The following is a 72089-nucleotide window of genomic DNA, read 5'->3' as shown; positions in this document are numbered from 1 at the left end:
CAAAGAATAAGGATCATGGGGGCACTGAAGATTTCGTTACGTGATCTGAAATATTTATTTAACGTTAATATTGAGAGCTGATTCCAACAGCGGTGACGGTGAACGAATAAAAATGACATGAAAATACAGAACGCAAAACTATAACGTAATAATATTCCGTTGTAATAATTCGACATGGACCTTCCTTTCTCTCAGCAGTTAAAGGAGGAAGTCGGACCATTTTGCAAGGGCACTTATCAAACTCATCCTTGTGCTCGGGTGTCCTCATGCAGAGCTACGTGCCGTCTCTGCTGTCCACCTTTGGAAGGTCAGTGCCCCGAAGCTGCCGCAGGTGAAGGTGACATTCCAGAGATATCTGCACCAGCCTCTGCACCACCAAAGGGAACGACAACAGAAAAAGAGGATTTAGTTGAGGCGGGTGGCGTTGCCTCACTCCTCTGTAAAAGCAGCCTCGGCGTCGCGTCCTCGACCTGCCAAAGTACCCTCTCTATCGCAGAAACGAGGCCGTACGATTCTTCGATGGTTTCCGTAAGGTTTCCGGTTGTGCCGAAGTTGCCGGTGTGTCCTGTGCCTGGAGATTGTTATCTTGCTTTGGCCACGGACACTCCTCTTCGGAAAGGCAGACGGTGCAGCCCGGAAGCAACTGCTCAACCTGCACTTCCTCCATGTCGAATGCTGCTGTCACCGGCCTCACCGACGGTTCCCTTGGAATTTCGAGGGGTTCCGTGAGCTGCTCAGAGCGCATGCTGGTCAGGTCTGTCAGCACCATATCAACCTCTTCGAAGGTGGTTTCGCTGCAGCTCCGTGACCGGCTATCCTCCGGACTTTCGACGCGAGTGGGAAGCACCCGTGGAAGCACGTTTGAAGAAGCGTCCGACACGATGAAAATCTCGTCGTCCTCTTCTTGCTCAGCTTCAGAGGCTTCGGAGGCACTGATCATAATCGACTGCTCAGCAGCACTGGCTTCCCCTCTGACGGCATATCCCTTGGAGGTTGCAAATGCTGACAAGCAGAGGGACATTCCAGACCTCCCAGAGCAGGGCCGTGACGCATCACTTTTGGAGGAAAGGGTCGCGACCACTGCTTCGACCACTCTGACCTCAGTCCTGGTAGTGTGCCTTTCGGCGACTCTAAGTGTTGGCATCGGAGGCAGCATCACCGAAGGCTCCTCGGAGCAAGTCTTCGCGTCTTCTGTCAACTCGGTGCCGTTGCCGTCTTGCGGGGGAATGGCTTCCACCGGTCCGGCGCACATTTTGGGCTCGTTTGAGAAGCTGCCAGGCGTCTGCGGTGCAGCCTTTGCTTTAGGAAAAGCCGCTCGCCTTTCGCTGAGCTCTGTGCTTACTGGTGGAAGGCGTGGCACATCTTCTTCTTCGTCTTGTTCTCCTTAGTAATGGTGGCTTATACTCATTAGAGGGAATAATAAAAATGATGATAATGCTCCATGGACGATTCCCCCTTACCACTCAGGGGGATTGGTCAAAAGTCGTCTGGTAGATTATGATTTTGAAAATCTTAAATCATACTACAAATTACAGCATCAATAGAATTCTGCGGTAGAATTCGGGAAATTGAAAAGAAAATGCCAATAAATCTCAGTTCTCCTTCTTCATCCAACGGGGTTGCATCCTTACTGCCGCCTTAATAGTTGCATCCAGGTCCTGCTCATCAGTTATTCGTAACAAATTTATGAGAGTAAGGCACCTGTCCTCTTCTCAAACGGACCCTCCGTTGAGGCGGAAATACTTCGCCTGTGCTATAGCTTCACAGGAATGCCTAATTAAAAAACATTGCTAATTAAGGTCTTGATGGCCAGCTTGATGAGAGTCGTTTATATAGAAAAGCTGTAGAGCGTCACAATTTATAGCTTTCGCCTTCGAATCGTCTTAAGCGAATGCATAAGGAGCCGGGTGATTTTTTTCATTATCAACTCTAGGGCAGATGTTTATGTGGCAAAGCAGTAGGGGATCACAATTTATGGCATACATACGTTAGAAATAAAAGAAGATTGCACGCAATTTGAGATATTCATCATCGAACTTCAATTACGATATCGAAACCGAGCGTGCCGTGCGCGCAGGAGGAAATGAGGGCGCTCTCTTTCGTGAGAACGAAACTTCTCAGGACAAGGAAGGGACGCAGTGGCGTAGCCAGGGGGGGGGGGCACACCTGGCCCGTGCCCCCCCCCCCGAATTTTTTTTTTGCCATGGCACACAGAGCACAAAATGACACTCGACCACATCTGACTTCAGATCAAGGTCGACCCCACTTCAGATCAAGGTGGTGCCCCCCCCCCCCCTCTAGACAATCAGGAAAACTAAGAATAATTAGCTGAACCTTTGCTAACGCTACGTTATCCTGGCATAGCCGAGCTAAGCCACTGCAATATTTTTTTTCTTTGAACAGTAAACGACGACAAGATACAAAGAAGTGGTGAATAGTTTTCTACTTATTACAGAATGAACAGAGAACGTAGGCCACCAAACCTTACCTGTGCAAGTAAAGATTTAGTGAGGCAGCGCGGCAACGTAATTTCCATCATCCTTGAGTTACAGAATTCGCTATGCCAGAGAAATAGAAGGTCCTTATATTCTCTAGGTCATCTTACTATAGTAGACAGCCGCATGCGCAGGCGCCCAACTGGTCTCTTTCACAGTCAAGGGAACTAACGTTAAACGTAATTAGCTGGTACATTTTCTACCACGAAGGTGTTGATGCTTTTGGAGTTACTTTCCGAGCGTGCAATAAACGTTAGAAAAATCACAAATAAAAGCATGTGGGGAAATTGGGCCTGGAAATGAAACAAAGAAACAGAATGTAGGGAGGGAGCATTCGCAAGAAAAGCTTCCGAGATAACTGAAAGTCGGATCACAATGAAATTTCAGGAATGCAGGGGAACGATGCATGTCGTATCTGCAGAAAAAAAGGCAACATGTGGGCGTCGAAAAAGCTTATGTAATTAGCCCTAATCTTCAACACCCACTGGGGTGATTGAAACGACATGAAAGACATGTACAAGCAGGATATAAATGGAATTATGGATGCGGCAGGTAGCTTGCAGCACTTAGCGGTTAAGTTAGAAGTGTCATCTGGAGGAGGTAAAAAGTTAGGTACAACTGGATTAACTTTAGCCGCACGTTTCACGGAACAAAGCCGTGAAACTAAAAGCTTCATTTGCAGTTTGACATTGCAAAGCATCAATGAAGAACGCTTTATTGGGAAGAGTGTCCTAAGACGCGCGAGGTTAATTAATGTACCATGGGACCAAATAAAGGACGTTATGAAGATGTGCTATTCTTTTATAAGCAGGAGCACGCATTCTAAAGATTCGGCGCTAGAACTTCAGAGCTTTTGCAAGCAACCGGGGTGGTGGCTGTCTGGCCATGGCGCTGTGCTCCATAACTGAATGTCGCGGGTTCGATTCTCTGTCACGCCGGCGCATTCGGCTACGGGAGCAAGTAATAACCTCGTAAATTGGCGTTTCGGAGGCCGTTAAACAAGCACATATGGGCGTCTCTCATAACGAATGCTGTTCGGGCCTGCTAATCTCTCAAAGGAGTCAACAAAGAAACGAAAGATAAAAAAATAAAAAATAAATAAATAAATAAATAAATAAATAAATAAATAAATAAATAACGAGACTCAATGGAGCATTGAAAGTCCCTTTATGAGATAAGAAATATTTTAATTAACATTATCATTAAAAGCATAGTTCACCAGTGATAGCGGAAAATGAGGTATAAGGTAATGTGATAGGGGACGGAGTCACGTGAAGCTATTCCTTTGAAAACTTCCACGAAGACCGTTTCTCCCTCAAGTCGCAAGGGCTCTCATCGACCTCAGCATTGTATAGCCGTGCAGTCTATTAGGCAGAGCTACGATGCCCTGTCTCACGCCTTTGGAAGGCGAGTGCTCCGATGTTGCGACGGCTGGGTTCACAGAGAGCTGTGTACCGCTTCGTGAATCACTACCTATATATAGCAGCCGACGATGGTTCTTCCTTTAAGAGGATGGCGACAGAAAAACAGGACTTAGATGTGTCGGGTGATGACGCCTCTTCCTCCCACAAAGTAGCTCCGACGTGGTGTTTTGAACCTGTACCAGCCGCGCTATCAACTGCAGGAACAATTCCGCACGATTCTACGGCGACCCTGCTTTCCGGTTGCGCCGGAATTGTCCTGTGCCTGGAGATGGTCTTCTGGCTTTGGAGATGAACGTTCTTCTTCCGAAGGGCAGACGGTGTAGCACGAAATCGAAGGCTCGATGGGCACTTCCTCAACGTCGAGTGCTGCCGTCACCGGACCCACCGACGGTTCAAGCGGCATTTGGGGGGGTTAGGTGAACTGCGCAGAGGGCACGCTGGTCCACTCTGTTAGCGGCACGTCACCCTCCTCGAAGGTGGTTTCGCCGCATCTCCGTGACCTGGTATCCTCCCGTCTCTCGATGTCAGGTGGAACCATTCCTACAAGCACGTCTGAAGAGGCGTCCAACACGATAGAAATCTCGTCGTCCTCTTCTTGCTCATCTTCAGAGGCTTCGGAGGCGCTTATCACAACCAGCTCTTCAGCAGCTCTGCCTTCCCCCGGTGACGGCATGTCTCTTGCAGGTTGCAAAAGCTGGCAAGCGCAGGGGCATTGCAGACCTGCCAGAGCAAGGTCGTGACGCATCGCTTTCGGAGGAAGTGGTCGCGACAACTTCGAGCACTCCGGCCTCGGTTATGGCAGTGTGCCTTTCGGTGACCGAAAGTCTTGGAATTGGAGGCAGCGTTACCGAAGACATAGCATGGCTACGACGCATATTCTCTCAACTAGGTGTCGTCGCCGCCTTGCAGGGGAGTGGCTTCCACGGGCCCGGTGGACCTTGGGGGCGCGCTTGAGAAGCCTCCAGGCGCGAGAGGCGCAGCTCTTGCTTTAGGAAAAACTTCTTGCCTTTCGTTGACCTCTGCGCTTACTGGATGATGATGATGATGATGATGATGATGATGTGCCTCTACACGTGGCTCATACCCACACTGGGGAATTGGCCAAGAATTGTTGATAGGAAGTTTTAAAGTTTTAACTAATGGATTAAACACAAAAGACAAGCAATCATATAAAAGAACGAGTGCAATAATTATTTGTACATTCATCCCAGACTTCTAATCCTAACTAGAAATTAGAATAATGAAATTAATGTGTTACCGAGCGTCTTATTCTTTTTTTATTGTTTTGTTTTCTTATTGCTTCATTGCTACTATCGGAATACGTTTGCGATTAGGAATTTAAAAACGCATTCGCTTTGTTTCATGAAGGAAAGCACTAACAGCATCAAAAACATTCCTGTGGCTGACGCCCGAATCCGAAGGCGTGGCACTTCTTCTTCTTCTGCTTAGTGGTGGTTTATACGTACGCAGGGAATTAGTGATGACGACGATGATGATACAAGGATGATTTTCACTTACCCACCCAGGGGGACTGGCCCAAATTCGGGCGGATAAACTATGATAAAACACGAAAAATGATCCCTCGGTGTTGCAACATTTTGTTTTGTTTTGTGTTGGTGTTTTCCCGTCTGTGCTGATTACTCGAAAAATATTCGAAAAATATTTGGCATTCGGAATATGCACTATTCATTATGAGTACCCAATTGAACAGAACGCTATTCGATTCGTTATTCGAAATTTTCGAATATTCGCACACCCTTAATAGAAAAGTTGTAGAGGCTCCTAATTGGGGGCACTCGTATTCTAAAAGTGAAGAAGCTTGCGCTTAGATTCAGATATTCATCATCAAATTTCAGTGGCGATATCTAAACCATGAGCACCGGGCGCGCAGGAAATATGGCCGCTGTGTTTCGCACAGACTGCAACTTCCCTGCAACCGGAACTTCCCTTCCCTTCCCTTGTCATCACGGGAAGTTTCGGTCTGACGGAACAGAGCGGCCGTCTTTACTGCGCGCCCGACGCGCTCTGCTTGTTGACGAATATCTACAATTACGCGCAATCTTCTTGATTTCTGAAATGAGTGTGTCACAAATTGCGAGGCCCTACAACTCTCCCATGTAAACCCGTGCCAACAAATTGATAATTTCAAAAAAACAATAAAAATATTTGTTAATTTGTCTTTTCAAAGTAACAGCAGTAGTGGCAAGGGAATTCCACCCCAACGTGGAGTTCGTGTGCAGTCTAATAGAACAGGTGCGTTATTATCGTAACTTTTGTATAACAAATCTGCATGTTCTAAAATTAACACTCTGTATGTCATTATGGAATGGGGCGATTTCGTGGCTTTCATTGCATCAGGTGTGAGTCAGGCGCAGTGGGCATGTATGACCCGAAAATTTTCAGCCAATTTAATTGCGAAAGGCTAATAAACTAGGGCTAGAAAGTAACGGAATAGTTTTACCTTGGAGTGTCTATCCAACTTGGGTCTGCGTGAATGAAATATTGTACTTAGAGCGTGGTGTTGTCACTTGTGGCGCAAACATCGTTCGAAGGAAAGTGCGATATCTTTTCTATGATTTGATGAACAATAATTTTGCAGTGCTGCATAGTTTCATTCATTCATTCATTCATTCATTCATTCATTCATTTACATGGACTCATGTTGTCGTCGTGGTTAAATTTGCAGGCATCCAACGCGCACATCACATCCCAGCTGAGACAAGACAACCAGTACATTATGCGATTACCATACCTAAAGCGTAAAATCAGTTTTGTAGTCTTCCCTTTACGTCTTTGTTTGTTGTATGCGCGCTGAAAACTTTCCATAATGAAGCTAACATAACTTTTGAAGAACAAAATATAAATTTCTTGGGATACTTTTTCGAGAGCAGTTAGACTAGCCACTGCTCACCACTCGTGTCAGCTCAAGTATTTCAAGATATGCGGGTGCTCTTTGTACATTACGATAACTGCTTCCACAATGGTTTAAAAAAGAACAACTATATTACACACTAGTTCATTCGCATATCCCCTACTGTCTTTTTTGTGGGTCAATGCGACTAAAGCAAACACAGATAGAGTTTATGTCTTGCGAAAGAAATCACGACTAATGAGAGTAGTGTGTACAATTTACATACGGCGCCTCTTTAAAAAAAACAAGAACACAAATGAACTACTTAACATTACAGACATCACCGAAAAAAAAAAAGACTGGTGATGGTTCTTTACAACATTATGAAATCTAATCCACACAGGACGGAAAAAAAAATATGGAGTTCCCTCAGGCTCACTCAGGAAATACAATTTGCGCTTAGGGCTCACTCGACTCATACTCACCATAATTTTCCTCAACCGGGCTCACTCAGACTCAGACTCACTAAATTTTTCTCAACCGGACTCAAACTCGCCAAAATATTACTCATCCGGACTCACTCGGGCTCAGACTCACGATCCATTCTGAGTCTGAGTGAGTCTGACTGAGTCGACTCATGAGTGAGCTTGCCGCCCTATGCTAATCTGTCATTTTTTTTTTCAGATACATCTTGCGAAAAAAAAAACCACAACAAGAACCTACGCCATAAGATATATTGAAAATAAAAACTACGCACCGATAATGACGCTACGGAACTATCAGATTCTCCACGTTTTAAACCAACACCCTTCTGTAGCTATCCTGACTGAGGAAATATCGGCTCATACCGTGTGTTTAAAAGAAAGATTCATTCATATGTACTATCAGTAAAAGCATAAACCTTGCGTCATGTTGTGTAAACTATTTGCTGTTCGTGTGTGTGTGTGTGTGTGTGTGTGTGTGTGTGTGTGTGTGTGTGTGTGTGTGTGTGTGTGTGTGTGTGTGTGTGTGTGTGTGTGTGTGTGTGTGTGTGTGTGTGTGTGTGTGTGTTTGCGCGCGCGCGCGTCCACGTTTTGCACTTTGTGTCATTTGGAAATCACGAAAATCGATCTCTCACTGTCATTTGCCTGCGTTACTTTTGCCATCTCCTTGATTTTTACTTGCATACATTTTGTCATTTCAGTAATAATTCTTATTTACGTATATTTAGGTACAATTGTCTTGCTGTACGCATTAATGTGGCTTTTGTGACATCGTAACACTCACCATTATGTCATAGGCGCCCTTCCAGGCTTTTTTGCCTTTCGCCGTTCCCATAGGCAGCTGTATATTTTGCCTGAAATAAACTTCGATATCAATATCTATTAGGTACATGTGTGACGCGGAGCCCAATATACCGATGCATACATACTGTAGCATATAGACGTTGCATGCACTAACCGCGCACATCGGCGCGCTTTCTACCATGATAGCGCTATAGATGGTGCAGTGTTTGCGCCGACCGGATCAAAAGCTCCTGCGATGATGCGCCCCGGATGTGAGCCTTATTGAATGCATGCGCTTCTTGGGAAACCTCTTACCATAGGTAGCAGCACAATACCAACTACACCCGACATCTTAGACAGTATCTCACTTTCAAAGCTACAGCTTCGGTACTTCGCAGACTGCACAGCCATTAGCACAACATTTATAACACCGCACATGCTCTAAATTCTCATCAGCGCTTAACAGGATCATGTATACGGCGTCCAGGACGCACCGAATTGTCCACGTGTGCGTGCGTACCTCGTTAAAAAAAGCATCGTATAATCTGGCTTCTCCACAATAAGGGGTCGTATAAGGAGAAGCCTACTTCCGATATTCGCTTCGTATCAAGTCTACTCCAAAATTCGCTTCTATCGACAAAGCAGTGTATGAGGAGGTATAAATATATAATTAGACGCATTAACTCTGAACAACACGGGCGTTGTGTTCGCAGCACTTTCCTCAAAACAGTCCTGTGCGATACTTTTACGACATATAGACTTCAATCAACTCCCCGATATCGCCAGTCTGTTTGACAGTGGGGCAAATATGGTAACTGCGACAAAAAATAACCAGCATATATAATGTTCGTAGATGTGTCGTAAGGAAGATTAAATGTTAAATACACGGCCTCAGAGTTAAAAGGTCTACCGGATAGCCGCGATGAAGAGAAAGCCAGCTACATAAAGCGCGAAAGGCTGAAATGAAGAGCGAGAACTTTTATGATGATTCGATTATCTCCGAGCCCTACTTCACGCTCGAACTATCCGCATGCGGTGTTAAAGTAGAAAATTCGCAGATCACGACTATTCGTCTTTAGCGTCTGCTACTGGAGTAGAAATATTTACCATGTTTTCTTGTCATGCCGAAACGTTGACACAGGTGCAAATAAGGGTCAGTGCTGGGCAGTACCGAAGATACATGTATCTTAGATACTATCTTAGATACTCTTTGGGTATCTTGTATCTGTATCACGATACGTCTGGCAGGACGTGTATCAGTATCTGTATTTCTGATGCAGTGAACAATGTAGCGTGTATTTTAAGATACAAGATACTCAAATCGCAGCACCACCGTGCGAAACAAGAAACGTTGGCGGAACTCCGCTTATCACGCGGGTACTGCTGCCGCTAAGTCACCAGAATAAAACTAAAGGCAGTGATATTATTTAACTTTCCGCCAGAGTTTTCCAGTGAGGATAGGTGGTGAGCTCTTAGCGTCCCTATTGGTGGAGCACAGTCACGTGGTGGCGCTCTCGTCGTCTCGACAGACAAGCGCGCGAACGTCTACGCCCAGCCGACCTTTTGTTTTCTCGTTTTTTTTAGTTGTGTCAATGCCATGACACTTGGCACTTAGTCACTGTCCTGTGCCGCGTACTCCAATGCGTGCGGCGTCTTTCGCACACATTCTGGTGCCGCTGTAGTGCCGTTATCGAAGTTTTTCTTGCGTGGTGCTTTGTCACGAAGTCTGCAGAATGCAAGAATCGGGGGTTGTTTTGCGTCTTGTGGCTTTCACACAACGGTGATTTGAAGGATCTCATGGATGTAAGCTTAACTTAGATGCAATGAGGTTGACTTACATGCAAACAAGATTCTAACAGCTATAGCGCCACGATACCGATGCTGGATCTAACAGGACAAGCATTCACCTACAGACGCTGTCTTGGCGTACGTCTCTTTTTTGTTTTATTCAAAGAGTTTTTAAGATCATAATTTTATTGTTAGAACAAGTTCTTTCTTAGCTCCCCTCCTTTTCCATCCCATACATTATCTATGTCTCTATGTTGTTTTTTTTTCTCCGTCTACTTACTGCAATATGCCTTTAACGTGCTGCCAATTGCAAGCTCTCTGCTTTATTCTTACTTTTAACTGTGCGCGTCATTTCTGCTACTGTTTACATACTTGCATTCCACTTGAATTTACTGCTATGTAAAAGAGATGATGAGAACAAATATATAATAATCCGGGCGCGCCTGGAGTATACAATAAAAAAAAATCTGCTTACTGCTAAGTACAATGGCGAAATTGAGTTTGAATTATAATAACGTAAATTATTAGGAGCCAGCTTAAATAGGTTAGCAAAGGTATTTGAGAAACATTCTTATACTAAATGCTCCCTTTTTCTCACGAACGTCCCAACGAGCCGTTTTACGCAATTTTCCATAGGCACTGAATTTAATTGTCATAGCTATTAGGGGTTACCGTCGCGGTGGTCTAGTGGCTAAGGTGCTTGACTTCTGACCAGAAGGCCACGGCAGCCGCATTTCGATGAAGGGAAAATGCTAGAGGCCCGTGTGCTTATATTAAGTTTTAGAACCCCAGGTGGTCGAAATTTCCGGAGCCCTCCATTACAGCGTCCCTCAAAATCATATCGTGGTTTTTGAACGTAAAACCCGACAATTATTATTGGCTCTTGGATGTGCCAGCTGCGTCGTGTTTCTATACTTATTCGCTGTGTTTTATACGGAACCGCTTTTCTGTTTTACTTAGATATATTTGTTTTCCTTATTTAGACTTCCCTAAATTCTTTTACTGTTACTAATCACCAGGTAATCGGAGCTATAGTGGGAATAATGTGAATAGCGGCGGTGTCCTGCGGTGCTTTGTGCAACTGTGCAATACGTCTGAAACGTTTCTGGGCTGCACATGTCCTTGGTGACGTTATTGCGAAAACCGTAATACGTTTACGGGCAAGTTAGAACTCCACGGCGGTATTTGCACCATCATGCGGAGGCTTCTTATTGAAGTTCTTGTGATAAGATGGCAACCCGCTAGCTCGTCGTCAAGCAGAGCAACAACTCCCATCAATTACAAAGGCGAAAAGCGAAAACCGCTCTCAGCGATGTGTTTAAAGTAGGGGTGTGCGAATAGCGAAATTTCATCTCGAATCGAATCCGAATCGAATGGTGCCGAATAGTGGCCAAAAATATCGAATATCGAATCGAATATCGAATACAAAAATTTTATTGAAAATTGAAAAAAAGAACCAAAAAAGTCACAGTTTCGCCTCAAGGGTGAAGCAATGAATGCGAAAGCAAGAAATTGGAATGTCACATGAAGAACGGCAAGCAGCTAGAAACTTGCTGCGCGCTGCTCAAGCACAAAGGACGCAGGAAAAGAAAATACGCAAGGCGAGTGCGAATTAACAACTGTCACAGCTCGACACTTGCAGCGCGCTATTCAAGCACAGAGAAGGACGCACGAAAAGAACGCACAGGTATACATAGGACGAGCGCGAACTGTCACAGTTGTTACTTCAACTAACCCCTATACTTTGGCTCTTCTAGCTAGCAGATCACTCCTTTGGCAAACGCGACCGCTGCAGCGAGCAAAGTGATCTTCGTGTCGTGTATAGCTTCAACGCAAACTTTGCGGTGAAAGCACAAGACGTACAAAGCCCCCCCTCAAGAGATAATCGCGCGAGCACGGTCGACCACGCCGTGTATGTCAAAGTACAAGTCGAAGGCGCACATCCCAACTCCGGCGAAACACTAGACAATTTTAGAATTGGGGACCCAAGAAATTTACGAGCCGTCAGGACGCATGCGCAGAACGCAAGCCACTCTCGGACTCTTGCGCTCGCGTTGTCCCGAGACCTTGCAGCGGCTTCCTTCAGGCGGCAAACAAAACCGCAGAGCGCGCGACCTCAAGAGAAGAAAATAAAGACGGCGCTTGGCAATGGTACGTGAAGCCACGGCTCGCGTTCCCTGCGGGCGTCGATTCTGGTCACTAAGATAAAGCTTCATTTGGCTCTCACTGGTACGTATTCGTGAGGCTAAAATTACAGCCGCAAAAGCACTTCTTGGTCCTTCTTACTTCTTCTTTTTTTCTTTGTCCCTTCACCCATCTGAATATGAGTCCTGTCTTCGCGCATCTAATACACTATCATCCTTGTTACACGTTTTGGTTTAGAGCTATTGGTGTGCCATCTGCGGTAAGTTAGCCTTGGACGTGTATATGCATTGGCGTGAAAGAATACAGCAGTTGTTAGTCAGCGCTTGTGTCGTACTTTTCTTTTCTTCGTGGGAGTCTTGCGCGTTTGCGTTGCAATATTAGTCTCAGGATTCTGGCCGCGGTGTAGCATATATACAGTGATTCTGGTTCAGCTGTCTCGTTTCCTCCCTCCTGTGGCATAAGTCTACAAGAGCCAAAGCGTTCCCACTGGCGCGCGCCACCACGAGACACGGGACGCTCATCTTTTTCCCTGGCCGACTGGCCACGAGTGGCGTGGCGCTACAACCCCAAAATGGAAAACTAGCGTGGGTCGCCAGCGATACGACGCAAACGCAGCGCGGGCAACGATGCAGCATGGCCCGCGTCTCACATAACTTTAATTTCGCCACGTGTGGCGTCCCGTGCGTTTCACCCAAGGCCGCCGCGTGCGTTTGTATTCTGCCGTAAGTTTCGTGGAGAACGAATGAAAAGACCTTCCTATCACAGCTCATGGTATTAGGTTCCTACCTTTCAAAAAGAGCCCCACCAATATTACACCTGTAGCGAAGCGTTGGAAGTTTGTAATGGGTCGCCCTCTCGAGCGCTTTCTAGTGGGTCGTCCCCTTCGGCTCTTGTCTGACAGCACGCTCCTCGCGCTCGGAGTCCGCGCTCTGTCTTGACTGTCGCCGTTGTGCTTCGTCGACTAGTGCCGTCAATAAACGCCTTTATAATTTGGTGGAGAGTGCTGCGCCGTCCAACCAGCTTCGGTCCGTTCGATGCCCCTGTGTGGTATCGGACGTCGAACGCGACGCCCGGAGAACAAAGGGCACGGCGCCCGGAGCGCCGGCCGGGAGGAAGAACAGCAGTAGGTAGAGCGAGTTGCACAACGCCGGCAGAACAGTCTATCAAGGCCGAGTGTTCCGACAAGAAATCAAGTCCCAAAATTAGGTCGTGAGGGCAATGTTCTAGGACGTAAAACATAACCGATGTGTGGTGTCCGGCGACGGTCACACGAGCTGAACACACGCCAATCACGGCAGCTGTTCCACCATCGGCAGTTCGGACCGCAGGGCTTGGGGCAGGAGTAACGACTTTTTTTAGGCGTGTTCTGAGGTCAGCGTTCATAACAGACACGTGCGCGCCAGTGTCAATAAGGGCCGTAACTGGTACACCGTCCACGTCTACACTGATAAGGTTCCGATGTGCGGGCAGGGTCAGTAGAGGATTTTGGCATCGGGTCGTGATTGCAGCATCACCTCTAGGAGCTGCTCCCGTCAGTTTTCCGGAGGTGAGCGCCGGAAGGAGCTTGGGGACGGCGATCGACGAGATGGGGGCGAGCGGGAAAAACGGCGTTGCGGCGAAGGTGAGCGGCTGAGTCGAGTGGGCAAAGAAGTGTCAGGCATGAGCGGCTGTGTTTGCGGCGATGAGCGTGGATTACCGGGAGGAAGGCGATGGGACGGAAAGTAAGGCCATGGTGTCGAGTTAGACCATGAACGGCAGTGACGAGAAATATGGCCTACACGACCGCAGTTGAAACATATTGGCCGGTCGTCTGGTGTGCGCCATTCCGCCGGGTTACGATAACGTGGGGGAGCGGAAAAACGTCGGTTCGGTGTGACAGCAACAGGTGGAGTTGGTGGAGCATATTCAGGTCGATGAATTGAGCAGATGTTGTTCAGGCCGACGTTGGCCAGTTCCTGACGTACGACGGACTGGATGAGGGAGACGGTGGCGTGATGGTTGTCGGAGTTGAGGGTTGGTGACGTGAGCGGAGCAGCGGCTTCGATTTCTCGGCGGACAATACGGACAACATCACTGGAACTTTCCGTAGAAGGCAGGCGGGGGTCTTCACAGGTGGATGTAGCAGCCGTGTTAGGTAGGCGTGTAAACTGGTGGAGAACACGGCGGCTCTTAGCTTCCTCAAAGCGCCGGCATTCGGAAATGATGTCTTGTACGGTAGACGAGTTCTTGAATACAAGCAGGTGAAAGGCATCATCTGCTATACCCTTGATGACATGGGCAACCTTATCGGCTTCCGACATCTGCGAATCCACCCTGCGGCACAAAGCAAGCACGTCCTGAATGTACGTAAGGTAGGATTCGGTGCATGTCTGAACGCGAGACGCGAGCTCTTTTTGGGCGGAGCGCTGACGTCCCAGAGGTCTGCCAAATAGCTCCCGAAGCTTTTGCTTGCATAACTCCCAGCTGGTCAGCTCTTCCTCGTGCGTTTCATACCAGACCTTCGCGGTGTCGGTTAGGTAAAAGATCACATTGGCCAGCATGAGCGTTGGGTCCCATCGCATACGTACGCCCACACGCTCGTATGTCTTGGACGTTAAGTAGCGACACAGTCGCTCCAGTGTCGATGAGCATATTGAAAATGGATCCACTGATCCGTACGGGAAGATGAAGAAGTCCGCTAGCGGTGACCGGTTCGTCCACTTGTAGGACAGTAACTGTATTGGTCACCGTTGATGTGCCCTGATGACCGGTCGGAGACTCCGAAGTAGAGCGGCAGACCCGCGCGAAATGTCCACGCCGTCCGCATCGCGAACACGTCCGGCTCCTGGCTGGGCAGGCGGCGGAGTTGGCCCAATGCCGCGTCGATCCGCAGCGGTAGCAGGCACCCGCGCGACCCGGCGGCGCAGCTGGAGAGGAGGTGTCCGCAGCAGTGGTGGGCGAGGAGGTGCACGCAGACGAAGTCCCGCCGGCGCCATCTTGCGGCGAAGCTTGGGGAGGACGGCCACCACTTGGCCCGCCATTTTGACGAATTCGGCGAGTTGCGCCGCCATCTTGAGCTGTACGCGACGACACGGCGTCGACTTGAACTCCGGATAACTGTAGCAAGGCTCGGTCAACGCGCTCCTCCTCCTTTGCAATGTCGAGCGCCTTCTGCACGGTGAAGTCCTTGCCCAATTTGTAAAAAGTCCTTTTCAGCTGCGGCGACGCGATGCCAGAGACGATCTGGTCGTAAGCATGGATGTCGCTCGCCGCGCCGAATTCACATAGCTTGGCTAGTCGGCGTACTTCGTGAATGAATTGGACCGCCGACTCGTCCGGTCCCTGGCACAGAGCTTTGAAGCGGGCGCGCAGACACGCCGCGTCAGGTTGAGGGTCGAAAAGATGGCTGAGCAGCGCAAGGGCTGCGTCGTACACGTTCGGCGTCTCCTCCTGAGTTGGCCGGTCGGCTCCCGGCCGACCATGCCTCAAGACGCCGCCCAGCAAACGCTTCCCCCTGTACCGACACCATGCTCCGGTTCCCCCCGCATCCGCGACCCCCCTATATTCACCGGCGCGGATGGCACTGACGTGGAGGACTGGCTCGCGATATACGAGCGCGTCAGCGTACCCAACAAATGGGACGAGGCAGGAAAGCTGAGCAACCTGGTTTTCTACCTCGCAGGTGTGGCCAGCCTATGGTACAACAACCACGCAGCCGACTTCCTCACGTGGTCTGATTTCAAGACCGCCATCATCAACGTGTTTGGCCGACCTGCCGTACGTAAACTGCAAGCCGAACAGCGTTTACGTGAACGAGCTCAGCAGACCGGTGAGTCGTTTACCAGCTACATCGAAGACGTCCTCGACTTGTGCAAGAAGGCCGATGTAACCATGTCTGAGTCTGACAAGATCCGACACGTTATGAAAGGCATCGACGACGATGCCTTCACCATGCTGCTCGCCAAGAACCCTCGTACCGTGACAGAGGTGATCACGCTCTGCCAAAGCTACGAGGAGCTGCGCCGGCAGCGGTTGCTGACCCGTCGACCTCCATCACGCGACGCCGACCTCGCTGGCTTGTCGGCCATTTCTGATCACTCGGGCTTGCTCGCCGAGGTCAAGTCATTTGTGCGCGAGGAAATTGCCCGCCAGTTTTCTCTGCTGACCTTGCCGCAGTCGCAGCATGTTGAACAGCCGTCGACCACACTGCTGCCTCCCTTACGCCGCGCTATTCAACAGGAAATCGCGGAGGTCATGCCGGAATACCACCAGCCACCTCCGGCGCTTGCGCCACTCAGTTACGCGCAAGTTGTAGCCAGGCCACCCCCAGCGATCCCTGTGTCTGCCCCACATCCTTACGCCGAAGTCGTCGCCAGACCACAGGCCTTCCAGGCGAATGTGCCGGCTGCGTACACCGACGTCATTCCTAGGCCACGACTGCAGCCCACCATGCAGTCCTATCAGCCGCCACCCCGTCCACCGCGTCTTGGGCCATGGATGGGACCCACCCCGGCGAACCGATGGCGCACTTCCGACAACCGCCCCATCTGCTTTGCGTGCGGTTGCGCCGGTCACGTCGCCCGCTATTGCAATCGCGTGCAGTCGCCTCAAGTCGCCTCAACCATGCCAAGCCACTCTAGCCGCCCGTATTACGATTCACCGCAGCCTATGTCACCGCCGTCTCGCCCAGCGCCCTCTACCCGCCGTTCACCGTCACCACGACGCCGCTCACTGTCTCCGATGCGGCCACGTCTGGTCCCACGCGACCAGGAAAACTAGTCGTCGCAGTCCACGAGGCAAGGGCTGCGACGCGATCGAACTGCGAAAGCCCTCAGCGAAGCCCATCGAACGTGATAGACGTGTTTGTAGACGGTGTTCGTGCATCTGCCCTTATCGACACTGGAGCCGCTATATCCGTTATGGACGCAAAGCTTAGCCGAATACTGCGCAAAGTGACGACGCCACTTTCCGGGCTCTCCCTCCGCACAGCCAGCGCCCAACGTATTCACCCTACAGCGGTGTGCACAGCCCGCGTCATGATTAAGGACGCTATGTACGCCGTCGAACTGATCATAATTCCTGCCTGCTCTCACGACGTCATCCTCGGATGGGATTTTCTCTCCCGCCACGACGCCGTCATTCATTGCGCACCAGCCGAAATAGAGCTGTCACCATTCTCTAATTTGACGCCGGAAGACAGTCCATCGGCTGCGAGCAAGGTACTCGTCAAAGACATCAGATTGCCTGCAAACTCGTCAACGGCGGTGTCCGTCTACTGCGCCAGTCTATCCGACACCGTCGCACTCCTCTCGCCATACGACCGTATTTGCACGAGGAAAGGCTTGCTGGTGCCTTTCGCGACCGTTCAAATCACTCAGGGACGCACCTCTATTTTTGTAGTCAACCCCTCCCCGTACAGTGTTACGTTGGTGCGAGGGGAATGTCTCGGCAGCGTGGAACCCCTCGAAGACGCACAAGTTATGGACGAACCCGATGACACGCACGGCCGCAGTTCCAGTACGCTCAGTGCAGTTTCGATGTCTGGTTCATCACCCGCTGACGTGTTTGGTTCCACCATAGCTGACAACCTTACGCGGGTCCAGCGTTCCCAGCTTCTGGACCTGTTGGAAGAATTTCGCTCTTCTTTCGATGTCGCTCAAACGTCTCTCGGCCGCACGTCGGCCGTTACGCACGGCATCGATACTGGCGCCCACCTGCCACTGCGGCAACGTCCATATCGCGTGTCTCCCACAGAACGCCGTGTAATCACCGAGCAAGTCGACGACATGCTTCGACGCGATGTTATTCGACCCTCCAACAGCCCCTGGGCGTCTCCTGTCGTTCTTGTTGCGAAGAAGGACGGTTCTGTGCGGTTCTGTGTCGACTACAGACGACTCAACAAGATCACTCGTAAGGACGTGTATCCACTGCCGCGAATAGACGATGCGATTGACAGCCTGCAAGGCGCCGAATTCTTTTCATCTCTCGATTGGCGCTCAGGGTACTGGCAAGTACCTATGGCTGACGACGCTCGATCGAAGACCGCCTTTGTCACGCCCGACGGCCTGTACGAATTCAACGTCATGCCGTTTGGGCTGTGTAATGCGCCCGCCACCTTTGAGCGCATGATGGATACCGTTCTGCGCAACCTGAAATGGCACACGTGTTTGTGCTACCTCGACGACGTCGTCGTTTTTGCTCCGGACTTTTCCACCCATCTTCAACGCCTACGGCATGTTTTGACGCGTTTGAGCGACGCCGGTCTGCAACTGAATCTAAAGAAGTGCCGATTTGCAGCACGGCAGCTGACAATCCTCGGCTACGTCGTGTCCAGGGACGGAATTCTCCCCGATCCAGGCAAACTTCGCGCCGTGACCGAGTTCCCGAAACCTACGTCCGTCAAAGAACTGCGCAGTTTCGTAGGACTGTGTTCCTACTTTCGGCGCTTCATTCGAAATTTCGCGACTATCATATCGCCTCTGACGAAGCTCCTCGGAAATAACGGGCCCCTCCATTCATGGTCGTCCGAGTGCGACGACGCTTTCGAAAAGCTCCGCCGTTTGTTGACGTCGCCTCCCATACTAAGCCACTACGACCCTACGGCTCCTACAGAGGTACACACAGACGCTAGCGGTGTTGGCCTTGGCGCTGTCCTTGCGCAGCGCAAACCAGGGTTCCCTGAATATGTCGTGGCATATGCAAGTCGTACGCTTACTAAAGCCGAGACCAATTACACCGTCACCGAAAAGGAATGCCTGGCGATCATCTGGGCCCTTACGAAATTCCGACCTTATTTGTACGGTCGCCCATTTGATGTGATCACCGACCATCATGCACTATGCTGGTTGTCGTCACTGAAGGATCCCTCAGGTCGCCTCGCCCGCTGGGCACTTCGCCTACAGGACTACGATATCCGCGTGCTGTACCGCAATGGACGCCAGCATGCTGACGCCGACGCACTCTCGCGCTCCCCCTTGCCTGACGACAATACCCATAGCTCAGTGTCTCACAATGCCGTTTCTTCTATCGACATTCACACCATCGCTACTGAACAGCGCAAGGATCACTGGATCGCCTCATTGATAGACTTGCTGACTGATCCATCGGCAACACCATCCACTCGCGCGTTGCGTCGTCAAGCCCACCATTTCGCCGTTCGCGACGGCCTCCTCCACCGACGCAATTACGGCGACGGCCGCCAGTGGCTACTCGTAACACCCCGCAGTCTGCGTTCTGACATATGCGAATCGTTCCACTCTGATCCGCAGTGCGCACACTCTGGGGTATCGAAAACCTACCACCGCATTCGCCAACGGTACTTTTGGCGAGGGATGTACCGCTACGTGCAGAAGTTCGTTCGCTCCTGCATCGATTGTCAGCGCCGCAAAACATCAACGCACCTGTCGCCGGCAGTTCTGCAACCTCTGCCTTGCCCTGACCGGCCGTTCGGGCGCGTTGGCATAGACTTGTATGGACCACTTCCTCTAACGTCGGCTGGTAACCGCTGGGCCATCGTCGCTGTTGACCACCTTACGCGATACGCCGAAACTGCCGCCCTCCCAGCGGCTACAGCGCACGATGTTGTTTCCTTCCTGCTGCACCGATTCATGCTGCGCCACGGTCCACCCCAGGAGCTGCTCAGCGATCGAGGTCGTGTCTTCTTGTCGGAAGTCGTCGAAGCCATCCTGAAAGAGTGCAACGTTGTTCACCGGAAAACTACTGCTTACCACCCGCAGACGAATGGCCTCACCGAACGCTTTAACCGCACGCTCGGCGACATGCTCTCGATGTACGTCGCCGCCGATCACACCAATTGGGATGCCATTCTGCCTTTCGTCACCTACGCCTATAATACCGCCCCTCAGAGCACTACTGGTTTCTCCCCCTTTTTCTTATTGTACGGCAGACACCCGTCGCACACAATCGACACAATCCTTCCATACAAGCCGGATCCGTCTGAGTGTGCGCCTATTTCTGCCACAGCCAGACTTGCTGAGGAGTGTCGGGAGCTTGCCAAGACGTTTACTACGCATGACCAAGAGCGGCAAAAGAGCATTCGCGGTGACACCGCTACTTCTGCGCCCATGTTCCGCCCTGGAGCACTCGTATGGCTCTCAGTCCCTACCACTGCACCTGGCCTCTCTTCCAAACTGCTGCCCAAGTACGACGGCCCCTACCGTGTCGTCGAACGCACATCCCCGGTCAACTACCTGATCGAGCCCATTGAACCATCTTCGGACATGCGCCGTCGAGGGCGCGACATTGTCAACGTGGAGCGCCTGAAGCCCTATCATGACCCGCTCATAGTGACAAGCAGTTAGGTCGCCAGGCGGCTCCCTTTTTCGTACCCGGGGTGATTGTAGCGAAGCGTTGGAAGTTTGTAATGGGTCGCCCTCTCGAGCGCTTTCTAGTGGGTCGTCCCCTTCGGCTCTTGTCTGACAGCACGCTCCTCGCGCTCGGAGTCCGCGCTCTGTCTTGACTGTCGCCGTTGTGCTTCGTCGACTAGTGCCGTCAATAAACGCCTTTATACACCGTATGACTTATTCATGTTATTAGGACTTTATTCGCTATGGAAAAGTCGCATGGTCGACAGACACGCCGAGCCACCACGATCGACGAGGTCCGTCTTCCGAGAAGAAGCTACTCAAGTGCGCAGTGTTGTTGAGACTTTTGAGCCCGTTCCGGAGTGGCTTGCACTTCTGGACGCTTGTGTGTGTTTGCCTGACTTTTGAAATGCCTCCTACTACAGGGAACAATGTGTGTTTTGTGTATGTTAAGATAATTCTAATGTGACGAATTGTGTAGTGCGCGGTTCACAGCTATAACAGATCATCTTTCCATGAATTAAAGAAAAAAGATCAGGCATGGCGTAATTGTCTAAGGCAGCGAGCTGCGGAGCGTGGGATCGGAGGTTCGAAACCGCGGTCGAGCACTTGAGAATTTTTTTCTTCTGAATTATTTTTATTTGCGATTTTATTTATATATACATACATATACATATCCGGGACATGACGGCGACGGTAAAAATCCGCCGAGAGTACCCATATAATTGCTATCGCAATAAAAATGAAATCTACTCATGTTCTCGAGCACTTAACGCGGTGAGTGACTGCTACCGAAAGGCTACCAATTGTTCCAAGCAAGTGTTTTCTGTGATTAAGAAATCAGTTGAAGTTTAGCGCCTGCCCTGTGGGGTTCTCTGCTCTTTTGTCTACGTTTGTCGCGCTACGACCACAATGAATCCTGACCAACTAGCCCAATTAGCAGTTCTGAGTCATGCAGAAACACAAGCTGTTCCACATGACCTGGCTTCAGGCTCTCTCACCGTGATGTTACGGTGTTTCCTGGAGTTAAAAACATGCGCTCACTGGGCACCTCAGTAGCAGGGGTGGAAGGTATCACAAGGAAATTTTGGCGATACCTATAGATAAAGTGCAGCTCCATACTCTTTCCAGTATTTCAAAGGATCATACTTTCTTGGGATCAGGGGCTCATTGAAGTATTTTTGAACCTCTCGACTCTAAGGTTTTAGCTCAGTGTGCTAGTTATTTTATGACGCTAAGAGTTCCACAGGATCCCCGACTGCTCCCTGGCCTTCTTTTTAGATATTCGTCCTGTCGAATTATTCGAAACTTCGAATACTAGCTATTCGAAAGTCGAATCAAATTATTCGATTAGGTATTATTCGATTCGAGTTCGAAACTCGAATATTCGCAACCTCTAGTCTAAAGAGCTGTCATGTTAAGCCGCTAAACTAACGCCATCAAGTTGTTTCGGAATGAAACTAAATACCTTAAAGAAGTGCAAAACTTTTGAGATACTGACAAACATTTCATTCAAATGAAGCAAAATTAGTGGCAGTTATTAAATTTTCAAGCCGACACTTTTGTGCATAGGCGTTTAGTGCTATATTATATGTTTTTATAATAACAAATTTGCGAATGTATCGAAGTATCTTAAGATACAGTTGGAATGTATCGTATCGGATACAATCAATGTTGTAGTATCTTGTATCTATATCTCAAATACTTCTTGCCTCAGTATCTTGTATCGTATCGCGCTACCATTTCAAAGTATCGTTCCCCAGCCTTGATAAGGGTCAATTACCCTGTCTACGGCGCCGAGTTTTAAAAATACTTAAATAAAAGAAAACCTTTCGGTGAAAAATACGTTCAGTAGAAGACAGTCGGACTCGTAAAGCTAATAAATAGGCACTTAGCGAGAGCTGTCAGGATATAGTCCAGCAAATAGTTTTAATTTAATGGCGTGACTTGAGGCAGCATGCTGGCGCTGGAAGATGTGGGCAGCGGCGATCGAGGTGTTATTGCCAGCCGAATAAATTTAACAAAGCAATGATTTCTTCTTTAGCGCCTGCTTTTATGTTACGGAGAATGGGAGTAGCGTAGTAGCCAGACATTTTTTTCGGGGGGGGGGGGGGGGGGGGGAGTTCAACGATACTTTATGTATCTTCGTGCGTGCGTTTACATGCGTGCGTTTATGTACCCACATGCAAAACTGAAAATTAAATCTGCAGCCATGCGCATTACTGTTCTTTTGGCGTCACGTGCTACGTGACGCCAAAAGACAGAAAAAGAGTGTTCCGCACTCGCCGCCATGGCTGCGATCGGAGCTGACTAACACTCCTAGGTTTAAATGCGCATATATACCCTATAAAGTGGACGGGTGCATGACCGTCGCCCCAGCTCAGTGGTAGAGCATCGGACGCGTTATTCGAAGGTCGCAGGTTTGGTCCTTGCCGGCGGCAAGTTACCTTTTCGTCCACTTTACTTTCTTCACATTTATATCCAAATTATTACAAATAACATCTCCTGTACTTTCCTTGGCATTATTGTCTGTTAGTTCTCATCAATATTGTGTCTAACAAAGAAAAACGAGCCCTTAAAAGCCATCTTCTTTCCTTTGTTCTAGAGCAGTGGTTCTCAGCCATGGATGTTTCGGGGACTCCTTGTGGGCCGGTGGAAGTGATGAGGCACCCCTTTCAATGAGAGAAATGGGGAGGCGGGGTCATAAATTAACACAAAATGCAGCGGGGAATAGGTACTTTTTACTTCTCCCTGGCAAAGATCGGTCAAACTGAAGGGCCACGCCAGTTCCATCTAAATTCAGCTTGTCAATAAGTTGTGCGGTGTGCAGCCACATTCAGCCTCTTTCTAGCTTTGTTTACTCTTCACATATGGAAGCCTAGAAAAAGTATGCTCGCGTGCATATGTTGCAGAAAACTGCAACAAAAGAAAGCTTTACAGCCATCTCATGAACAAGGGGAAACATAAATCAGCTTCGTCGCAATGGAGAAGTGTTATTTGGTGAAGCATACCAAAAATCTGGGACATAGTGTGCCCCCCAAAAACGCGTTTTTAGATGCGAAGTATCTCTTGCTCGGGGGTATGTAACGCGGCGGGGTAATCCGCACGCAGCGTGGTAGTCCGCATTCACACTACGCATGCGCGACTCTCTTCCTTCCCTCTCTCCAACAGCTGCGCGTTACTCTCTCCATTTCTCTACCAGCACCTGCTTGCACTTCTCCTGCGTTCTCGCTTCTGCTTTCACGGCGCATACGCTACTCTCCTCCTCTAGTCTCCCTCCTTCAAATAGTAGAGCGCTGCGCGCGTTCAGTCCAGCGCTTGCCTCGGTTGGCTCCTCTGAAATGCGGGCTCGACATGCCGAAATTTTCTCCTGCGCAGCGCCGCGATGAGGGTCAGCGCATGCGCGTCCCCTCCCCCTCTCTCCTCTCCTACGCTGCCTCTCTCTCTCGCGCGCCTGTCGACCGCGTTCCCCGCACGCCCTGTGAGAATTAACGGCCAGGCTAGAGGGAAGACACGACGCGCGTAGTGTTCCTCTTCGCGTTCCACGACGCGAGGTCGGTAGCACGCCCAGCGAACGCCCACGGAACGCGATCGTGCAAGTGCTCCGGCTTCGCATCGCCCAGGCCCATAACTAGGGGGGGTTGAGGGGGTTCTGACCCCCCCCCCCCGAAATTTTTTGATGCTTTAACTTTTCGGGTGATACTAAAATATTTACACGCCTTCACAGCGACCACCAGGTGCCAAAGTTACACTGCAACTTTCCTGGCATTGCTTCCCTCTTCTTCCTTTCTTCAAACCTACCCTTTTACCAGAACACCTCAGCGCTCCCTCCCCCGCACGCGCACCTGCCCTATTTGTACAGCTTTGCACTTCGCCCTCGCGTTCCTTCGAGTCTTTTTTTTTTTTTCGTCTTTCACCCCGTAGCAGCACCTTTATTGATTCCAGATGCTTTCCTTGTGCATTGCCGCTGAAGAAGTTATCCGTCTGTGCGGACCGCACGTGTCGGCTTTGGGTTCCTACGAAAAGCGCGTCTCCTTCTGTGAAGGTAAACAGTTCGACAGCAACGGCAACACCAACACGAAACCGTGAAAGCGGAAAAACTCAGCGGCGCATTCCGAGGACGCAGGCTGCAGGGTAAACTTTTCTCAAACTGTAGTCCTCGCCACCGAAACGAATCATCGAAGATGACATCTACTGAAAGACTGGCATATCCGAGCAACTTCGAACAACCTTAACCACACGCAAGGAAATCTACCTCTTCTGTACACAGAAGGTATATGCGCCTCCCTACAAAGCGCACAAAGCGAGGATACAGCCGGCACACAATCCGGCACCAGCGGTCAACTTTCACAGGAGAGAAAAAACGCCGCCAAGCTGGGCTGCGCGCGGGAGTACAGAGGCTGACGTCACAGCCTACAAAGTGCATTTTTGGGGGGTCACGGCTATTTAATTAGCGCAGCCCAGAGAGAATTATGCAGGCGCCCAGGGAGCCGTCTGTGAAAAGGTGACTTTTTCACAGGAACGGAGCAACACCTCCTTTCTGGACTGTACCACGGGAGTGCAAATGTCTCGGCAGTGCATTCTTGGGGGTTCACGTATATTAAGGGGAGTATGCAGTGCCCATGGAGTCTTCTGTGAAAAGGTCTTTAAGTAGCGTTAATCCAGTTTGCTGCAGCTGGAGTACAATAATGGGTGGTGGTGGTGGTGGTGGAAACATTTATTGACAGAATTTCTGCAGAGAAGCTCCGGATATGCGGAGGTTCTTGACTTGCGGTGGGGGGGCCCTCAGTCCAGGGCTCCGCTCGCAGCAGCCGCTCTACGGGCCCGGTCAATTAGACTAAGCTGATCATCCAGGTTCTCGCTGGCCAGCAGCTGTTCCCATCGCTCCGCTGTGGGATTTTGTATCGGGGGTAAGGCTGTAATGGCCTGGCATGCCCACGTAACGTGGTACAAGGTAGCTTTTGCTGGCCTGCATGCACACCAGCTGTAGCGGCGTTCAGAAAACACATGCGCCACGCGGGAGCCGGCGCGTTCATCACACTTCTACATTCTAGCCACTGTAAAGTGGATAAGAGAGGAAGAAAACATCGCCCGCCGTTCACGCCAGGCAGTCGAAGCAGTCGCAAACGTCTTTTTGGAGCCACTGGCCACTTCTGTGTGCGTGCACAGGATTGCGGCAGCAAAATGAAAAGACACTCTGCAACAACGAAGCAAAGGAGTCTTGCGTCTTACTTCAAGAAAGTTCGAACCGATGAAGCGGACGGAGAAGAACCGCCTCCTTCGAAGGATAAAACTTCGCCCTCCTCAGCACTGGTGGAAAGCCAAGCGCGTCCGAACTTCTGTAGCGACTCAGGAGAATGCACCGGTTTATATGAATCACCTGAGAACGAACACAAGCAGGACACCCATGCGCCGCCGGGAAATGATGGTGGCCGCAGTGCAACTCCAAGTGACCTTTGTTCGACAGTCAACGCTGGGCAAAGTGATCGCCTTTACCACTGGGCAATGCCCAAGGAAGGTGAGTGGCATGGCACCTATACATTCTGGTTCGCCTCCCCTCACACGTCTCTGATCTCTTCACTGTCTCTGCTTACGTACGAAACGACCTAACCTGCTGCCATTCCCGTCGCCGACTTCGCGCTGGCGACGCTAGAGTGGCAGCTTGTAAAGGTACATTCACACCGAAGGCGGGGCGGCAATGCGGCCAAGCGGGCTTTTCAAGGCGGCGAGGCGGCGAGCGCGCGTACCTGTTCAGACCGCATGGCTCTCTTGGCTGCCCGCGCGGCCGAGGAGGCGGGGCCTCTCGCGCTTTAGCGCACGTGTCGCTATCACATGGCATGGCTTCTCCCAAAGAGACACCCGCACCACCGCCGCGCCACCGCCGCAGCGCGTTCTGATTGGCTGCGGCAAAGCGGCGAGTAGCGGCGAGCGGTAAAAAAATTGGTCCGAGAGCGATCGGACCTGCCGCCTCGTTTTCCGCCCCGCTTTCGCCGCCTGGAGAGGAGGTTTTGCCGCTTTCCGCCTCACCGCTTTGCCGCTTTGGCGGCCCCGCCTTCGGTGTGAATGAGCCTTAACACATACATACCGTTTTTGTACCGCGGTTACATTGTGTTACTTCATCAGGAGCCGTTGGTCGCGGTGTCCCCGGCTTTGGTGGTGCTATTGTCCAAACTTATTTCTTGCTTTAACCAGAATTTGAGGTTGACATACCAATTTCTTTATTTGGGTACAAATAATTGAAAAGTACCATCGAATTATTACAAGTAAGCGATGTACTTGTTTTATTCACGAAAATAAGCCAGTATAAATCTTAAAAAATGGCAGCCGTTCTACACGCAAACCCCCCCCCCCCCCCCCCCCCCCCCCGAAAAAAATTCCTGGGTACGGCCCTGGCATCGCCTCATGGCGGGAGATGGTGTAATTTTTTTTTTTTGTCTTGGATGGGTTTCGCGGACCCCCAAAATGGCTTCGCGGACCCCCATTTGAGAGTAACTGTTCTAGAGAATACGCTAGTGCAGTATGAGGATGGGGGTGGGGGGGGGGGGGGGGCAGGGAGGTCCTGATGCCCCTTGTATTCAGGCTGGGGGGGGGGGGGGGGAGGGAGCACCTCTTGCAAGTGTCCCCCCTTGATATTTACCTTTCAAACACTATTTGAATTTCTTGACAGTTAAACATGGTGCACTTTCCTTAAAAATCAACTTTCTAACCTGAAGCCCTTCCATTGAGCAGGCACACTAAAGAGAAAGCTATTTTTGGTTTCAAAATGCCCTGTAGAGGTCGTGCTTTCTGAAATGATACGGGTGATTTCCATAGGCGTGCGCAGGGTTCCCCATAAGGGGGGGGGGGATCAAAGGTTCATCGCGGCGCCCCCCACCCTACTGAGTCAATATATGGGGCAGATTTTGCGCCCCCCCCCCCCCCCCTTCTTAGGTGACTAGAAGGGTCAATGTACGGGGCAGATTTTGCGCCCCCCTCTTAGGTGATTAGGGGGGCGGCCGCCCCCCCCCCCCCCCTGCCCCCCTGTGCGCACGCCTATGGTGAGTTCTGACGCGCCGCAAATGTTTATTATGCTGGCCTTCGAAGTGCAAAGTAAAGAATCCCTGATCATCTACTGTTATTTATCAATGTAGACGATTTGGTGGAAGCCATTGATGATCAAGTATATATGTATGCGATTGCTCAAGTATAATCGTGCTGTTTTAAAAAATCCCCGGTGAATATAAACACGCTTTACAAGAAAACAAACGAACAAAGTGCTAGCATTTTCATTTGACGGTTTAACCCGAATGACATAGAAATATGAGGCTATATACCTACGAGTCACACTTAGAAACTAACCTTACCAACTATTGGCTGCTCGAAGCGCATACGCGTTTCCTTTTAATTGATTTGAAAACATGATTTTTATATTTATATGGTTAAAAATAAAACGTATATATTTATGAAAAAAAAAAACTAAACAAAATGGGCGCCATGGCATTAAGATGTGTGTTATGAAACTCTGTGTGTGTCCCCCCTTGAGATTTTTGTGGATTTACGCCACTGTTTTTTTCGAAGCTTAAAGAAAGCACAAAGGTAATGCTATGAGCGCTATATTTATTTTTTGAAATGCCAACATTCTAAACAACAAGTATAATTATGAAACTACTTATGAAAAAATCCTAATTATTGTTACCATTGCCCCGAAGCATGCGATTTATTCATTCGAGTTTGTTAGAAAAGTAATAGCGTTAATGTGTGGTATTTATTAAGCTTGAACCGCCACACATTGCGCCAAATGTGTATCTTTTATCATAATTAAAATACACACACGAATACTTTGTATCATGTATCGGAAATACGATGCACCATCTGCCGAATGTATCATGATGCAGATACAACATACCAAAAGTGTATCTATGGTACATGTATCTTCGATACTGCTGAAAAACTCATCATTTAAATTCCACGCTTTTCGCACTACTTAGTGAGGTTGGCCCTTCTGGTGACGCTGTGCCGCAGTTTGTTGGCTCACTTTTTACGTTCTGGACTTCCCAAGACGGCCCAGAACAAGCACTGTAGTTGCAATGCAAAACATAACACATGGCCTCCGAGATTGGTATGTACGCAGGCTACATTTTCGGAGGTAGGTATTTTAAGAGACAGAGGAACGGCATTTTACTTTCCACATTTCAAAGTTTTGTAACATTATTGAAAATTCTTTAGATTTTAGGTACGTGAACATAGTCGAGTTGGATAGCCGAACAATGCCGAAGAGTACAACGTACAAGTCGCCACAAGACGTTACGATCCAATTGTGTTGGCGCCATCCAAAACTATGAGTACGATCACTGTTGCAGTCCGTAGAATTTCATACTAACATTGTGATTACAGTGGAGTCGTTTGATTTTGACAGGCGCTTGAGTACGCATGTTGTGTCCTCGGTGCGATGACGGAGGTACGTGAAGAGTTGACGGGGGAGCCCTTCGACCAAAATATTAGCGTCTACGTGAACGCCAAGATGGAAGCATTTTGCACCGACCTCATATTTCCTTTCGGGATTCCAGCTAACGGCCTTATTTCATTGTTCGTGGGTGACTTTTCGGCTTCGTACACCCCAGAAGCCTGTGAGCATCCGGAAGCGGCTGATAAAGTCATCAAACAGAAACTGGTTGTGCTTTGTCGACCATACCAGGGTAAGCCCACATGTGTCGCGGTGCCCCGTTTAGTGTCGAACGAAGGCGAAAATGTTGTGGAAGAGTCGCACGAAAGCACCGTTCCCTCGCAAGACATTATGGAAACCGTATGGAAGGAAGCAAAGTCCACAAGTGATAGAATGACAATCAGCGCGGCTCACTTGAAACTACCCAGCACTGAGCTTGACGAAAACGACCGTGCTTCTGAAGTGGATTTTGAAGAGTTCACTGTTGGCTCTCCGGTTCCGAGTGTAGATGATGGTGATGTGTCCGTGTCACGGTCTGAGTCCCCAGTTGACCCCGAACTGCCGCATATTATTGACCGCTCTGCGCCAGCTTTTCACTTATTCTCTACTTCAGACGAGTCCGGAGACGATTCGCCTTGCGTGAAGAAGCGAAGAAGTCTCTTCAGAAGAGGAGCTGCAGCAGTGCGGAGCTCTGCGAAATGTTGGTAACATTTCCTTTGAAAGGAATAGCATGCTGCTTTATTTGAATCCGAAACAATGTTTTCTTTTGTCATTGTGGTGCAGTCTTTCCGAGTCAAACAGTGAAGAGATTAGTCGGGCTGATCTAACAAAATGTGTTGCTGACGCTGTGGCCGAGTGCTTTAAAATTATTGAAAACCATTAGGCTTTTGCTCACACATTTCCCCTTATGAAGTAGACCTTAAGTTTCTTTAGTTAAAAATCATATAAATACTTGCAACAGCATTTTTGCTACCATTGGTTTCTAATAGATCTTTTTCAAGCAATCCCAGAGCGCCCCGCGGGCGTGCGGAGCACTATGGGACAAGTGTGTACGCCGAGCGAGCCAGCTGTTCGCTCCCCTGCTGCTTGTCGGCGCCGTGATATCGGAGGGACCACGAAACGAAAAGAACACGTCACCGCTTATTGACTATTCTTATGCCGTAAATACTCCACACATCTGGACGCATCTGCGTGTATCACTGCGCATGAAACGCCAAAGGATTAACACAGTGCAGTGTCAGTATTACCGAACGGATATACATCAGATGTAGCCAATGGCGTCCGCAGAACTTTTTGCAGGGGGGTGCGTACGCATGGGGGGGGGGGCATTCAGCACTGGCAGGCTTTCTTTCACTGCCGTCACATGACAGGCAAGATTAGTCAGTAGTATGTAACGCGCGAAATTGAATGGCAAACCTGAAGGCCAGGACCTGAGTGCGCTAATCAAGCTGTGTAGCTTATCGCAACTGCATAGAAAAATATTATCCGCAATTCCAAGGGGGGGCAGCCGGGGCACCTCCTTGCACCCCCCTCCGGACGCCCATGGATGTAGCAATTAAGCAGCATGCGTATTATCGCATGGCAATATCATCAAGATTTATTAAATATGAGCTGGAACACCGAATTCATTCTAAAAGACAGGGTGTGCAAACACGGACACAAGGAAGAAGTCAAGACACCACAGATGCCGACTAACAACTACAAAGGTGCCCAATGTTGAAAAAAAAAAAAGACGAAATCTTGTCGGTGCATGCCCGTGCAATAGGCGAACCTATCAATCCGGCACGCGTGGGGGTCTACATGACAGGTTATTTGATTTCTGCATTTGATTTCTTCTTATACAAGTTAATCGACGATTAACTCACGCATGCGCTATCACTGCTATTGATATGGCGTGCCTCAATCGTTGTACGCGTTTCTTCGTTCCTATGGTACAAAACTGCGCGCGCATTCATCGAACTTCGAGGTGCACTTGCATTCTTGGCAATGTAAAGAAAGATTAGGAGGTGAGCCTCCGCTTAGCGATCTCTTATCTTCCAATAATATCTAACACCGTAGCCTGTCTGTCCTACATGGAAGCGGCTGCAGCTAAAAGGAACCTTATGCACCACACCTGTATGGCAATCAGTGAATTTGTTCGTGTGTTTTAATCGCTCATTCTTTCTCTGCACAGCGGCACAAATCTTACCTAGCCTGTGAGATGTGCAATGAATGTAAGGAATACTTATACGACAAATGTTTTCCTATCGAATTTACAACCATAGGCGTGCGCAGGGTTCCCCTTCAGGGGGGACGAAGGTTCATCACGGCGCCCCCCCCCTCCTATTAAATTAATGTATGGGGCAGACTTTATGCCCTCCTCTTCTTAGGTGACTAGGGGGGGTGCCCCCCCCCCTACCCCCACCTCTTTGCACGGCTATGTCTATAACCATGCTTGGACTTAACAAAATCAACTTCTTTAAATGTTCAGCTAGGTGTAGGTTAAAGATGTAGATGTTGGCCATCTAACCGAATTCATGTTTATTCAACGATTACTTGTAATGTACTGATATGAGCGAGACGCACTGTATTGCCAGAGACAGTTTTTCGCTTGAGCATTTATCAAAACTCCTGCGCCTGCTGACGGCACTTAGTCGCTATGGCTTTAAAAAGGTAATTTCGTGTTTGTCCCAAGCCCGACTGTCAGGGGCATACCCAGAAATTTTTTTCGGTGGGGGGGGGGGTCCTACCATACTTTATGTACGTTCGTACGTGTGTTTGTGTGTGTGTGTGTGTGTGTGTGTGTGTGTGTGTGTGTGTGTGTGTGTATCCGCAAGCAAAATTGAAAATTTTCGGGGGGGGGGGGTGGTTTGAACCTCCCCAACCCCCCCCCCCCCCCCTTGGCTACGCCCCTGACGACTGTATACATATTCAGTGTGGTCACTTGTGAGGCAACACGCGAAAACACAGCCGCAATTGTAAAATAACATTTGCCGTAAGTGTCAACGAATGGTGATGGAAGCGTATCTTTTGTTACCTGCGGTACGAGCGACACGGCCGCTGTCTAATAAACTTATCTTAATTTTCTAAGTGCATACTGTCACGTGCAATCTTTAAACATTAGAGCCTGACTTTGTGCTCGTTAACAGTGTCGGTGGGCGTTCATTTTCAATGGATCCACGATTCATGAATTGTGATGACCGCTCACGGAATTCGTCTGGGAAACCGAGTTGTATCTTTTTGCTTAATTTATGCCGTAGGGCATGCTGGCGCCAAAAGAAAAATAATAATGAAGCTTCGGAGCCACTCAGGTGGTACGACAGTGGCACGCGGGAACACTAGACAGATGGAAATCATAGAGAGGCTGTCGTATTTAAACACAGAAGTAGTTCACGACTGATTTACATAGTAATATGTTACACCTTGTCGGATTCACTTGATCTGACAAGTGCTGGCACGGCGTAAGCGGAAAGCTAAAGCGTGAGGCCCCCGCACTCGGTGCGACGACTGCTGTGGCGTATACACTTTTCCCATGAGCACTTGCGCGCTTGTTGGTGGTGCTTGTGTGCTTGAATGAAAAAGGTCTAAAAGCTCAACGCTCGGTGATCATAGAAGCCAACCGATTTACATCAAAGTTTCAAGTCCACTCATCTAGTCCCTTTGCCACGCGATGCACTTAAAGGGCCAGTAAACAACCTCACAGTTCAAAAATTTGTGATTGAGAGACAACTGCACACTTGTATGTTGTGAACACGCTGCCACAAGAATTTTGCAAGTAAGTGCTGTAATAAGGAAGCTGCAGGATATAAAACAACCTGCTTCGGCTGGCTTCGGTTTCTTGCTCGGCCTTCCCTCCCTTCTCGGCAGAGAAGAGGAGTGGTTGTAGCCCTTTGTTGCAACTATGCCCACTTCGGCAACGTAACATGACGTTAGCAATGACGTCATTGGCGTACAGCCAACGACCAAGCAAGGCTTCCTATACGTGGCGCTTGAGTCAGAGCAGCGTGGTGAGGAGCGCGGTGTGAGGGGGTGCAGCGCTGGCGAGGTAAACAAATATGCCAAGGTGCATGCACCCTTTCCCTACTGGTAAAGCCGCGAGACGCCTCTTAATCTTGGAGGCTTTTGTTCTGGTGATACCACTTGTCCCGGTAGTCTCGGCTCTACCAAAACTGCAGAGGGAAGCACAGGAAAATGAAAATGCGGACTACGTGGCCAAAACTGCATCACTGCAAGGCCAAAGCGCTGTTTCGTAGTACAAAGGACCAATCGACGAAGTCAGCACTACGTAATGTTGCCCTCGGGCAAGATTACGTTTCTGCACAGGTGGAAAGGACTGGTCAGGTGCTGGAGAAGGGCGTGGGAATTGTTTTTCGAAATGGAGTGTCTGCGCTGTGATATTCTCAAAATGTGATCGCTGCTGCCTACTGCACAATTTAAGAGAGCTTGCTTGGGAGGCGTAAAAAAAAGTCAAAGCCTGTTTACTGACCCTTTAAAGGGGTACTGACACAAAATTTCGCGGCCGAGATAGCCTGCTGGATCGATTTCCGTGTACGTGCGTGTACCATCTGCAAAATATCGACAGCGAATAAAGCTTGGAAGGTATTTTATATGAATTTTGAAGTTCGCATGCGCGATCCAGCATTATAGGCCGCACCTATTGCATTGACACCCTCGGAGGTGACCCGAGGTGACCCCCCTACTTCCCCTACGTAACCGTTGTAGCCGGTGCAACAAGTTATGATGACGTCGTAGCCGCCATTTCTGTTTTGACGCGCTCGCCGCAGCGCTGTTGGTGTCTCAAGGAAATCGTCGCCAACAGACGACGATGAGGAGGAAGACGACAACGAGGACGATTAAGGCGACGACATCGCGTAGCACGTGCGGCAAGCGTGCGAATGCGAGGAGACGACGCGAACAGCGCGGAAGTGCGTCACACTTCTGTGTGCTGACGTGATCGAGTGCTGCAGCCGCTAGGTGGTGATAGTTGCACCCGGAGGCTTGTCGTTCTTGAAACCGAAACTGACACTGGTCGGTAATGAGGAGCCTGTAATTAATTATTTGTCGCGCGCTGCAGCAAACGATGTGCCGTGTTATGACTAACAGGCCCCCAGCAACACATTGCAGCAAAAAAACGCGAGGCCAAAATATTTGTGTCAGTACCCCTTTAAGCTTATATTTATTGTGTGATTTGTAGATGCACCAAATGACATTGTCTGCCCAAATATTATGTATAGCTCTTTTTAACTCTTTTCTGCCTTCATATTCAGAATTAGCTGCAGGCTGACACCAAGCAATACTACTTGCTGTCACTAGACTAATAATATCATGAAGCATTAGTGTTTATTCATGTCCCTGCAAAACTAGGTTTTCAAACTGTGACATACATGACTTGTATGCACTGTCTAATTACACCCTGTTTCTCCGCTCGAACATTTTGGGAAACATGGAATTGGCAGCAAAAAACCTTTTTTTTTTTAAATATAAAAGTGTGACTATAGATCTGAATTTGCAATGATTAGTGACTTAGTTCGCCCACCCATTGAAGTGAAAACTGCATTTCCTACTGGTACCCTTTTACGCACCATTATTTTAATCATGTTGTATATATTACGGTCAGTAAAGTTAATGAGAACTGACAACAATGCAAAGGAAAGTATAGGGGACGTTATTAGTAGTAAATGTAATGTAAATGTGAAGAAAGAAAAGTGGACGAAAAGATAGCTTGCCGCGGGCAGGGACCGAACCTGCGAGCTTCGAATAACGCGTCCGATGCTCTACCAACTGAGCTACCGTGGCGGCCATCCCCCCGTCCACTTTATGGGGTATATATGTGTATTTAAACGTGGGAGCGTCAGTCAGCGCCGCCAGTAGCCATGACGGCGAGTGTAGAACATTCTTTTTCTGCCTGTTGGCGTCACGTAGCACGTGAACTTATTACGAGCTGGCAGCTGACTAATAATCCCTCGCATGCTACCTGAAAGCATCAGGTCTTCCAGAACGAGACCCTCGCTATGAATGAAGGAATGAAGTGGAAATTTTAAGGGCTCGTTTTTCTTTGTTATACACAATATTAATGAGAACTAACAGACAATAATGCCAAGGAAAGTATAGGATCAGTAAAGTTGACAGTTGGGCGAGTTGGTGATAGTTCATGTTAATGTGTGAAGCAATGCACGGAGACAAGGCACAAAAGGAGCGAAGAGACAGGACCACTGCCGCACTCGTAACTAGTTTATTTCAAACAAAAACATGGTTAATATACATACATAAAAGCGTACCACGTGTGACCATGACGTTCAAATTACAACAGTTTTTCGGTAACCTTCCAAAAAAGACACTTCGCATTCGCTTATAACTACTGATGCTTGGCTGATGCAATCTTCTTTTCTTTTAGTGATATGGAAGACCTCAATCACTTCCCTGGTCCACTGATCCTTGTGATTGGAAAGCATTTCAGTTTCAGGGAACAGCTGTGTGCAACCACATTCCAAGCAATGCTGTCTAATGTGAGAATATGCATTATTTTTTAGTGATCTATTGTGTTCTAAATTAAAGCCTTGTGTTGACGCACCAGCCAGTTTGGCCAATGTACAACTTTCCACATGACATAAACAAACAATAAACAACTGCAGTCCTACATTCGACAAATGGAGAAGCATGCTTAATGGTGCACTGAAACCGATCCTTTTTTTTTTTTTTGTGACAATTTGTGATCGAGCTTGGCACATATTTTCCCTAGTTTGTTTGCCTTGTCTCCGTGCGCTGCTTCACACGTTAATATATTATGGTGTAGAACACTACTGACATAAAGGAGTATTGACACATACTTTTGAGCATGTGTAAACTTTTTTGGCACATTTCTCTTCAGTAAAAGTGTTACACTTTTACAAAGGCCAGCTGGCAAATTTCTGGCCCAATCCAGAAGAAACTACTTCTGAGGTATGAAACTGTTACAACTTCAAGAGTAAGTTTTGCACTTGCTTTCTGCCACATTTCGTGCTTTAACTTTGCGCACTTAATATACGGCTGAAATTCTGAGGTAGGCTGTCAGTTTCTGCATTGAGCAGCACATTGCCGGTTGTGCATTGATTTGTTTTTTGGGCCAGTAAGGTTTCACCACTGAACAAGTCCATGAAGACATGAAAAACTCCTTGCAGGGCTGTTTGTATGTCACAGTGGAATGGTAGGTGAATGAATTTAAATGTGCATGACAGCCGCACATTGACAAGCATTGCCGTAGCAAGGGCAAGGTCTGGGCCGTTCATCCTCTCCTCCCCCCGCCCATGTGTGTACATTGTGTGTATATCCCCTTCGAACGCAAATGATGATCAACTCTCTGCAAATGTGTCAGATTCGTAGAACATAATTCCAAGGCACTTGATATTACATTCCAAGAAAGAAAATAAATTAATATGTTGTTTTGTGAGAGTTAGTCATTAATCCTAATTAGAGTGTGATTAAATATTTAATTATTTTGCCATCAGTCGTGTTCCATTCTTACACAAAAGGAATGAAATTGTAGGCTCAAAATGCATGTGCAAATTGTTTTTCGTTGTATTCATTTAGAGAAAAGAAAAATACTTTGACGCTGGTCTTGCGAGGCGTGTCCACGTTCGATGTACCGGAATTCGTAGTGTCCTCACCAACTCGGTTGGCTGCAGTCATACAAAGCACAGTGAGGTTAACGAAAGACACAGTGGTTGTGCAGAATGTTCAATTCATCCTATGCTCAATGCATCCTGCTCTTTCTTGGCCACTAGTCCAAAGAACTGGCAAAAAGTAGTTGTGTCCACGTATGTGGGTGTTGCACCTCAAGGGGATCTATATATGTACACTCATCCAAAAACACGCACGAGTATACAGAAGGGGAGGACCCCCCCCCCTCAACATTACGAAAGTGCGTGGCATGGTCATGGCAAATCCCCAAGTGACAGGAAGTCATTGCAACTCATCTAGGCAAGTTGAACTGCCCATTCATGGTGCATAGACATGTTGCAAAGAATTCCTCTATCGCTTCAGCAGTCCGGCATTATTTGTATAACGCTGTGCACTCTCATGATGTTTTCGTTTGTTGAAGCACTCCATGTAGCCTTAACTCCTTAACCGTTTTGTTTATGAGTTTTTTCTGTCCAGAACGTTTATTTTTTTTCAACTTGATATTGAATATTTTGCTTCTGAAAAGTATGTTTTGACTGATAGAAAAATTGAAGCATATATTAGGTCAAATTAGCATAACAAAGCTTATTGTCCCATGGCCTAATAGTGTCTTTTGGATTCACGAAATAATGTCGTCAAGAAACTGGCAAATGTAACACGTCAAGTCACCAAAATAAACTTCGGTATCTCAATAATTAGCGCCTGAAGAGCTGTATGATGACGAAAAGCTTCTTTTCAGCTACGATGCACGAGCAATGCACGTGTCACCTTCACTAGACAACATTTTATAAATATATGTCGCGAAAAAATGTGAAATGGCAGTTAAAAGAAATTGCAAAGGAAGTGCTGCCATCTGTGAAGTGACACACGAACTATCTTGGAAACGAGTGAGTCTCGTTCAAAACGCTCATGGGGAGATAATATCTCAAGCATACGAGCCACACTCATCCAAATCGGTTAGGCCACAGTTTGGCAAGTACGAACTGTGCTCGTCCAAAATGGTCAAGGGGCTAAATGTGACCTATCAATGTGCAACTGTCCTCTGCGTTCACCCACTGTTTCACTGCCGGATACAAAATATAAGAGCCCTGCGAGGTAGTTTTCATGCCTTCATGAGTTAAACCTTTCCGGTAAGACAAACAAGTGAAAGCATAATTAACAATGTGTTGTTCATCACAGACACCTCCAGGGTACCTCAGAATTTCACGTGCAGTATTGAAACATAAAATATGGCAGGAGGTATAGTCAACTGCAAAAGATTTCGGATCACGTGACCAACAGCCTCTTCGCGGCATTTCCGCTACGTCAGCGACAATCGACAGTAGCGCAGCGCCAAAGACGCATCCCTTCTATAATCGATAGCTTATTTATTTCCTCACTAAGCACAAATATTTTCTATGTTTCTCTTTTAATGTGACGCACCTTTTGGCAGCCATGGCTGCATGCTTCTGTCTCGAGAGCAGTATATTTATACAACTGTTACCAGTCGCAACCCTTCATACAAGCTGATTGGCTTTTTAATATTCACCATGTTCTGTACCAAGTGGTACACTGCTTGATGCACATTATGATTGCTGTGATACTGCTGTCAAAGTAGAAATGCAACGGCGTTAATGTAGATGAGCACTTTGCATGAAAACAACAAACTAACAGTGTGCTGCGCTGCAGTAGAAAATTGATGTGCTAGTGAATAACAAGACCCATTTCCGGCCAAACGCTGTTTTTGATGGTAAATAGCATACCGCTAGGGGGTGTGAACCGGCAGTTTGACAGCGAGTACTGTATAAGGCTCCCAAAGGGAGCCAGAGTTGCACATAGGTCCACCATCTTGTAATTGAAATTTGTGCAGATTGCTACTTTTGTAACTTTCGCCTGCTGGCAATATTTCATTTAGAGCAGTTACATAAATGCATACATAAAGGTACACAAACAGAAAAATTTTTGTTTTGCTTTTGAATACGAAGGTTTAAAAGTGACAGCAAGGTTTAGTGCAGCTTTGAATGCATCTGCGAAGATGCTTCAGCGATGACGAACTCATCAGCAGTGTTGAAGGCACCTCAGCTACCTCAAAAATTGCAATAATTAAAACGTGAGCAGCTTTGCATGTGATGGTGACACGATGGAGACTGCTGTCCCTCAAGTCTCACTTGCCAGCAGAAACCATGCAAGCAACAGTTGCAGATGACGCCACAAGTGGCGGCACAATTGTCTTTGTCGTCTGCTATGGTCAATAGAGCTGTTACAGTGGAGCCTAACTGTACACTGCAGTGCGCCTCTGAGTGCATTGATGACTGCCGACAGTTGTGTCACCACCTCTTTTCATCCATTGCCGGAAAGATGTGTTTTCAGGGCTCAGGGTGCCTGTTTACATCGCAGCAGACATCAGTTACAGGAAAGCAAGACAGGATAAGCGGGGTGGGGTGCTTGCCCAGCCCCATCTGTCCGCGTGTCTTAGTAGCAGCGGCTGCGTTTTGTTCTGGACGTATGTATAGTATAATGCTGGAACTAATGTAGCACAAACAAACGTCCAAACTTTGATTACAAGAATGACAGACTTATTTTGGGCACTTCACTTTAACCCGGCTTGAACCCTTCCTCCTCACCCTCGGGCAAATGGGAAACATACACCTTCGCATCCCCGCTAGAAGCCTTGACATATAGCACTTCCTATGGTACTGAATTGAAGACAGTGTGATTTTGCAACTGCGCGTACGGAACACAGAAATGGCCAAGCATAATCCTACCAAATGAAGTGGCGATAGGCATGCAAAACGCGACCATTTGATATAAGGAATGGCTGTGCCGACGAAATAAAGAGAAAGGAAAATGTCTAGCTGTGTGTGGCCGAAGAGAAGATGTGCTTCAGACTTAACATTTCACACACTCTTCATACACTTCACATTTCATTCAACGCCTGCCAAAGCAGAATCTGGTCAGGAAAATTGGCAAGCTTTCTGAAATACACAAGGAGACAGCCTATTCTTTTGGTGTGATGTGTGGTGCTTATCTGTTTCTTTTCTTAAACTATTAAGAGGTGCGAAAAATTATTTCGCCTATCTGCAAGAGGAAGAGCCGTAGTGGCTGCCCCTGATTTTTATGCTTCCCGAAAGAAAAGGTTGATATTGCGGTTTTCTTATGCACAACTCGAAAGAAACAGATAAGTGCCATACACCACACTCAAAGGTAAGGCAATCTGTAGACGCTTTTCATGCGAAGATGCAGTCATGACGCGCCTTCATTCAAATTTCGTCACTTCCTTGTCATGGGTAGTTCCGGTCTGACATAACAGAGTGGTCACATTTCATGTGCGCCGGGTGCGGTCATTTTTGATATCGCCCTTAAAATTTGAGGATGAATATCTCGAATTACATGCAACTTTTATGATGTCTAAAAATATGGGTATACCGTAAATTGTCATGCACTACAACTTTATAATATAAACGACTGCTATTTAGACAATGATTACGAAGTTAAATAATGAGTTTTTGGTTAATAAGTCGCAATAGTAATTTCTGTCGCAGTAAAGTATTTCCGCCTCGACGTAGAGTTCGTTTGCAAAAACAACAGCAGCCTTACTGTCACAGGATTTTTATATAAAAATCTGCCTTGTCTAAAGACAAAAGCTCCCTGTATACAGTAACTCTAGCTTGACATGCAGTTATGTGGTCCATAAGCTTTTGCAGTCGACTGTACATAGAAAACTCATTCTTAAACTTACAACAGTGTCATGCTTAAAAGTAAATTCTTCTGGGTCAGGCCAAAAACTTTCCACTTGATCCTCTTAAGTACCTAGGCTGGAAGACTAATTATGTAATTTATTACAATCAATCTCGAAATGCCAAACCTAGCATCACCGACATTATCATGGTGTTGTGATGCAGAATAAGATTTGATGACATGTAGCAATAATCAGGCTAGGCATGATGACTTTGCTTATAAAAATAAAATACAATAAAGTGTTGTGCACATTCCCTCTGCTTTTTGTTTGTGGCAGCCACACCAGTTGCAGACATAGAATGGAGTCAATATATCATGACACAGTACCGAAATTGAAGCTGGTTTGTAGAAACAATAATTATGTTACATCATTTAGGGTGCACTACACTTGCCAGGCCAAAAAAAGCATTAGTGCTTTTAGCATTAGCGTTCAGAGGGCTTTGACCATAACTGAACACAAAAATGAGTTGAAAATGTAGCGCAAGCACTTCTACATAGCTATTACTTTATTGCTATTATAATATGTCCCTTGAAGTGAATAATTAAAAAGGCAATTAGCAAGTCTTGATAATTATTTATATGGAGATTGCATTTAGTTGTGCAAGTAATGCTCACCTCTTGAAGATAATCAACCCAAACAAACTACTGTACAAATGTGCCCCAAGTGATTTAAAAATGTTCATTCTAAAAAAGAAAAAAAAAGCACTGGTGTTAGTACACACACTGCCCATCCGTGTATCCAGTATGGTCCTACGTGTTTCTCTGTCTCTTTTTGCTTTGCTGTTGGACAGTTCTTATTTTAAACATGGACCAGCTATTTAGATCAACGTGCTGGTAGTGCAGCTGCTGCTCAGATCCCATGCTGACCATATGTTGTGTGTACACCGTCTTGCAGCCTCCGATGACGAGCCAGTGGGTGACTACGATGTGGACGAGTTTGTTTGTGGCATCTGTGACAAGAGCTTTCGAACGCGGCAACCTTGTCAGCGCCATGTATGGGGGCATCTCAATCCACCAGAGAGTGCCAAGTGCTTCAAGTGTCCAGCATGCAGCAAGGCTTTTACCACCAGTTGGGCACAGAAGTACCATTACAAGATGAAGCACGTTGGGGGCCGGCACATGTGCTCACAGTGTGATGCATCTTTTGAAAGTGATGTAGCGCTCTCTCTTCACATTCGTCGTGCGCACACTGGCTGCACCAAGATTCATACATGCGAGTACTGCCTACACATGTTCCAGCGGCAGTATGCTTATAGCATACACGTGGGTAAGAAGCACCAAGACGGTGCATTTGAGATGCTAAGCCGCACCCCTGGACTTGAGCTTCACTGTTCGCATTGCTCCAGCTTCACCACATCGTCTGACATGGTACTCACTCAGCACCTACAGAGTGTGCACCCTGAGGCCAAGACATTTGGTTGCACAATGTGCTCGCTCATATTCCAGGTACGCTTGACATGTTAAATGGAAAAGTGTTGCTAATTATGGTATGAATGAAAGACTGAAGGGTGTGTGAATGGCAGCTATTCTTTTTTAGACCAAATTGGATACAAATGAATAGCGCCAAAAGCAAGTCAAACATGAAATATTTTTCCAGTGTGCAGGTTGCGAATAATGTATAGCCTTCTAACTGAACGTAGTATTCTAACTGAACATAGTAACTGAACCTTCTCAACTCTGCCTTTCCTCCTTAACTCATAGAACAATGCACAGCCGTCAAGTAATCAAGCACTTTTCAGATCCTAGTGTAAACATCATGGATTTTCTCTCATTGCACTGCTCATTGCTCTGGTCATTTATTAAAGGTGCGATGGGAGAATTAGGAGCAATTAAGCACATTGCCAACTCTGGCATATGCTGTCATGCATTATCATGCAAACTTTATGAGGATGGTGTTGCCCAGTTAATCTATGTTACCTTCACAATCAAACCAGAAAACCTTGCTGCAATGGCAGAACAAAAAGAAAAGCACTTTTCTGTAGTATCAATGGTTGTACAGATGGTGCCACTATTAAATCGTGTATGTTGCAATGAAACATATTAGGATTTGATTTGATTTGAGAGCACAGATACCACGTTTGCAAATACTACTCTAATATCGTAGCATGCTGTAGTATCTTATTTTCACGGTGGATTGAATGAAATTTGTGCCATTTTTGTTTCAATTGAATTTGGGAACATGCAGTCGATGACATGGAAGTATTTACCCACCACAGGGGTCTAGTGGTTATGGGGCTTGGCTGCTGACCCGAAGGTCGCGGTCCCAGCCGCGGCGGCCGCATATCGATGGAGGCGAAATGCTAGAGGTCTATGTCCTTTGATTTAAGTGCACATTAAAAGGACCCTGAAACTATAAAATTTCTTAAAATTTTGTCATCGTTTAGGCTACAGCATCATCAAATCATTTGCACCATAAATTATGCAAAGCACCTTGTATGAAGGCAGCTATGGACAATTATATGTGGCCATCCTTCTCAACTCTGCCTTTCCTCCTTAACTCATAGAACAATGCACAGCCGTCGCTGTCGTCACCAGCGACAACTGTGTGATGTGCTCGACGGAGACGAAGTGCACTGTGGAGTGGTTGAGATCTGCTCCAGCAGGTGCCGCAACACTTCCAGCTCTTCCCATTTTCTTCTATTATACACCAACAATCTTCAAATGCCAAGTATGCGGACAGACAAAAAGTATTTGAGTACAATCACTGATAAGCATAAACTCTGGCAATGTGGTTGGGTCTTCAGGGTTGAAGTTAAGCTGCAGATGCATGGATCCTTGTGTCGATCGGATAGCGAGAGCCCGACGCTCACTGCACCAACGAGCTGAAGCGACTCTGCTTGCCAGTTTCCTTACATGCCTTACATGACGTCGCAGCTTTGCAGGTCACCAATCGCTCGATTTGCTGCATACGACGCAGCTAGGGCAATTTATGGTGTCAGAGAAAAGAAACCTCGAGATGAATACTGATAGTGCAGCTTGCGTCAACATAGAGCAGGACTCTTGCTGTCCCCCAGAGGTTCGGTAATATAGACTGGACATATCCGATCAGATCGGTCGCCAGTGCCACGTATAATGGAACAATTTAAGTAGAATGGAAACAAGAAATTGAAAACTTATTTGGCTGAGCCACTGTGATCTGTTGCGATCTGCACGTTCTAAGTCTTGTAAAAAAATACACACTTGATACAGAGAGCTTCAATTCGTCTGCAAATGATCCTTCAGACTTGCTTAACGGGCTAAATGTGTTTGTACAAAATTGTCAGAATTGTTTCATGGTCCCTTAAAAAACCAGTAAACAACCTTTCGGTCCAAAATTTGTGATGGAGACATAACTGCATACTGATACGGTGTAAACATGCTGCCTCAAGAACTTTGCAGATAGGTGCTGTAGTAAGGATGTTACAGGAACAACTTGCTCCAGCTGGTTTCAATTTCTCGCTCAGCCTTCCCGCTCTCCTCGGCACCAAAGAGAGGTAGGCATAGCCCTTTGTCGCGACCATGTCCACTTTGGCAACGTAACACAATGCTAGCGATTATGCCATCGGCACACAGCCAGTGACTGAGCAAGGCTTCTTCTACGTGTCGCTCGTGTCAGAGCGGCGCGGTGAGAAAGCGCAGTGAGAGGGGTGCGAGGCACTGGCAAGATAAACACATGCCACTGCACATGTGCCCTTGTCCTAGCGGTAAAGTCTCGAGACGCCTCTTGATCTTGGAGGCTTTCGTTCTAGCGATGCCGCTTATCCCGGTAGTCTCAGGGCTCTACTAATACGGCAAAAGGCAGTGCAGGAAAATGAAGATGCAGACTTCATGGCCAAAACTGCATCACCGCAGCGCCAAGGCTCCATTTCGTATTGCAAAGGACAAATCAACGAAGCCGGTGCTACGTAATGTTGTCTATGGGCAAGATTACATCACTGCATGGGCGAAAAGGACTGGTCAGGCGCAGGAAATGTTTTTCGCAGTGGAGTGTCTGCGCAGTATGCAGTGTTGTAATATTCTCAAGATGTAATCGCTGTGGCCTTCTGCACGAATTAGCAAGCTTGTTTGGGAGGTGTATAAAAAAAGTCAGAGCCTGTTTACTGGCTCTTTGGTGGTCGAAATTTCCAGTCCTCCACTACGGCATCTGTCATAACCATATCATGGTTTTGGGACGCAAAACCCCAGCAATTATTATCAATTATTGGAGGTATTTGAAAAAAAAAACTTTTAGATAACTGTTTTAATTTTTTAATGGTCTGGTGCCTATCAAAGTTGATGATTGGACTCAGTAAATTAATTGATTTCATTATTCAAAAGTTTCAAACTTTCGCACACCCCCAAAATGCAAGCACCGGACTGTGCTCTGTTAGTAGCACCTTTCTTTTTAGCTTTAATAAGCATATCTTTGAAATCTCTTTAACTGTGCCATGTTTACTTGAGGTGCCAGCTAGAAAAAAAGACAATATGATGCTCAAAGGTAAACCCTACGCAGGAAGAGGAAAAACTTTATTAGACCAAAGGATTCAGGCACGTATGTCCCAGGGTCCCCGCACGACCCCACTGTGCTATGCGTTCATGAGTTTGTGCAGTTCCATTACGTGGGCAGCCCGGTCAGTGGCATCTTCTGCTTGGCCAGCCCCGTCGAGCGCAGCAGGGTCTCCCATTCCTCCAATGTGGTCAGTGGCTCTGGGCCCCGTGGGGTAGGGTCCGCCCGGCATTCCAGGAGAATATCCCGGAGGCCGACCCACTCTGGACCTTGGGCCTTTACATCCAAAATAACGGCTGTAACACTTTCACTATCCGGAAACTCAAGCGGGCGACTGAAGCGCTCTTGCACCTCATCTGCAGAGTTTCTGGCAAACAGCATGGCATGAAGGAACACGATTTGTGTTGTCTCATTCATGCCTTCATATTGAGCCGTTTCCTTTATACAATCCCATAAGCGACTTCGACGAGAAGAAATAGCCACACTGGATGCCATACTACGTAAAGCCTACAAGGTGGCCCTACACCTCCCCTCTAACACACAAACTCCTTCAGCTTGGGCTCCATAACACTCCACATGAACTCATAGAGGCCCACAGACAAGCACAATACACTCGCCTAGCTCAGTCTGTCATCAGACACTACATACTTGACAACCTCAAAATTCACGTACCAGCAGCCGACCCCACACTTCTACCAGTCCCCCAACCCATGCTCACACAGCTCATAGTAAAGCCTCTCCCTAGAAATACCCATGCCGCATACCATTCGGCCCGCCACAAGGCTTGTGCAAAAGCTTTCCACAAATATTATGGTTCTGAAGAGGATGCCGTATGGGTGGATGCAGCTTGCATGGGTGCAGACATGGCAGTTGCAGTCGTTGATCACACACTCTAACCCATTGCAACTCTCCACCTGCCTCATGCATCCACCCCAGAATCCTCGGAAGAAGCAGCAGTCACGCTTACCCTCACACACTGATGCACGGTACGTCCTTTCCGACTAGAAAACCGCAATCCTAAATTTTGCGTGAGGACGAGTCCACGAGACCGCTTTCCGCATCCTCAGCTCGCCCACCAGATACCCAGCCCACCGTGTGGAGCTCATCTGGGTGCCTGCGCACTCTGGGAATCTCGGCAACAAAGCCACCAATGACCACGCCCGAGGTCTTGTCAACTGGGCGGCGGCAGAATCAGAGTCAGGTTCTTCCAGCGAGCGTATGCATTCGTTCAACAGGATGACCCAGGCATATCACGCCGAACGCCAGCCCATCCCACCGATCCCTGGACAATTTTCACCAAATATGGCGCTGCCTTCAGACCCGCACTCTTCCCTCCCCTTATTTCCTTCCCGCATCTATCTGGGAGCATACACCCCGTCCTGTGCTCACTGCACCCACCCCCTGCGCAGTTCTTTCTGAAATGAAAGTGTTGTTTTTGCAATTTGTTCTTTAAATGATAAAATTTTTTCTATGTCCTAATCATATTGTTTTGTTTATGTGCCTTGGGCTTTTTGTTTTGTTACCCAATGGCGATGCCATTGAATTTGTTAATTGAAAGTGAGCAGTGAGAAAGGGATGAAAATTCAATTACATACTTAAATTGCCTTGAGCCAACACACGGATATATACTGTGTACACACAGTAATGGTGCTTTTTTTTATGTGTTAAAGGGACACTAAAGGCAAGTAACATTTTATGTCAGAGGGAAAGGTCAAGGCTTGAGAATTTCTAAAATGTCAATATACATGGCAGGGCTTTAGCAATAAAGAAATTAAAGTAAATTAAACACCAGTGAGACATTCTAGAACTCAAGCCCAATGATGTAATAGCCCCTCGGTACAATTAATCACAAGTACTCAAACCGACCAACATTAAAATGAAATGTTCACTGTGAAGATGGAATAAAATGCAACCTGTGCATTTCAGTCTCATTCATAGAAAAAAGGAAGTTGAAGTTGCACTTGAGAACGATGCATGTTCCGTTTCCACTGTGCTGTGCTCTGAAGCATTGCTGTGCCGGCTGTTCTGTGAAAGCTGGGCATGGCGAATGCTACTTCAGAAGCCCGTTGTTGGAGGCGAGTGGTTTGAATTGTGCTAACGGTAGGTTGACCATTAAAACGGGATTTTCTTTCAAACTAGGCATTTTCTTGGCATGAAACAAGTATCCCTAATTAAATGTATCTTGCTAATAAGCATCTTAACAAATAACTTTAGTGCACACATTAAAATACAGGGTGTTTCAAGAAATGTGTCCAACCTTTGCAAAAAATCAGGAAAATGCGATATTTGCTCGGGGCTTTCACAATTGCTTTTTCTGTAGCGGCAGGAATCTTAAGGTAGTTAAGGACATCATTTAGGACAGTAATTAAGAAAGTTACATTAATTAACTTTTTAATTAGTGGAGTTAGGTGATTGTGCCAAATGGGAGAATTGAAGTTCTTCATGCGAGGAACCCATCCGAGCTTTGAGATTTCAAAAAAGCGTCCTCTAGTAATTGTTGTGGCATAATGAAATTCAACGAAATGCAACGGCTTTCAACAGCGAAAGCCATCGAATTCGGTTGAATTTCATTGCTTTGTAATTATTACTAGAGGCCGCTTTTTCGAAATCTCAATGTTGGGATGGGTTTCTGGCACGAAGAACTTCAATTCCCCAATTTGACACAATCACCTAACTCCACTAATTAAAAAGTTAATTAATTTAATTTTCTTAATTACTGTCTCAAGTCATGTCTCTAACCATCTTCAGATGCCTAGCGCTACAGAAAAAGTAATTCACTCATTTTGGACGTCTCAGAAGAATATGGCAGTTGCGTTCTCCCATGTTTCTGTTTAGGTTTCGCCATTGAATTTGGTTGAACTTCATTACTTCGTAATTATCACTAGATGCCACTTTTTCGAAATCTCAAAGTAGGGTTGGGTTTGTGGCAGAAGGACTTCAATTCTCCTATTTGACACAACCACCTAACTCCACTAATTAAAAAGTTTTTAATTTAACTTTTTTAGTTACAGCCTCAAATAATTTCTTTAACCATCTTAAAATCCCTGCCACTACAGAAAAACCGATTCTGAAGGCAGCAATCAAATATCGCATTTTCCTGATTTTTTTAGAAGGTTGGACACATTTCTTGAAACACCCTGTATACAAATTGAAGCCATTCGTTTTACACTGCTCATCAACTTAAAAGAAATTTTGAAATAAGCTACAGCTTTGAGATAAGTGTTGTCAAGCGTGCAATAAAAATAGTGTTCCACCTTTCTTTTTAAACAAAACGTTGATGTAATAAAGCTTGAAAATTACTGGAACATCAGTGTATTCTGTCACAAACTTTGGGAATGAACTTCTTCAATTCTCATAATCAGTATTTGTTCCAAGTGGATATCGCTTTCAAAGTCACCAGATACAATTTGTAAATAGTAATTAGTTTAAAGTTAGTATGCAGAAGTGTGCTGAAATTATATACAGTCGAACCCGACTATATATCGAAGTTGGATAAATCGAATTATCCTTTATATCGGACTATTTTTGAACACGGCAATTCTTTGACATCAGTGTATAGGAAAATCTATGGCTATATCGAACAAATATAGCAGGAACACTTGATATATTGAACATCGAGCAATACGAAACGTCCCAAGATGTTGGCTTTCCCTCACAAAAGGAGACTTTTCCGCATGGATTTTGGAGAGCAAGTGGTGGTATTGCCAGAAACTACCGCTTTTCATTATAGGCTTTCCCCCATGATTTCTCGTTGCACTGCCGGTCCGTCGTGCAGGGTCGCCATTCGCTTCTGCGCTCGTTTTGTTAGCGCGATTGATGCCGTAAAACTGAAAAACCTGCTGTTCTCCACAAAGCTGGTGATAATCAGTACAGTCGAACAGGAAGAACAGAAGTCTTGACGTTGCTGCTGCGTACAGCATCCCAAGCAGCACACCGAGTACTATATTTAAAAACAAGGCCGACATTAGGGCCAAGGCAGAGTACACGCTTCCAGTGCCCGATGAGTACGCACAGCTGCGTTTGAAGATTTTGAGGAGCTATTAGCATCTGTACCGTATTTCCTTGCGTGTAACCTGCCCCTGCATATTGCCCCGCATCCACAACTACAAACTACGGAAAAAAAAAAATGTTGCGTATTGCCGTGAAGGTGGGTTTCTTACATTACTGTGAAGCAGTGCTGTGAAGTCAACTTGCACACCAAAATTTGCACTGAAAATGCAATAATTTCACTAAAAGTTGTATATCAAATTATCCGATATATCAGACTAACACCCTTGCTTTGTGAGTTTGATATATGCGAGTTCGAGTGTACTTGTTTTCATTTCTCATGGGAATAATATCCGTTTCTAATCTAGCTCAAGTAGTAAACTCATGCTACATTCCACAAGTTTACAAAATACTGTTAAGAACAAGAAAACTACAACACTCACGTAGGCTGTGCAACATTGTAGAGAAGCACAGCACCCAGTTGTTGATGTTTTAGGGTGGGCTTTCACAGTCTCCATAGATTAGTTTCACTGCAGTGTAGTGAAAAAGAAGGAATGTAACGTGAGTCATTGCTTTTAATGAGAATCAAAGAAAGGCTTCACAGTTCTCATAAGTGAACTTCTTGTAATACCAGCATAAAAAAATGCATTTTTGACATAGGTATACTAGTATACAGGTGTTGCTTTTAGAGAGGAGCAGGAGGAATAAACTTTATTCAAGGGAGAGAGTGGACAGTAGAGTAATTCGAGTGGGCGGCGTGCCTAGTACAGGGTGCTGTCGGCCTGAGCTGACAGCCTTGAGCTTGTCAGCTGGGCCTCCCACCGCTCAGCGTTTGGTCCTGTGATAAGCATTATCGATGGGTTATGCCCACACTCTCATACCATATGGTAGAGTGTATTTGTTGCAGAGTTGAATGTAGAGTCATTTCGGGATCTACTGGTTATGTGGAGTGAAAAAGGATACCGTGTGGGAATGTACCGGTCTGAAGTTTCTGCAATAACAGAGTCTTCTCTTGTGAGTTTGGGGTGTGGGGGGTTGATAAGTCCTTCTACACGGTTTGTAGTGGCTAAGAATGTTTATTTTTTCAGGATGCTATTCTATCGGTCGACCAGGGCTCGTAAGCCTGGTGGGACAGAGAGAACACAAAATTGAAAAAGAAAGAATTGCTGGTGAAATACAGCATAATTGTAGTCTTTAAGCAATTGAAATGTCTAATAGGCCCAATTAAAACTTACTAATTAACTTTCTAATTAAGCAAATTATAGCATATTGCAGCTTACAAATTTCAGTCAATTAGTTATCAGTGTGTGTCTACTCGGGATAAATTTTCTGTATGACAACAGTTTTGAGGTAATCATTCCCAAAGTGTCTGTGAAAAGGCATGGGCATTCCCATTACTTTGTGCTTCAATGCACTAAGCAGCTTTTAGTTAGAAACCAAGTGGAGCAACAGTTCATCTTTACCACAAGTTTGATGTGTATATTGGAAGCCCACACCATCCTCAGAACTTGTTCCATGTGCGTATGCCTTGCACACTCACCAGCTTCACGTAAGCTGCAATATGTCACTACACAAAAACTTGCTCCTTAGATATAGAATTGCATGGTCTCAACTTCAGTGCAAAAGATGCACATGCATTCTGGGAAGAGAGATAACTCTGAGGGCACTGTGCAACATTTTTATCTAAACAGGAGTTTCTGTTCAGTGTGAGAGGTGTAAGATGTTTACTGTAAAACGTACTGCCACTTCAGCTCCTTCACTTAAATGCTGTGAAATTTGGTTAGACAAAATAAAAATGAGAACACTGCAAGGTCACATAATTGCGATTGTTACTGATGCTATAACAGTTATGCAGCATTTGCCTGCTTATCGGAGGTTATATCAGAGTCCTTCAATACTTTTACTGATCATGAAGCTTCGCCGTAACTCTATGGGGGAGCTTTGTGCGCTGCAAGCGGTGGCCGCGGCGCGGCGCTGCGTCCAGTCTATTGGCATCAGGCAGACGACAGCGAAGGTGGCTGCCTGTGTCAGTGCAATATCTTGGCGAATCAGCGTGCAGTTTTCACCTTATGTTCTGTGTTGTGCCTAGTGTGTTATGTCTGAGGGTCGGAACGGATGCCGCGTACCTGCTGCGTACCCTGGATTCGATCAGGATACAAGGGAAATCATGAAAAAGTGTCGGTGCTCTGGTTGCCTAGAGACAGCGAACTGCAGGAAATGTGGAAGCGCACCATACCACGACGAGAAACCGATGGTTTGACATTTCCCCGCATATGCGTGTCTACGAAAAGCACTTCGATGAGAGAGACATTGTTCGCAAGCACCAATGGGTAGTCGGAGGTGGTGTTGTGACGTCGCAGTGCGATGTTCCGAAACTTTTGCCGGACACTGTGCCCATGATTTTCGACGGCCTCCCGGTGTGTTCGTCTGGTGCAAAATCGTCCAGAGCTGGCCCGCCTACACAACAAAAATGCAAAAGATACACAAGAGGTATGTGCTGTGCATGTGTATCAGAGCAAACATCTGAACTAAATAAAATTATTTGGTTGTGAGTGCCGGTATCAAAAGGTTTGAATTTGGTGAAGCAATAAAGAATTCCTAACCGTCGTGCAAAACAAGCCTGGTTCTGACACACAAACTGTAGATGTAATCAACACCTGATGAAGACCGAGACGCTTACGAATGACGGAAACAAAGAAAAATAATTTAGTGGAAGTCGCATGAAGAGCGGAAAAAACTCACAGGGTCCCTTAAGCATTCGCCTTAGACTAATCGAATGGTTAAGGCCATCTTCTTTTTCTTCAGTCGATGTATTGATCCTCCCCCACTCCCCTCCGAAAGCTGTCTGCACCTAAGGTGGTTTTGCACTGCCCCCAGGATAGGAGGCATTGCAAGGTTTCTGCACCTCGCCTGTTTTTACACTGCCTCCATGATCGGGAGGCAATGCAAAGCGACGATGTCATGTCATGATGTCATCGTGTGACGCCACGTTACGTGACGTCATGATGACATCACAAATTTTGCCGATCTGTGACGTCATATGATGACGTCATCACGTGATGATGATTTTTTGCATTACTCGTGTTCACGCCGCCGAAGCGGGACGCCTCCTTCGCCGACGGTCAATTTTCGCGTTTGATGAGGCATCTAAGGCTTCCGCCTTGAAAATAGTAAAGAAGCACTACGAAAACTACACAGTATTGCATGAGCGACTGAACTTTAAATGCGGCACGGCGCCGTAGTGATAAACCAATGCAACAGAAAACACAAAACCAGAGAAAAGCCGTATGAAGTATTCCTTGGTGCTCCTCAATTGCTAAATTCAAAGCACTGATTCATTCAAACTGACTTGATTAGATAAATACGAGGCTACTTTAAGATATCTTTGTATACAAACACCAGGTGTATAAACTGAAAGGTTTGGTATGCGCGTTCAAGAGTTGAAGCCACTGTACTTCCGCGAGGCATTAAGATCGGCCAGAGCCATTGAAGGACTCTGGATCATCCACAGATTTCCACTAGATGCTTTAAGAAAACGGAAGAAACATGCTTTTATAGCGGTAGTATATCGCACAGTGGAGGCAGCATGCGTTTGTTGCCGACGAATTTCGTGCTCCAAGGGCTCATTCGACGCTAAATTGCATTTTGTTAGAACTTCCCCGAATGTAGCTGGAAGGTAATATTGCTCTGAAGATATAATCAACGTTCATGAGTACATTTATTCACGTGTTTAAGTTCTGATGCGTGCCGTAGAACTGCAGCGCCGGCTCCGCACCGATGCCCCCACACGGGCGAGGGCACCCCTAGCGGCTGCTCCTGTCCCTATATCAAACTTTCGCGGAACCTTCATGACCAGTAAAAGTATTGAAGGACTCTGGTTATATTTCATTTGTAGGAATACAATACAGGAATGGCTTTCTAAACTAAGATCCTAGACAAAAGTAATGCAATCGTTTTCCACCAATGTGGATCAATGCTGTAAAGTGGCATGAAGAGAACTGCTGAAAACAGATGTACAGTTGTCATGGATTGAACCAAGACATCAAAACATTTAGCATAACAAGTGGTGTATGCACAGCTGCTCGATATAACCATGTCATGTTGCTACAAATCTTGCTGCTGAAGGCAGCGTTGGCTCTGATGTAAGTGTTAGTCGAAATTACGATGATACGACACAAACTGAAGAAACTGGAAATGAAAGTATGTGCATTATTACTCCTAAATTGCCATGTTTCAATTCATGAGCACTGTACGTACTCGTGTGAAATGGTCATGGGCTGTCCGAACAACAGTTACTGTCACCTCGTTTGATTTTCATTGCAGGAGGAAAAAGACCGAGAGGAGCATGAGTGGGCTTGGCATACTCTTAAGCTGGACCACCATGGCAATCAACTTGTCTACCGCTGTCACTTCTGTGACAAGCGCATCACCACGCTGCCCAGCTTCTCCTCTCACCTTCAGCTTCACTTGGGTGTGCGCAAAAAGTTGTTCTTGTGCCCCACCTGTGGTCAACAGCTTGCCACTGCTGCCACACTCAAGGTCCATATGACGTTGCACGATGACAAACCGTGGCTTCAATGCCCACATTGCTCCCGTCAATTCCGTAACCGCATATATATGCGCAAGCATATATGGCGGTTCCACAATGCACGGCTATGCTGTACCTGTTCACACTGTGGTAAAAAATTTATAACTGCCCAAGAAGTTCACAAGCACCTAGCAGCCATGCACATTAATGACCTCTCACCTGATGAATTGGCTCTGGTTGCTAAGCTGAAAAAGTACCCGTGTGAGCTGTGCCCATTTGTGGCATACAGTTACAGGGGTTTGAGGGTGCACATGTCAGATCACCCAGAGGCACAGTGGCTCAAATGCAGCCGATGCTCGCACTATTACCCGGATGAGGCAAAGCTGCTTGCTCATGAAGCACGGGCGCACAAGACAGGTGAAATGGTGAAGTGTCCTTGTCCACTCTGTCCACGAGTATTCTACTCAAATGCCTCATTTGACGAACACACTCAGTTACATGCAAATGGTAATGGCATAAAGTGCGTGCAATGCAACATGTTGTTTAGAACAGCTCCGGAACTGGAACGGCACACAGAGCGCCATGGACCAACCATTGCTCAAACATGTGAAGACTGTGGACGCACGTTTGTCTCCGTAAGGAGCCTGCAGGTGAGGATGCCATTTAGGTCTTATTTACAGAGTTCAATCCTTTTGCAGTTGTTGAAAGCCCTTGTTTTAAAAGTGCATTGTAGACATTATTTGTGGTGCTTTTTTACCATTTTTTAATATGCTAGGGCTGCATTCATTATGCTTGAGAGCTATCATACTTTTGTTTCTTGAAGAATTGACAACTGGTGGTAGTCTAAACCACCGTTAAATGCCAGAAATATCTAGTCTAGCAGTCTGTCTCGTGCCACAACTATAGACCTTGATGAATGTACTTTGAGATGCTTCTAACGCTGTGAAGGGGAACTACAGCTTCGATTTCTCAGCCCTGAAGAAATACTGGTTCTGCTTGATGTGGTATGAACAGAGATGCATAGGTTTTCCTTGAAGCCATTGTGATTAACTATGTAGTTAGCAAAATTTCAATAGTTAACTTCCTTGTTGGTTTAGTATATATTATGATTTTGCATGGGAATGCTTTTCACCAAGCATTGTGTTCCATTAGCTTGATCTCGCAACACAGCACATTGTGCAGAGGCGCTTGAGTGATGTTAAGTCTGTTAGATTCATGCATGTGTAAAGCCGTTTATTGGACGCTGGCGTAAGGGTCGACCGGTAGCTCAACCAACGGCTCAATTCATGGACACCGACCACGAGTGGTGTCCACGAGCAATGCACGGTAGCGACACACCCAGTAGATAGTGCTTAAGAGGATGCCCCACTGTAGCGTTACTCTTCGCTACAATTACCCCTGGGGACGAAAAGGGGGCCGTTTGGCGACCTAGCAGCTTGTCACTATGAGTGGATCATAGTATTGTTTGAGACGCTCAATGTTGCGTCCACAACAGCGCATGTCCGAAGACGGTTCAGGGGTTCACTCACATATAGTTGACGGGCGATGTGCGTTCAACGACTTGATAGGGACCTTCATACTTGGGCAGCAACTTTCAGGAGAGACCAGGCACAGCGGTAGGGAGCCACACAAGCTCTCCAGGAGAGGGTAGGGAGCCACACAAGCTCTCCAGGAAGGAGGGTGGGTGCAGAAATAGTGTCGCCGCGAGTCCGCTTCTGACGCTTTTGGCCATTGGAGGCAAAGGCCTGTGTGAAGTCGTGGTACTCTTCGGTATGTCTCACCGTGTCAGATATGGGCGCATACTCAGAAGCATTCGGCCGGTACAGTAGAATAGTGTCGATGGTGTGCGACGGGTGCCGACCGTACAGTAGGAAATAGGGTGAAAAGCCAGTGGCGCTCTGAGCAGCGGTGTTGTACGTGTAGGTGACGAAGGGCAGAATGTCATCCCGATTTGTGTGGTCAGAGGTGACATACATTGAAAGCATGTCACCGAGTGTGCGGTTGAAGTGCTCTATAAGGCCATTGGTTTGAGGGTGGTAAGCTGTAGCCGTGCGATGAACCATGTGACACTTTTTAAGAATAGCTTTGACTGCTTTGGAGATCAAGACATAGCCACGGCCACTGAGCAGCTCCTGGGGTGGTCCGTGGTGTAGGATAAATCGACGAAGCAGGAAGGAGGCAACGTCGCATGCTGTAGCTGTTGGAAGTGCAGCAGTCACAGCTTATTGCATGAGGTGGTCAACTGCCACAATGACCCAGCAGTTTCCAGCAGCTGTCATTAGAAGGGGCCCGTACAGATTGATGCCTACGCACCCTAAAGTGCTTGCTAGGGCAAGGTAAAGGGTGCAGACCAGCTGGTGAGAGGTGGGGTAAAGTTTTCCGGTGCTGGCAATCGGGGCAAGAGTGCACAAACTTCTCTATGTAGCGGTACATCCCCCTCAGTACCACCGTTGAAGGCTCTGGTAAGCCTTGAAAATTGCATGGTGGGCACACTGTGGATCAGCGTGGAACGCTGCACATGTTTTGGAACGCAGGCTGCAAGGTACTACACTCAAACCTCGTTATAACGAACACAGATATAATGAATTATTGGTTATAACGAAGTAAATGAAGAATAGTCTTGTCATAGTTACAGTGTTACAAATAAACGTTTATAACGAATTTTCGGATATAACAAAGTTATTTTCGTGGCAGATGCGACTTTGTTATAGTGAGGTTTGAGTGTACTAACAACCACTGGTGCACATCGGAGCTGTAATTGCGTTGGTGGAGGAGGTCGTCGCAAATGGCGAAATATTGAGCTTGACGGCGCTTCGCTCGCGTGGTTGGTAGTGTTGATGGAATCGGAGAGCAAGCCTGTTATCGAGGCAATCCAAGGGTCCCTGCGCTGTTCGGAGATGATGGTGCCAAGGACGATGGACGAAACAGTAAGCTCAGTACAAAGCAGCGGTCGTCGGCAGTCAAGGGAAGAGCGCGAGAGGGCGTCGGCGTCCGAATGTTGTCATCCACTGCAGTACAGCACGTGGCTCTCGTAGTCCTGCAGGTGTAGGGTCCAACAATCAAGACAACTGGAGGGCCTCCTAGATAGCACTTGAGAAGGTGCCCCATTGTAGCGTTAGTCTTTGCTACACGTGTCAGTTACTGCGCTATTTCAAGATGCTGTCGTTGTGGTCCTTGATGGTAGAATGAGGCTAGAATGGTGCCGCGACAACCCAGAGCATCTGCCCCTAATAGTGAAGGGATGTAGCTGAGGTGCGAGGCATCTTGCAGGGAGTTGCTGACTGAGGTGGGGTTTCTCAGCAGAGTGGCCATTTACAGAGCTGTGACGGCTTTCTCAACTTTTCGTGTTCCTACACTGCCTGAATTGTCCACCATTTTTTATGAGCAAACACTGAAATTCCTCCATCAATTTTCTGATGAGATCTTTAGCTGATGCTATACTCTTCACGAAGCACTAAAGAAAGGAATCGACCTTAAGTGTCAACTATGAAGGGGGCAGTGGGGCTCGTGCACCCCCATTCCCGGACGGCTTCATGGGGGTGCAGTGAGGTGCCCCCCTGCTACCAACTGCCAAAGAGGGGAGGCTACATTGTCCTTTTACACGATCTGTCTCTCAACTGGCCACCATACCACCACTGTGCTCACTCACCCGCTCATGGCCGCACATCTCAACAATCATCTACTCAAAAGGATTCGTGCTGGGGCCCGGAAGGAAAAGAGGAAATGAGCTTTCTTACTTTACAAAAACATCTTATTTAATAATAACCATAATTGAAATACATGTGGGCACACAGCAGACAACGCAAAGCTGTAGAGAAAAATACATAATAGATCCAAACACCTGTGTATGCAATCCTTAAATGTTGCAAACATCCTCATCCTAAACACTATACTAGAATAAAACAATAACATGGCTTTTCATATCGACCGCGCAATGTCTCAGAGTTCGTCAAGGTAAAGGAGGGCTTATCTCACGAGCCCCAAGAGTCCATTTTGTCGTCTGCGCTGGGAGGTGGTTCTCAATGTCACGGCTGAATTCGTTCATGAGGTCCCTTCAGTCGTCGTGGTGGACTTCTTGGCACTCCAAGCACCTAAGGACTTTATGTCTTATTTATTGGGGGATCGAACAACCAGACTACCCCACTGGATCCCTCAAAAAGAGCCAAAACAATGCTCCATCATAATACTGTCATGCCGTCATACTGCAGCTCTCCTCATCTCTCTATTTCTCCCTTCATCATCTCTAGACCGTGGTCCTGCAGTTGCTTTTCACGGGCCCCGACGTTGCCCTTCCGTGGCACCTAATCAATTATCACTCTTTATGCGACATATTTTTTTGTCGTTCAACGTGTGTCAGCCCAAGAAATGCCTCGATAGCACCCAGCAGTGCAAAACCCACTCTCCAAGCAAAGCAAACCAAGAAAAACACAAGCTCAGAATTGAGAGAGGGCGACGGGCAAGCTGTCTGATGACATGTGAAGTCTGGGCAGTCAGGAATTTTGGCTCTCAGACAAAGTGCACCGTCTCAAATGGTCAACGTGCAGTGTTGTAAGCGCTGCGCAGAAATGTCTCTGGCCGTAATCGCCACTGCAGTTTTCCTATCGGGCCTGGCGACCAGGTGTCACAGTCAGGCTTCAACACTTGTAACCCTGTGTCTTCCGTACCTTCCCCTGTTGTCACCGCTTCATCTCTTGTTCAAACACCGCAGGCAGTCACCCATGGAAGATGCGATAATGAGTTTCCGGTAGCTGTGGAAGCAGTGGTCCCTGCTAACGGGATGGTTAGCCCGGCCTAGCACAGGGGTGACAGTGGTGTTGCGCAAATGAAGTCAACAGAAGGGGCTCCACTATCCCCATGCCACGCCACTGAAGGGCGTGCACAGCGCTTCACCACTGTAGTGACTGCAGACCAGAGTCGCCGCCACCCAATCCTAGTATCTGCATGGCCGGCCCTGTGAGGACCCTCGATGGAAGCATCCAAGCACCCCACTGTGAAACATAGTCTTTGTTGCCTGAGGGGGTCATCTGTCTGTCACGGCGCCGGCTAAAGAAAATATAAATGAACACCCTACCCTGCCCGTGGTCCAGCCAGCATCTGTCGGGACATTACAGCAGATATACCTCCCCCCTCTCCATGCTGTCTGACAGCTATTTCACAGGGGCCTGCTTATTCCCTCTTCTCATTCCTTTCGGACATTTAAAATTTGTACCTTGGGCCATTGATAGGTCAAACACTCCGTGGAAAATGCCCCTCATATGAATTTGTATGCGCAGAATATGTTGTCTGGATGAACAACTGAGGTCCCCACTTCAGCTATGACAGGCTAAAAAATGTCCTGAATTGCATAGCGACATCTCTGGTTTCTAAGAAAACAAAAATGCTTCTGAGAATAGAAGTCATCTCTGACACAATCAGTCAGTGAATGCTTTCACACAGACTTACAAGTCAAGAAAAAAACATAATTTCTTGGATGTCTATAAATGGGTGTCCTTTCGACCTGCCCAGTTGCACAAGTTGCACAAGTTTACTCAAACAACAACGAACTACTGTGGCTTGCATGGTAGAGAGAAGGCTGGAGGCTTACTGTGGCTTCTGTGATATATATATTGTCACGACGCAGAAACAGCAGAAGTCGGATATACTCGTAGCACAGCTCACTTTAATTATGCGAGGCACTAGAAAAAAGTGATCGGGCGTGAACCTCGTCTTCCTCTCTTGCTGCGCGAGCTCTTCTTTGTTGTCGCTGTGCAGATTGGATGCGGCATTTGCCTCCCTCCAGGGAGAGCATCGTCCCGATGCGCTACTACAAAAGACGGTGTAGTGGACGTATAATGCAAGTTAATCTGCACAATAGGGCTTCATTCGTACAACATGCACGATTTCCGATTTGTGCTGGCGAGTTCGCGAGTGACTGTCAGGGATGACCTCATAGTTCACGTCACTTAGGCGTCGTACAACACTGTAGGGACCAAAATACCTCTTCAATAATTTTTCAGAAAGTCCCCGTCGTCGAATAGGGCTCCAGACCCACACTTTCTCGCCTGGTTGATAGCTGACGTATAGATGTCGCAAGTTATAACGCTGTGCGTCGTAACTCTGCTGCCGGGATATTCGGACGCGTGCAAGCTGCCTCGCCTCTTCAGCTCGTTGAGTAAAAGTTTCAGCGTCCGTGTCTGTATCATTGCAGTCATGCAGTAACATAGCATCAAGCATCGTTGTCACTTCACGGCCATGAAGAAGACTAAATGGCGTCCTTCGCGTAGTCTCCTGCTGAGCTGTATTTAGGCGAACGTGACGTACGGTAGAATGTCGTCTCAATTTTTATGATCCACGTCTATGTACATGCTCAGCATGTCGGCAATAGTCTTGTTGAGACGTTCTGTTAAGCCGTTGGTTTGTGGGTGGTAGGAGGTAGTTCTTCGATGAGCTGTTCCGCTGAGCTCAAGCACTGTCTTCAGGAGCGTGGCCGTGAAAGCGGTACCTCTGTCTGTTATTATGACTGTCTGAGCACCATGCCTAAGAACGATGTTTTCAATGAAGAACCGTGCGGTTTCTACTGCGGTGCCGCTTGATAGAGCCTTTGTTTCTGCGTAGCGCGTAAGATAATCGGTGGCGACTATTACCCATTTGTTTCCAGCATGCGAAGTCGGAAATGGTCCTAGAAGGTCCATTCCGATTTGGGCAAACGGCACAGTGGGCACTTGAACTGGTTGTAACAATCCAGCTGGTTTTACAGGTGGCGATTTTCGTCGTTGACAATTGAGGCACGTGCGCACGTAATGCTTCACAATGGCTGGAAGCCTTGGCCAGTAGTATTTTTGTTGGATTCTGGCCAATGTGCGCGTGTATCCGAGATGGCCAGACGTCGGCTCATCGTGGCGAGCTCTCAGCACCTCTTCACGAATGGACGTCGGGACGACAAGTAGGTGGGTGCTTCCGCTGGAAGAAAAGTTCTTATATAGCACACCACTGCGCAAGCAGAATGACGACAGGCTCCTTGCAAATGTCCTAGGAATGCTTGTAGTCCGGCCATTTAAGAAATTAATAAGGGGAAGCAACTCGCTGTCTTCTTTCTGCTTACACAAAATCGTGGCCGTGTCGACTACTCCTACAAACGCCATGTCATCATCTTCTGGGACATCGTCTTGCTTTATCGGTGACCTGGATAAGCAATCGGCGTCGGAGTGTTGCCGTCCCGACTTATACACGACCGTCATATCAAATTCGTGAAGGCATAAGCTCCAGCGTGCGAGCCGACCAGATGGGTCCTTCAAGTTGGTCAGCCAGCAAAGAGAGTGGTGGTCGCTGACTACGTGGAACGAACGGCCGTATAGATACGGGTGAAACTTCATGACTGCCCATACGACAGCAAGACATTCCTTTTCCGTTGTGGAGTAATTAGACTCGGCACGGGAAAGCGTCCTACTTGCGTATGCGATCACGCGCTCGGCTGATTCTTGCCACTGGACGAGTACAGCGCCTAAACCTACGTTGCTGGCATCTGTGTGGATCATGGTAGGAGCGTCCTCGTCAAAGTGAGCAAGCACAGGTGGTGTCTGCAGGCGCTGTCGCAGATCGTGAAATGCCGCTTGCTCATCGTCTCCCCATACGAAGGGAACGTCTTCTCTCGTTAGGCGTGTTAAAGGCGGTGCTATGTGCGAGAAATTGGCAATAAATCTGCGGTAGTATGCGCAGAGGCCAAGAAAACGTCTCACTGCCTTCTTATCCGTTGGCGCCGGAAATTTTCTGACGGCCGCGATCTTGTCGGGGCGGGACGAACACCTTCATGGCTCACAACATGTCCTAAGAACTGAAGTTCCTTGAAACCGAAATGACATTTCTCAGGTTTCAGTGTCAGGCCGGCAGACCGTATTGCTCGAAATACCGTTAGCAGCCGTCTTAGGTGTTCGTCAAATGTTTCTGAGAAAACAATGACGTCGTCTAGATATACCAGACAAGTCTTCCACTTAAGGCCTGATAGGACGGTATCCATTAGTCTCTGAAATGTTGCTGGAGCTGAGCACAACCCGAAGGGCAAGACTTTAAACTCGTAAAGCCCATCAGGCGTTACAAAAGCAGTCTTTTCTCTGTCTCGCTCATCGACCTCAATTTGCCAATACCCACTTTTGAGGTCCATTGACGAGAAGAAGCGTGCATGCCTCAGCCTGTCAAGCGAATCGTCGATACGCGGTAATGGGTATACGTATTTTTTTGTCACGCGGTTCAGCTTGCGGTAGTCGACACAGAAGCGTAAGCTGCCGTCTTTCTTTTTAACCAGCACTACCGGTGATGCCCAAGGGCTTTTTGACGGCTGGATGACGTCATCGTCGAGCATTTTCTGCACTTGTTCTTGGATTGCTTCGCGCCCTTTCGGTGCTACGTGGTATGGATTTTGTCGAATTGGTCTTGCTGTCTCTTCCGTTGTAATCCGGTGCTTCGTCAGTGGCGTTTGATTTACCCTCGAGGTCGATGAGAAACAATCTTCGAACTGGTGCAGAAGATCTACAAGACGCTGCCTCTGCGCTGGTGATAAATCCATGCTCACGTCAACAGGTGGTGGTGCTGGAGCGGCTGGCGTCTCTTCCTGTTGCACTGCAAAACACTCGTGGGCGTCTACAATCTCGTCGAAGTAAGCAACTGTGGTGCCCTCTGTAATGTGTCGACGCTCGTTGCTGAAGTTCGTCATCAGGACCTCTGCTTGCCCGTACACGATACTGACGAGACTTCTGGCAATGGCAACACCTCGAGTGAGTAAAAGTGTCGATACTTGTTCAGCGATACATTTTCCAGTATGTTGCGTGTTGCACGTGACAGAAACAAGGCGGCACGATAACGGTGGTATGGTCACGTCGTCGATGACACGCAGGGACTTGCGCTGTAGCGGTGCGCTATGATCCGCTGAAAAGGTCAGGACACCGTCCGGTGTATTGATGATGGCGCCGTATTCACGCAAGAGATCCATCCCTAAGATTGCCTGTTTACAACACTCGGAAAGAATAACGAAACTTGCGACGAATGATGAATCCCCTATCTTGATTCTTGCGGTGCACTTTCCAGTAGGTGTGAGCAGCTGCCCTCCAGCTCCTCTAATCTGCGGTCCCGTCCATACCATTTTCACCTTCCTGAGCTTATTTGCCAGATTCTCACTCATTATTGAAAAGTCCGCACTAGTGTCGACCAGTGCCGTCACGTCGTGACCGTCAATCTTAAGTGTAATGTCGGCGGTAACAATCTGATCTGTCGTCGAGTCATTGCCAATTTTCAGCTCTTCATTCAGCAGTAATGGGGGATTTTCAGCTTTTCGACGATTCGCAACCTTCCCCCCCTGAGGTCGCTGCTTTTAGTTTCCCCGGCGTAGGCTGGGAGACCTTCCTCTCGCCATGTCAGTGGGGGCACGTCTATTAGAGGGGGAATAACGTCCTGGAGTGGGCGAGCGCGACCGGAACCCAGTAGAATCATCCCGCAAGGTCGTCATACTCATGTCGATGTGAGGTCTTCCATTGAAATGGCGCCGAGGAGTAGTGGACGGAAAGCCTTGGTACCCTGCGACGCGATAAGGGCAATACCGAACGATGTGGCCTGCTTCCCCACAATGAAAGCACAAGGGCCTGTAGTCAGGGGTACGCCAAGTGTCGGTTTTGCGAAGTGGTGGTCGCATCGGCGTCGAAGTTTCCCTGTAGTACCAAGGCGCTGTCGGCGGCTGTGGCTGGTGGTACTGCTGCGGTGGCGGCTCGTTCGATGGCTGTCGACGGACAATGTCTGCATACAACGGTTTAACAGTGTCGTTGTTCGGCTCAGGAAGCGAAAGCGCTTGCCTTATCTCCTGACGCACAACTTCGGTGACTGACGCAATTGCGCAGTCATTCGGCGTGGCAATGAGCTTCTTCACCTCTTCTTGTATGATTTCTCGTATTAGTTGGCGCAACGAACGCTCGTCAGGTGTTGTCACTGCGGTCATGGCTGTTGCGCTGACTGGCCCATTATTGCTTGAGCGGTCATACTGGCGGTAGCGTAGGTGTAGTGCGCGTTCGATGGCCATCGCCTCCTTAAAAAATTCGTCGACGCTCGTAGGCGGGTTGCGCACGAGACCAGCAAAAAGCTGCTCCTTAACGCCGCGTATGAGGTGGCTGATCTTTTTGGCTTCGGACATATCCGGATCTGCCCGATGAAATAGACGGGCCATGTCCTCAACAAACATCGCAACAGACTCATTTGGCTTCTGAATCCGTGATTCCAGGAGTCGCTGTGCATGCTCTCGTCTTTCGGTGCTTGCGAAAGTGTCCAGGAACTTCCGCAGGAACTCGTCCCACGATGACCACACGCAATTCGTGAACCATGTTCGGGCTCTGTCTTGAAGAGGGAAGTACACGTAACCCAACTTCTGTCCGGCGTTCCACCCGTTAACGTTGGCTACGCGCTCGAACTCCTCGAGCCAGTCATCTGCGTCCTCATGTGTTGCCGTGGAAGTCCACCGGAACTTGAGGGTTCAAAACAGTCACCTGGTGTCGTGCTTGGGCTGGCCATGTCTGGGACACTGCTTACGAGCGCGGTCATCCTTTCTGGCAAAGGACCGAACTCTGGGCTCAGGCCCAACAGGCGGCGGCTGGTGCGGTGAACGGGTGTATCGACGCGCGGAAGTCTTTCTGGGCTAGATGCGGGGCTGCTGGCAGGTGTCCCGAACATGTACCCAGTGCCTCCACCAGTGTCACCACGCAGAAACAGCAGAAGTCGGATATACTCGTAGCACAGCTCACTTTTATTATGCGAGGCACTAGAAAAAAGGGATCGGGCGTGAATATATAGTGTTACACTTTGTTAACTTTTAACAGAAGTTGTTTTTCAAGGTTGCCATCACTGATTCTTCCACGTTTCCTCGTTAAGAGGTCAGCTGGTGCAGAGAACACTCCCTCAATGCATGCGCTGGATGGAAGGGCAGTATTATAACATGGGAACACCTTGCGCACCAGCTTGTTGTTGCACAGTGCTTCGATGCTACTGTTCATGTCCTCTATGAAGCATAGCGCTTCGCTGTGGCTGGTGCTCGTGTAAGGCGTTGCAGTTAAGGCGATAGAAAAGGTGAAAAAATAGACTCTGTAGGGACCCTCCGTCCTTTTAGACGGGAGGGTCCCTATGGAGCGGTCGCACATTTTTCGGTACAAGAACTGCCGTAGAAGACTGGTTACAACTTGATCTTGGAAAAAAAAAAGTAATTGATTACCGGTAATCAATTACAAGAAAATGTGATTGATTACAAGTAATCGGTTACTTGTAATGCATTATGTACAACTCTGCTTTTGATATGCACACACACACGCACACACACGCGCACACACACACAGTGTCCCAGCAAATTCGGACCAAGATTTAAATAAAAAAAACATACACCTTAGGAAAGTTGTACCTGCTGTAATTATTGGTAGTCGTGTGTGCTTACAGGCTGTATTTTTTCATGACTAAGCGATCATTAATTAACTTTAGGTATCCAACTTCTTAATTCTTGCTTATTCGGTAAAATGTTAACTGCAATTTGTAGGCCGCCTTAACCTCAGAATCAAACATTTGTTTTGTGTTGAAATCTTCTTGGTTGTTTCTTATGAAAAAAAAAATACTAAAGTGCGCAAAATACGCCAAATATGAAATAGACACGTGCGCTCGTGTGCTTCCAAGCGTTTTTTGGTTGACACATGACTGCGTTTGTTCATCGACGCATGGTACACAGCTTCACGCAATTTGGTGGACGCGTCAGCGGTGGGTTTTCATGCCACGTCCATCAAAGAGTGTGAAGCCCTTTTGCAATGCAGCGATTAACGAACACAGCTGTTTATCAACCAAAAAACGCGTAAGTTTTTTTATATATATCTTGGTCAGAGTTAGCTGGGACATGTGCACGCACATACAGTTTCTTACAAGAATACCTAGAGGGAAATCTGGCGCCACCGTCTAGGCGAATTTCTTAAGGGGGGACGTGGCACTTAGGGAATGAAAATCAGCCAAAAAATCTAGTTTTCGCTGGCCATCTCTGCACATTCCTGACATCATTGTGCCCCTAGTTACAAATTTTCATTGCTGCATACTGTCTCCTTCTATCCAGATTTTACTATAAAAAAGCAAAACCGTGCACCCTGCTCTTTAAATTGAGGACAAAGAGCAAACAATTTTTCATGCTCTTCCTGTAATGGAGGAGCAATATCTTTTGTTCTGTCTGGGTTATCATTATTATTTCTTTTTCGCTGCTAAGATAAATAGATGCGATGTGTCGTAAGGCAAATTTTGTTATAGTGCTTTCTTAAGAAAATGTTCTAAATCAAGGTTTTGTTTTGAGTATTAATTGGGGCATTTTTTTAAATTGGGTGCAACAGCCCACAACTCTGCTTGGAAATGTCCTAAAACAATGATTTATACTTTACGACACACTACAAACATTCTCAATGTATTCTGTGGATTGTGCATTGGTGTGCAGGTTGTGGTTAATTAGCTAATTAGGCCTTAAACAAAGAAGTAGGTGTTTGTGATATTCTGGAAACTACTTATCATAGGAAAAAAACAATTGCATATTTGAAATCAGCACACAAACATTCTTAAATTCTGAAAGTTCCATCAAAATCAATCAAGAATTTTAAAAAAAGTTTTAAAGTGCCACGTCTCCGGCCGCCGTTGGAGCGCTGGGAATGACGGTTTATGTGCCTGCGAGGCTTGTGTTGGCTGGTGTTGTGCGAGGCTTCGGCGCAAAAGCGGATACGACTGCGCAAATAAAGCTTCTCTAAAACAAAACATTTATAAGCGGATGTCATTTACGCGTATTATATTTTAAAATAAACGTCCACTCACCTTGATGGCATAACCAAACGGCGAAAGAAAGAAACAGACGACGAACAGGGGCAGAGAGAACGCTGCCTTTGTCGTCTGCCTGGCAAGTTTAGCGGCCGTTGGTTACTTTTTACGCTTCGTAAAACTATACATCGACGCAGAAGTTTCCAATGTTAAATAAAACTCGTTTTTCTGCAATAAAAATAGCTCACTACGTGCTCCTTCAGTAAGAAATCAACCATTTCGACGCAAGGAACGCATTGAAGCCAGACGCGTCTTCGAGGATTCTGGGCTCTACGTGACGGATACGAATCCGAGTCAAGTTCGAAGCTCACATATCCCGGCATTCTCATGCGTCCAACAGCTTGCAGCGCCACTTTTCCCTCTAGGTAAGTGTAGGAAACTCTATGCGCACGCACACACACACAGGTATACACACACACACACACACACACACACACACACACACACACACACACACACACACACACACACACACACACACACACACACATATAGATATACCGGGTGTCCCAAAAGGTACGTGACTCTTATTCAGCCCTAATATAAAGGCCGAGCATTTCGACCACAACAGGGCAACAGGACTAGCACTGGACTAGTGCTAGTCCTGTTGTGTAGGTTCCTTCTTTATCCTTGTTTTTTTGCGCTGCTTCATGTTATTCATGAGAAATGTAGAAGAGCTTGTTGAAGAGCATTTTGGTGAGAGTGAGTGAGCCCAGTTAAGTATAATTTTGGCGCGTTCAAGTCTGACTGAGCAGTAAGCAAGTACAATATATTTTTTGAGCCAGTCTGAGTGAGTTCCGTTTATCTTGATGACATATACACTCAAGTACTATTCACGACTGAACAATACGCTACACTTGTCATGAGTTACCATGGTGTTTCTATGAAGTGCAATGACCACTTCTGTCAAGGGGTGGTATTGCCATTGGCTTCCTCAAGTCAGGGTGAAGTGTTGAGTGGAGGAATGTGCTAAAGTATGGGGGGATGTTGTTCCAGAAGCACACTTTTCAAATGATACATGGCTTGCAGATCAACTGGTCTACCTATAATTCTTTCATTTGCCAAGTCTTCTTACTACTGAGATAATCTCCCTCCTGCATTTACCTCTAAAGACAGATTGGTTACATACCACGACATTTTGCGGGCATTACCGGCTTGGTCGCCAAACCCTCCCGCCTTTACTACATCGGTCCTCACGCAGGCGCGAAGTTCTGTGGCGTAGATTATAAACCTGCACTTTTCTCTCCCCTGTCCTACGCCGCAATATTTACCCCGGAATGTACTCTAATTCGGACTGCAAGTTTTTTTCTGTCAGGCGAGCAGACCTTAACCACATTATGTGGCAGTGTAAAGACACTCCCCTCCCCCGAGCCTTTGTATACAATTAAGTAGTCAGGAGCTGTGGGAGGCTGCCATGCCCAGCTACAACCCCGCACTTCAGGAGGCTATCCTGAGGTGGGCTGAGGGGGTAGAGGAGGCCTACCGCGAGTAGGATCCCTCGCCTTCTCGCAGCCCCTTTCCCTCAAGATGGGATAAATAGTTATTTCTCTCTCTTCTTTCATTTAACGGGCACATACTCCTGAAGGTTGCTTTCTAAAGGTATGTAGGGTTGAAAGTGACTTTCAGCTAATAATTATCAAGCTATCTTGAGATGCAAGAAAATTGGCGGTGGGTGAATAATACGAAAATTCCACACTACTTCGATTTAGGCTTATACTGAAACTTAAGCCACTGCTGGTCAGATTTGTTCGCCTAATGTTTCTTGTACTATTGACTTGCAAAGGTAACCCTCGCACCGCTGCTTTAGTTTTCTCGACTTCCCTGTTATTTAATTTTGAGCAGTACAAGTTATTTTTCTCTGTTGGAAGTGGAGTGCTACTTGCAGGTCTTCTTTTCATGTCGGTCAAGATTTCTAGGCATTGTCAATTTTGGCAAACAGGTTTCTGAGTGTAATGATAGATTGGACGTTGAAGACTGAAATGTGCTGCCAGCACACTTTAAGTTGTTTAAATCCTTACAAAACAGCTAAGAAGAGAGCCAGAATTTCACAGCTAAAGAACTTACAGTGGTGAACGTTTCGAAACGTTGGCATTATTTGACACAGGTGCTTGCTTTCGTGTGGCTGGGATCAGAAACAATAAAGCATTAAAACAAACATTTGTTTGTTCATGTGTGCACAAGTAGTGCGTCATGGTTAACTCATCATTCTGGTTCAGGTGCAGTACCTACACCTGTGAATGAAGCTAATTGATCTGTTTTTCATTATTCAAGAGCCATTGGCTACTGAATCAGCTACATAAGAAAAAAACAGCGCTCTGTGTAACAAGTGTTCTTTACTGCAGATGCATCGGCGGTTTTCACACCCGAAGTGCGGAAAACGGCAGTTGCCTAGTGTGAAAAGCCACAGCACCAGCCATCAGTGCCCACAATGCGAGCAACAGTTCCAGTTTGCCAGTGGCCTGCAGGCACACACAGTTTACAGGCATGACTATGCAAACTCTTCCAGTGAGAGCAAGTTGCCTTGCCCCATTTGCGGAAGGATATGCAGCTCGCAGGTCGCCATGTCGGTGCACTTGCGGATCCACCTCAACGAGCAGCCATATATATGTGAGCTCTGTGACAAGAGGTTCACTACCTTTGGAGCAGCCAAGGCACACAGTACTCGCCACTTGACCATGAAGAACTTTCAGTGCAACATATGCAGCAAGCAGTTCTTGCAGCATAAAAAACTTGTTGAACACATCCACACGGCACACCCCATGCAATCCGAAACAGAACCGTCTGTCTGTTCTGATGCTGGCCAGCTGGAAATGGTTGTGGAGGAAACAGTGGTAGAGACATTAGGTCATTTTGTTGACAGTGCTCATAGTTCAATGCCACAGTTATATCTGTGAAAGGTTGGGACATGAATATTTGTGAGCATGCCTTGCCGTGCAGACTTCACAATGAGACACACAGCCTGTGTAATGGAGGCATTGCGATATGATAGTTTCTAGGGAAAGGCACATGAATGAGTACAAAAGGCCCATTCTCACGGTTGTTTGGAAGTCTCTCAAGCGCTGTTTGAGCCAGACAGGAGCAGTCTGCAATGCCATCCTTAAAATTAACACAAGTGACTTTACATCTGTGGGCAGCTTTGTCCACTGTTGTGCAAGCATGTGAGCTGCCCGCTTCACTTCAGTGAGCGATGCCTGGTAGCGGTTTCAGTGCTTGAGATATTCTGCACAAGAGCATGCATGTCCTAACATATGTAGAGACCTGGACACTTTGCTATTTGTGGTGACGTTGGTGACTGTCAATGGGAAGGCTTTTGTTTGTCAGGTTTGCACATGGTCCAATGTCACTGTCTCAGTGCACCTCAGGTCAGTGGAAACATGCACGGGGGCTGGTAATAAATGCATCCGATTTTTCATGTCACTAAGTATTAAGAAAGTACATCAGCTTTCACTGATTTTAAATAATGTCAACACCCAATAAAGTGACTATGTAGAGCACGTACTAATCGATAGCATAAGGGTTCAAATGTACATCTAGCCCTTTCGCTGAATTTCTGGTTTTGCCATGGCTTCTCAAATGGCAGTAATGCAAAGAATGCTATCTGGAATGCTCATTAAGCATGCACCATTTGTTCGAAAGGATCATGTGGGCGTTATCAGTGCATGCTTTTTTTTTGGGGAGAAATGAAGCTTATCAATGCTGCCAGACATGGAAAGCAGTTCTGCATGTCTACTAGGCTACGCATGCCCATATTCACACACTCTTGGACCCGGTAGCTGCTGCCAGGTGTCACCCCACAGAGCAGAGAGAGCGGCTCGCATGCTCTGCATGGCAGTGTGTGGGACTGTACTTGGCACCCAAGGTATGCAAGATACCCATTGTCTAGTCCAGCCAACACACACAGAGAGTAGCTCCAGCCTCTTCAGAGCAACTCTGTGGTAATTTTTTGCAGATTTAATGCCATATTGGGGACCCGGTGTCTGAATACTGAGACTGTCTGTAGGTGAGGAACCACTTGTACTTGAGAGCATTAGTAATGAATTCGGCATATATGCTGATGAAGCAGTATTTTAAATGTTTACGGAGCTTCAGAACATTAACATTATTACTTTTTTTAACTTGGTAAATGAGAAAACCCACTTGTTGCATGATGTCATCAACATGCAAGTAAAAAATTGATCTCCACAAGTGCATGCACCTTCAGAAGTACAGCGCTGCTCAAAAGATACTCCTTTGCACTGGCCATTTCAAATCCATACCATCATCCATGTTGCGTGCTAATGTAAACTTATGATATTTGACTGTTCATTACATTCTTTCAAACATTTTAACATGACAGTAAAGTGAACGAAAGCAAGAGCAGAGTGTGGGGGGTTGTAAGTTTGGGCTGATATGTTATGACAAAACAAACTGATTTTGGCAAGTTGCATATCAAAAACAGGTCATAACCAGGTAAATGTGTAAGCTAACGCAAAATCAAAAATGCAACATGATGACTTGCTGCTAGATAATGCATTGCTCGTACCATTGGAGGACTGTAACTTTCCATCTGTTAGGGATTATGAAAGGACATGAAAAGCCATGACATTCCAAAGCATTTGCAGCCCTCATTGCTAAGCTGATGTATACCCATAAAAAACAATGCAAGAGTGTTCCAAGGCCTGTTCGGGAAGTAAAGGCTGCAAACTATCAGGTTTTGCTGCACACTTTCTTGCAACAGAAGTGCTGTTCCTGATTTCAAAGTCAAAGGTAGAGTTTCTGAGCTCAGGTCAGATATCTTTTCTTTGACATTTTTTTTTTTAACCAGTTGGTCGTATGTTATATTGTTCAAGTGTCAAGCTCAGCATTTTGTTGCGTCTTGTGAAGACATGCGCAAAGGTAGCAGCAGCTACTTATTGTGTGATCTACGAAAACTTCAGTGTCTTGGCAATTCATGCTTTGTTTTGTTTTGACCATTATTTGTGCTTTTCACTCCCATGATGTCATGCCTGCATTGTAGTAGTGCTTGTATCTAGCACGAGTTTAGAGCCTTCAAGCTTGTAGATTACATTTGCAGGATGTAGAACAACCAATGTCACTTTTTATGTACAGGCACTCTTCCATTTGGATGATAGTGTGGCTCTCTAAAGGATTCTTTTTTGCTGTGATAGGCTTATAAGTAGGGGTGTGCGAATATTCGAAATTTCGAATATTTTTCGAATAGTGTTTGCTATTCGATTCGATTCGCACTGAAATTTTACTATTCGAACTATTCGAACTTCAACAAAAACAAATACAGTCAACGTCCGATTGAAAGTGACCCCTTCAGAGTTTCAATATGCTTCACCTCATTACACTCTCGTATTGCGGCAAAGCTACCTTTCAAGCTCCGTTGCGGTCGAACTTAGCCAAGAGACAGTCAACGTCCGATTGAAAGTGGTCCCTAGATTTTCAATGTGTTTCACCTCATCACACCCCCGTATTGCGGCAAAGCTACCTTTCAAGCTCCGTTACGGTCGAACTTTGCCAAGAGACAGTCAACGTCCGATTAAAAGTGGTCCCCAATTTTCAATATGCTTCACCTCATCACACCCCCGTATTGCGGCAAAGCTGCCTTTCAAGCTCCGTTACGGAACGCTGGTTCCAAGGCTGTTTTGGGCCTGAAATTTGGGCAGGAAGTCCGAAAAATCGGGCGCCGAAGCTTTTAAATGCGAAGCATTTCTTAGCGAACTTCTGCGACTTTGAGCGTATCTATCTATCTATCTATCTATCTATCTATCTATCTAGCCGCCTACGACTTTTTTAGCAATCAAAATTTCAGATGTTCTTATATATCAACGTCTACGAGGCAGATTTGGAACTCCGGACTTGAAGGGAGCACACCCTTGTCCGCCACATCAGTTGGGCTTCCACAGAAGTTGAAAGAGGAGGAGAGGCTGAGAAAATGACATCTTTGCCTATCACGTGTAAAGTGTTGTCGGCAACACTTTGGTTGCGCCAAATCATGTACATAAATACATTTCGGCCTCTACATTGCCTCATTCTTGATAAGACAACTACGAAACACCACCCCGCCAGTGCTTCATCAACCTAGCAAAAAGAAACACTTTCATGTTGCTATCTGATGAGAACATACTTAGGGATTCTCTGCAACTTTTTTCTGTAATTTCACTTCGAAGTATTCGAAAAATGTTTGAGAAATATTAGAAAATTATTCGATTCGATTCGCACTCAATCTTTATTATTCGAATTCGCTT

General features: G+C 47.1%; 1 protein-coding gene across 1 annotated transcript; it reads left to right on the top strand.

Moving 5' to 3' along the window:
• The first annotated feature begins 28551 nt into the window (after positions 1–28551).
• On the top strand, positions 28552–71414 carry LOC119395312 (zinc finger protein 595). Its single transcript, XM_037662490.2, has 4 exons — positions 28552–29393; positions 40941–41491; positions 52821–53675; positions 68199–71414. The coding sequence occupies exons 1-4, from the start codon at positions 28700–28702 to the stop codon at positions 68748–68750; spliced, it is 2652 nt and encodes an 883-aa protein (XP_037518418.1). The 5' UTR covers positions 28552–28699; the 3' UTR covers positions 68751–71414.
• The last annotated feature ends 675 nt before the right edge of the window (positions 71415–72089 follow it).

The sequence above is a fragment of the Rhipicephalus sanguineus genome, chromosome 1 (genome assembly GCF_013339695.2).
Source record: "Rhipicephalus sanguineus isolate Rsan-2018 chromosome 1, BIME_Rsan_1.4, whole genome shotgun sequence".
Taxonomy (NCBI): Eukaryota; Metazoa; Arthropoda; class Arachnida; order Ixodida; family Ixodidae; genus Rhipicephalus; species Rhipicephalus sanguineus.
This window is presented reverse-complemented; position numbering and strand designations above follow the sequence as displayed.

Bases quoted from the DNA above. Each gene is read 5' to 3' on its own strand.
- LOC119395312 (XM_037662490.2), top strand. From the start codon at position 28,700: ATGACGGAGGTACGTGAAGAGTTGACGGGGGAGCCCTTCGACCAAAAT. The intron at 29,394-40,940 runs GTTGGTAACATT...ACCGTCTTGCAG, and splicing joins AGTGCGGAGCTCTGCGAAAT to CCTCCGATGACGAGCCAGTG. The intron at 41,492-52,820 runs GTACGCTTGACA...TTTTCATTGCAG, and splicing joins TGTGCTCGCTCATATTCCAG to GAGGAAAAAGACCGAGAGGA.